Consider the following 72,089-nt stretch of genomic DNA (forward strand, 5'->3'; position numbering starts at 1 on the left):
TGGGGAAAATTCAGTCTTCAGAATATTTTTTTTGGAAAAAAAACCATACCCACTTCCATCTTAAAGTTAAATGGTCGATCCCTGACTGAACCATAGTGACCTTGAATGCATATGTTTATGGTACGTTCATTTATTGTTACCACTTGCACTCGACGACTTTTGAATTATCACGAATATACAAGGAGTCGAAATACCTCGTGTTTTTTTTTAGGTTAAGATTATGAGTAATAGAAAACCAGAGAGTTAATCAGTAGACTGTAAAATTGAGAATGGAAATTGCATCCATAAAGTTCAATATCAAAACAAACAAAGAAAAGGAATAAAACCACAATAGTCTCCAAATTATATTGATCAATAAATAATGCCTAAAATACATTAACAAGGAGGGAAATCAGTAAAAAGAGTCGCAATTATCGACAAAGGCTCACAAACCAATTCAGCAATGTAGATATAGTTATTTCCTCTAAGCAATCATGCGCAATTTTCCGATTTGATTTTATCACCAGAAACATCAATAACCGTAAAATTCATCATTTTCTTTGTGCAAATTTTGATATAAAAATATCAAACCACAAATCATGAAAATGTATAATCCCCCCTTAAAAAAAAACCACAAAATAGAAAATTGTTTCTGTAAGTAAATACTTTTTCCATCGATCGTCATTTTCGGATAGTATTTTTTCTCTTATTTTCTCAATTTATGTAACTTGCAACAAATTACCTTGTATTTCTAAATCTTCATATAGCACCTCGGTGATAGTGTAATTCTTATGATAAAAAATAAAAGACCAGCCACAGTGACATGATGATATGATGAACTTCAATAGATACATCTTCCGAAAAGAAAACCACACGCATTTAATACATCGTTATTATAATATGCTAGTATGTAAAGGAACATGTTATTACAATTTTTGGTTGTGGGCAATTATTGCAATAGTCATTTTATTCCTGCTTTTTTAATTGGTTGGAGGGAATGTAAGATATTAGAAAATTATCAAATATGATCGTCTAGAAAATTCATATACTGTACCGAGTTTTATCTTTACCATTTTGATAATGGCCAAAGTCAGGTAGACGGATGAGTAGACATATCTAACCCAGTCAAATACGTTATGTATTTGTCCCGAGCCTGGAGCCTTTACATTTTCTACGATCTTGTATCCTAATTGTTTTTGTTACAATCTTTCACAACTTGAATTCCCTTCTATGAAGTTGTATACTTGGTTTACAGGTTTTATAGCATGCATATATCTTTTTCACTGTTGAAAGGTACGGGATATATGGTGGGGTATAAATGTGTTGATATTCCCTTTAAAGTCCTCTGTATTTCGGTTTAGAAATATGGTATATTTTTAATCACAACAAAATTATCTTATTCCTAATTCCTGTGACAGTGTACACTATGCGTAAGAGATCAGCAAAGTTATAGTAAATGAAATAAACAATTTCCCACTTTATAATCGCGTGATCAGAAATAAAATGAAATATTGCATTTTATTATCAAAGTTCCAAGGCTAAGTCATTAATTACGTCCTTTACACGCATTAGCTTCCACTTTACTCATTGATTATTGACGGCTATTTGAGAGAATTTGTCATTCAGGATTCTATCTATTTCCTGCCGTCTTCTGCGGTTTCTTAGAAGCTGGAAATAATGCAAATATAGGATTAAAATATTCATAATCAATGTTTAAAGTGTGGTACCTTTATCAGTTAAGTAGTATCATTATTTTTTCTTTGACTCCCCCACAAGAACATTACATATATCAATATTGTTTTAATATCCAATCAGCGATCTTGTTTACTTTCAGTTTCACAGCTAACATCTATAAAACTGAATAGTATTGAAATACAACTAATGACATGAATATGAAGCAAAGACTACTAAATACAATTATAATGCGTTACAGCAGAAAAAATCGTTATCAATCGCATAGTTCTGTTTGATTAAATAAAAAAACAATCGCTATATACAAGACAAAAGTGAAATACATAGAGAACTACAGCTGCATTTAAAATGAAACCCTTTGACTTATCTCTTATCTTATTTTTTGTGGAATGTTGTTGCTGCATAGTGCCTTTCAATCTGACATATTTATCAAGGACATGCTCGAACAATTGGAATACCTCTGGACTTTTCAGTTTCTGCTTTGACATCTTTAACAAGGATTTTCCAAAAGGATATTTATTAGGAGATTTAAAAATGAACATTGAAAAAATCATAGAGAATCCAAAACGTTTGAGAGTAAAGACTTCCGAAGGTAAATCAGTGGAATCATATAGTGTTAATCAGTTGGTAGAAATTAACTTTGTTACTCGGAATGGCAACATAACCACAACACGTGCTTTTCAAAATTCGTGTTTTCTTCAAGAAAACTGTACAATTGAAGTATCGTTTCGTACATCAAATTATTCAGAGAATCAAACTTCCCATGGCACGTTTACAATACAGTTTCTAGGTATGTATCTTAATATAAATTATTATTATGTACATGTTAAAGTTATAAGCTTGTAGTTTATGGTTGTGGTTTACTTAGTTCATGTCTGTCATATTTGTTTTTCTTTAAAAAACTAAATGATTTATAATATAAGCGACAGTTTTAAGCGAAGACGTTAGTTTTCTTTTTTAATTGTAACACTTTCTTTTTTGTAGGGTCCTTTTATAGCCGACTATAGAGTATACGTTTTTTCTCATTGTTGAAGACTGTACTGTTGCCTTTAAATGCATTCTTCCACATTTTAACCCTTATAGATAGTTGTCGTATTGTCAGTACGTCATACAGCATTTCTTTATTTATATATATGAAATACCTTGAGTAAAAGTAATTTATACCAAAAGCTCTTCAACTTTGTACTTTATTTGGCATTTTTTACTTTTTTGGATTCGAGCGTCACTGATGAGTCTTTTTTTTAGACGAAACACTTGTATGGCGTATTTACAAAATTTAGGCCTGGGATTTATGATGAGTTTATTTATAACTTATGCAATGAAAATATGTTTAAAACAATATTTCTATTTTTACTACGTAAGATAAGTATATAAAGCTGATATCTGTCATAGATATTAATTATCAGAACATACACCATTAATAAATTTAAGCATCCCTCTTGAATGTTGTTTTGCCAAGTAACGATGAAATAGATAAAAATCACACATTTAATTTAAAATTATGAATTATTACTTTTATAAGACAAGATTCTTTTCTGTATTATCTTGTTACACTGTAGCCCTTCTCACGAATCAAGTGTCAAACCTTTTTAATTGCCTGTTTTAACGTAGTTATATTCAGATTCATAATTGATAATCTTAAGCAGCTTGTCATATTACCCGATAAAACTTCCGATTTAACAAAATGCTAAATACGAAAAATAAGAAAACAAGTACTATCTTTTAAAAGATAATCGACGCATTAAGATGGGAGAAAATTTTGTTATGTATTTTTAATCATACATAAAATGTGCTTAAAATTTAACGTCAAAAGTCTGACAATTCTGAAATATGTCTGTAATGAATGTATAGACCTGTTATAGTAAGATCATCTTATTTGGTATTAGATGCAATGTTCCGGTTTTCATGTGTAATTGTTTTACCACAAATGGTTTGATAAGCCAAAATTAAAAATAAGAGAAAAAAAGGGGGAGATTTGGCGGTCATTTGTATTGTTCTCAATTTCTGACGTTTCCTTATAACCTTTGTATCTATTGGGTGTTTGGTGTTTTTATATGTTATAAATGTACTGTGTTGGTTGGAGAGGGCTTATATTTGCCTCGCCTGTTTATTATGGTTCAATAACATTTTGTTTAAATTATCAACAAATAATACGTTTACACTTTTATCTTATGATAGTAAACACAGTTATTTTATTTTATGTTTATAAATGGGAACACAAAATCTATTTACATATCATGATATATAATTACATTTTAGTGACATTTTTGTTACAGCCGATCGATTGAGTGTGTAGTTAAAGGTAGTATCTTTGGTGAAGTCATTATAAGGTTAGGTAAACTACCAGAATAGACAATAATATATCTCTCAGTAGGACTAGGCGAAAAGAGGGTAGTACACCTAACCTAATTATGATTCCACGGTTCAGCTAACAAGCAAGTTAGCCAAATATATACCGTTTACCTACACACTCAATGCAATTGGTTGTAAATGGTCAATAGATCATCCACTTACTTTGCTTCCACTGAATTTGTGTGTAAAGTATGATGGGGAAAAAGGAGTACGAATTTCATATGAACACTTTCGATTATATTACTTCCAGTTCGCAATTTAAAATCTGCTTCTTATAAAAGAGTAAAAATAAACTGCAGATAAATTAAGATAACAATTCAACAGAGAGTAAGTCAGTCAAATTTTGATAATAAGATAGTTTAAGAAAAGTTAGCTTATCAATTTCCTAACGGATTGATATCTGATTAGATTTAAATGATCTATATAAATAAATGTGCATTTCAAATATGACATACGTATAGTTTGACTGACTGCCTTATTACTTTATGAATATTTCAATATAGGAGTGTCATTTGGGTTTTGCTTCCCTAGTTGTTTTTGGATACCTTATCGATCGTGACACCCTACACATGTCTATGTATATCTTTTTTCATTCTGGCTTTCTATTTCTAAAGTTCATTTTAACATCTGTTTTGGTAGTCGAACGACTTATGTTTGATATATTGCTTTGATTGTTTAACTATTTCATCGAAAAATTAAGTAGAATTTTTTTTTTTAGCATACTGGTTTGTCGAGATGATGAACAGCAATAACATATCTGTTTTGTGTATATCTTTATTTTCATGTATATTTTGAGTTATATTATTTGTATGTATAAAAATTAAAATCACAAAAATACTGAACTCCGATGAAAACTCAAAATGGAAAGTCCCTAATCAAATGGCAAAAACAAAAAATCAAGCACATTAAACAAATGAATAACAAATCATTTATTTATTTATTAACACGACGGGTGCCACGTGAGGAGCAGGATCTGCTTACCCTTCCGGAGCACCTGAGATCACCCCTAGTTTTTGGTGGGGTTCGTGTTGTTTATTCTTAAGTTTTCTATGTTGTGTCATGTGTACTATTGTTTTTCTGTTTGTCTTTTTCATATTTAGCCATGGCGTTGTCAGTTTGTTTTAGATTTATGAGTTTGTCTGTCCCTTTGGTATTTTCGTCCCCCTTTTAGCCCAACCCCATTGCTGAGCAACCAATAATACATGTATTTGCAATGAGTAATGCTTTTAACATTATATTAGAGTCAAATAAGTACATTTTACAGGAACTGAGGGACTTTTTAAGGCAATGTGAGAGTGTCGTTAATTGCATTTTTGAACTGTCGCATACCTCAATATCATATTGTTCCATCATAGTCAGCATTAAGATAACAATGATTCTATAGGTTCGTAATTAATGAAATGGTATTGTTACATGTAGGATATACTGTTTCAATGTCAAATAAAAATTGTATTGACTTTATCATACAGTATTTATCTTTGATATATGAATTGCATACGTTTGAAGAACACATGTTCGTGAATAATAGATGAAATAATCACTGATAAACTATCTGTATAAGTGATTGAGTGGTAAGATAAAATACAATTAAGACAAAATTGTGATTTATTTCTCCGATATTTAGTTATTGTTTTTGTCTTCATTTTCAAAGAACATGTAAACGTAAAATGTAAATTTGAGAGTTAAAATTTCTAAATACATAACAATCACATGTTGTATTGGTGCAAAAAGGAAGATGTGGTTTAAGTTCAACCGTGATCAAATTACAAGATCTGTCGATATTACAAATACACTTCTAAAGATCAAAATAGACACAATCATGTTTACCATGTTTACATTCAAATTGTTTTCATGGTGTTTTTCATATTTTTTTTATGGTGTTTTTCAAATTGTTTTCATGGTGTTTTTCAAATTGTTTTCATGGTGTTTTTCATATTGTTTTCATGGTGTTTTTCAAATTGTTTTCATGGTGTTTTTCAAATTGTTTTCATGGTGTTTTTCATATTGTTTTCATGGTGTTTTTCATATTGTTTTCATGATGTTTTTCATATTGTGACAGGTTTTGTAGCTTTCGAAAGTTAACAATGTTTAAATTGAAATATGAAAGAAATATTGTACTCAAATCTCCCTCAAAGCAAACCAGAAGATTTTTTTGTTTACAAATCATGTCATTGGTTTCTTCGTTCAAATTGGTTTTTAATTGCCAATCATACTACATCGTCTAATTCTTTTTAGTAAAGAGTCATTAAAAGCATAGCCAGATTACTTGATAAGTAATTCTATACAAAAGTGTAGCCACAAAATATATAAACGACTCTTCTAATATTGAAATGCAGACTTGCAGTGTTCTATTTGATCGGAACATGCTGTATTGTATCACAGCGACTTATACCATGCGTAATTAACTGTGAACCATTCTAGTATTCTACATGTTCTATGCTTGATTTGCTATACCTTGATACTTTAATAGTAAACAATGTTATTGTGCGTGTCTTTATTGATTTGTTGATTCTGAACATCTTCAGCTTTATCAAGACTTTCTATACAATATACATTTTTTGATTGAGTTAAGTCTTCCAATTGATATTTTATCGTGTGTTTTTCTATGTTGTGATGTTATGCTATTGTTTTAGAAAAAGGGAGAAGGTTTGGATCCATTAAAACGTTTAATCCCTGTTTGCACCTGTCCTAAGTCAGGAATCTGATGTACATTAGTTGTCGTTTGTTTATGTAATATATACGTGTTTCTCGTTTCTCGTTTTATTTTATATAGATTAGACCGTTGGTTTTCCCGTTTAAATGGTTTTACACTATTAATTTTGGGGCCCTTTATAGCTTGTTGTTCGGTGTGAGCCAATGCTCCGTGTTGAAGGCCGTACATTGACCTATAATGGTTTACTTTTTTAAAATTGTTATTTAGATGGAGAGTTGTCTCATTGGCACTCACACCACATCTTCCTATATCTATAATAAGTTTTTTTCTTTCAAGTCACACAATATTCACCAGCCGAACAACTCATTCCATTCATTATTCTACTTCCAAGAATTTCAGACTGTTGAGTTCTATACTCCGTGTCACATTCCTGTTAAGAATATGAACTAATATATCAATCATTTTTGAATAGATCATTATTTATTTTTTCTATGTAAATGTCCTTTAGCAATATTTTAGTAATAGACAGTCTATCAGTATTTGTAGAATTGATCAATTGCGTACGAAAAATTAGCATTGATAAAAAGCACACAATTAATATCCGGATTAATGACTATTGTAATTGTTTTATGCTAGGACGACGGTGTATATGATTGCTTCGAGTCATTTCCTATACCGGAAATGTTTTAAAAATGAAAGTGCGTTTGTGACGTCATTTGTCAGTCAACCAGTGTAGTTTAGAATTTCAGATTTTGACAAGAAATGCCATTCCATTGTCAACAAACATCAATAACCATAAGTTGGATACGCATACAAAGCTGATTACGGTATATTCCAATAAAACATCAACAAGGGCACAAAAATAAAAATAAAAAACTCATCTGATTATCAACAATAGTTTTTTTATGTCATCCAAATTGAATCTTGAATTTTAATGCAATTCGTTGAGATAGATATTTGTCATTGAGAGTTAAACAAAGTATATAACTAACGAGAACCACTATTTGGAATCCCGATTTATTTTTTGCATGAAATATCTCGAACATTAACAAAAATACCCAATTTGTGTATTTTTGTATTTCCATTTTGTCAAAATCCACACTCGTACGAATAGTTATCAAAAGTACCAGGATTATAATTTTATACGTTTTTATACTTGTACTGATTATGTTTGACATGGGGAGTAAAGCTATTTCGTGAAGTTAATTAGAGGCCTTTACAATCATCTATTAACTCTGATTTGCATAAAAACCACTTAAGATAATGTATCACATTTTAATTGATTTATCGTAAGACATATAGAAAAATAATTTCGTTTGAAAAAACTCTATTTTGAGTAGCATCTATTCCTTTTTAGCCATGGCGATGTCAGTTTATTTTCGATCTATCAGTTTGACTGTTCTCCTGGTATCGTTTGTCCCTCTTTTGTATACGGGTACCGTCCAGATGCACAGATATAGGTTAACAATGATAAATCATTCCGTATCAATTAAATAAAGGCAACAGTAGTATACCGCTCTTCAAAACTCATAAATCCATGGACAAAAAACAAAATCGGGGTAACAAACTAAAACCGAGGGAAACGCATTAAATATATGAGGGGAACAACGACACAACACCGAAACGCAACACACACAGAAACAGACCAAGCATCAGACAAAATAACACGAGAATAACAAATATAACATTAATTATAATTAAACTTTTGCAACATCAGTACTTTTGTTTAGTATCATTTTCTAAAATCAAAGCTTTTGTAATCGGTCGATGAAATAGAGATGCCAAATTATATTCTGTTGTTCAGTTTGTTCGCTTAATTTCATCCAGTTTCAATTGAACTTTTATGATGTTTGCTCACAAAAAGATTTGGTTAAACAATTCCATTCGTTTGATGTGTTTGAGCTTTTGATTTAGCTATTTGATCAGAAATTTTCCGTTTTTTTTTAAATTTTCCTTGGCTTTCAGTATTTTGTTATTGGTTTTTCTTATCAAGCACATCGTCGGCAATAAATTTTTTTAGATGCATCAATTTGATCATTTTGCGCCTTCAAAGACGCCATTTTATGCCCTTAATTGATAGGATCTGACATATTGTGATTAAATATGTTTGAATTCCTTTTGTCCACTTTTGATCTTATAATTTTTATTTTCTTTTTTCTTACTATGTATTATTATTGGTACTTTTACAATCTTAACAGTTTTGTATCTTCCTTTTATTTTACGTTTTTCAAGACAAAGCATTTTTCATGAATCTGTTTTTATTGATTCAATATAATTGTAATCATCTGTTCTTTATAAATAGATGAACATTCGTATATTCGAAGAGTGTAAATAGAAATGTAATTATAATTGTATTTTCCTGTTAGAAATTCAGTAACAGACACGACTTTTTAATAATACTTAAAATTAGTTGAAAATATGCCATGTTTTGTAAAGTACAAATGATATTCAGTACAATATTAGTGTGCCCCTGTTTATAGGCTCATTCAAATTCTTTTTTAAAATACCGAACACCAAGCACATGATGTGCCTACTATTGAATAGTGCTTTCTCTGTCAATAAAATGGAATTTGATGCAACTGTCTTACAAGTGAGAGGTTTTGCTAGCTATACAATCAGAAACATGCTTTTACCAAGTCAGGAATATGGCAGTTTTATCCTTCGTTTGATGTGTTTTCCATTTTGCCATTTGATGAGGGATTTTAATTTGTGAATTTTCCTCGGAGTAATTTTCTAATTTTTCTTTCTACTATAGTCATGTTAACAATGATTATTCGTATTGCAAGAATGAACGTAAATGTGTTGTGTTGATGGAAAATTGTTCAATTAAACGAGTTGGAACACAAAAGGGGAAGATTGGAAGCCAAGTTGTCCCATAGAAGCAATAGTAGTTCAAAGATGTTCAGATATCACATATATAATACTCAGATACAAATCAGGGTAAAAATAATAGTAACAAAACACAAGAATGAAAAAATAGCATGCGGAAGGATGTTTGATGGAAAAAAGTACCGAGACCAAATGCGTCCACAGAGTAAGAATCTTTTACGTATACATTACTCACCCTGTTAATTGGCACTCAACCAAATTGTAACGGTCATAGTTAGAACATAATAGGTAAAAGAGTGGCGAAAGATACTAGAGAGACAGTCACACTCATAGATACACTGACAACGCCGCTGCTAACCAAAAAAAAAGACAAACAGACAAATTATAGTACACAAGACACATCATAGAAAACCAAAGATTAATCAATACGAACCCACCTAAAATTAGGTGTGATCTCAGGTGCTCCGGATTGGTAAACAGATTATGATAAACATATAGCACCCGTCGTGATGCTCATTTGATTACAAACCCGGTTCATGGGATTGTTCAGATTAGACGACTTCTCTGTTTTGAAAAGCATGCAAAACATGTTATCGTTGTCTTGTTCAACTGCAACGTGACAGTTCGACAAAACAAGTACAAGGTTGACCTTAACCTTCTTCTGATTTTCATTTATAAACATGAAAGTGTCAGAAGATAAAACTAAAAAACAGCAGAGGCAAAGTATATGACACTGCCTTGCACATTTTCTTATGTTTGCACATTTCCTGAATTGACAGATCAATTATTTACCCTCGTACTTTATCTGAAATATCAATTTCAGCATCATCCTCATTTAGTTTGATTGCATCCGTTTCGCCGCATTCACTTCCGTTATAATTAATTTCAATTAATGTTGTTTTTTTGTTATTTATTACTTTTCTACTAAAATATAAAATTATCTTTGACATTATCATGAAAAATCATAACAGGAAATAAAAAACGAGAAATAAACAATGTAACAACTATCCGCTTATTCGAAGCACCAAATTTTTGTTGGTTTCATTTTCCAGCCTTTGGTCGACATTGCTGCTAGTTGACTGCTAGTCTTCGATGAGTCATCAGCTCAGCAGTCAAGTTTTTTTTAACCGACACGATAAATACCATATTGTTTTGGAGTTAATACAATTGTTGGTTGTTCTGTTATTTAAGGTGCTCTCCCAAGTTATTACATTTTGGCTTTAAAATTTTTGATATGGGTGCAAGTGTCATTGGTTGGTCCGAAAATAACGGAATAATATCAAAATCTTGATATTTGACCCGATCTACAATACGACTTATGACGAATACAAAAAGAGAAGATGAATACGAATTCCTTGCTTAGTAATTAAATGCTTACTGACGATGCGATTTCGTCTATATAATGGATTTTCAAATCATACATAAATACATTTAAGCCTTATTCATACCTTATTTTACATCTTCAAGTAGACAATGAACATAGGTTGAGAACTAGGCTTTATGAAATTTTTTTGAGAATATTCGAATTTTCTGATTGTATACTTTCCACATCCATATGTTTATATCTAGCTGATATGATATTCCAGAGGTCTCATCGTCAATATTTCGTTGAAATGTTGTTTACTTCTAAATTATTAAATACGTTTGTTTATGCATTGAGTTATGTATTTTCTGAAAATGCAACTTTATTGATAATTTGCGATGAAATTTTTTGTATTGAGGAAGAAGTTCTTCTTCATGCTTTTAATTTGAAAATTGATTATTTTCTTATTCGTTCATAATGAAATTATTCAATTTTAAAATCATTCAATGGATGTTTTTTTTTCTCTTACACGAAAGAACCACAGCTAATTAGAACATTTCTACGAAAAACAACCACTTTATAATCATGATATGATTTTAAACATTCCCCAACATTATCGAAATTTGTTTAAATATCGAAATAATTGTAATGATTATCAGTAATGTAAAATATTTTCTGTTTCCTTTTTTCAATTTAAATTATAACTTGTACATTATCATGTTTACAATTCGATCATTTTGTTGATATAGTAGAGCACTTGGTTATGTCATTTTATATTGGGTTCCACTTTTTAGTATTTATTTTGTAATTCGATATTTTTGTTAATATTTTTATTTACTCTTATAGAATAAGAAAGAAAACAAGTATCATTGCTAGGGTAAAGTACTGAAAATCTCAAACACATCAGGCTCTGAAAAACGTGTAGTCAGAGATTTGAATAAATTTTCCCCTAATCATTTTGCTTTTATTAACGTACGTAACGGTTAGTTTTATTAACATGTCCAGCGCGTACATTGTACCAGTCCTAACTGGTCTAATTTTGTAATAAGATATCAGTAACTCGATTAGGTGTTGATAAGTTTTCCGACTGATTGCATTGTAATCCTAATTCAACAAAACGTTTCTATTACAGAGCCAATATGTGATTTTGACGAAGAATGCAATATGTTTAAAGATGAGTCAAAAATCAAGATAAACTACAATGATACTGAATGTAAAGGAAACTGTAAACCACTCCCAAATATTAAACAGGACCAAACAACAGGTAATTAATAATTTGCAGGGCTTTTTATGTTAATATCGAAGATATATTTATATAAGGGATTTCAACTCGATGAATATTTACTAATCGAGTACTCGTTAGATTTAAACCATACCGTTTTTTTACGTTTGAAAAACATGTTAGATTTAAACATCTACTCAATTTAAACACAAAATTATATCAATTTTACTCATTGCATTGTCTTATAAGCGCAAAACCCTCAACATTACTACAACAAAAAGACTGAATCATATGACATTGATTACGGGTATGTTAAAAAGGTGGACAGGGGGGGGGGCGTGTAAACATGTATGCATCAATAGTCAGCTCGTCTTATGTCATCTGTGAATGATACAATGTATTGCTATATTTGTTAAGGCATTGAAAAGTCTGAAACATCAATTTTTTACGCTATACAATAATTAACTGGAAAAATATAATCCTAATTTTTTTATGTTTGAGTTTGTTTTTTATTCGATATTTTGAACGTTTATTTACTAGTTATCTTATGTGTTTATGTTGAAGTAACATTAAAGGCAAATACGAAATGCTTGTATCCAAAACATGTTCTTTCAGCTTCTGTACTTCAAGACTATACGCACATGACCGTATTCTTAAAAACACAACGCAGACCACACGTTTGAACATGTTTCAGACAAATATATCTTTCTCTTTTTTGTTGTTGTTGCAGGCATGTACGGATATTTATCTCTATCATCATGGAGTCATCCAGCTATTTTACAAACAAAAATGATTTTTGGTAGTGGTTACGGATGCCAATTTCAGTACTCAATTTGGGTTTGGCCGGAAGTTACGGTCAGGATTTTTGTTAATACTCCTACGAAACGGAAAGAATTGGATGAAAGAATATTTACATATTTTGTAAAGTAAGTAGATCGTCATACTTTCTCGTTATACTTTTCAGTATGTTTTGTTAGCAGGACAGGTCTTAAACGGTAAATCTTCAATTATACAGTAAGGAAAAAGTTATTCATAGATGAAACTATATCTTTCATCTATAATAGACAAAAAAAATACAAGCACACTTATATCAGTGCGTAACAAAGGGTTAACTTAAAGTTCTCTGGGATCAGGCTTCATGCTATAATAACGTACGCTCAACTTCAAAGAGGATTGCACACATCATCGTGCCTACCTTATGATATTGGGTAATACCAAAATTGAAATAGTGTATGATTTCAATACAGAAAACAAATTAATGAAATTAGTTCTAATTACTCCACCATGCTAGCAGATATAGTGGTGTAATCATAAGATATATGTATAGCCCTATGTGCATTCTGTTTAAAGCTCCAACTTAGTTACACAGATTAATACACCGAACAATTTAAATCATGATGGAGTACCTTCTACAATCATTGTAAGATGTATATACGATTTCTACAACCTTATCCCCAGAACAATAAAACATTCGCCCTCGTTTTTCTATTTGAGGCTCAAAAGATAGCAAATACTATGAATTATAAATTAGATCACTATTTTTGCAGAAAAAGTAATAATACTTTAATAAGTTATAGCAAATAAATGTCACCTACTATTCCCACGAGGAACATAAACTTCAAACAATATAGTATGATCATTAGATGAAAATTTACAGTGACAAATTATCATTTTGAAGTAAAGGAGCATTAAACAACGAATCTCCGGTTCTGGTTAACAAGTCAAACAAGAGAATATGCTTATAGAGAAGTAATGTGTTATATTTCCTTGTCATCTTATACGTTGTTATTTAAATAAAATCACAGACTCTTAATATGCAGCTATATTTATTTTCCTGAATAACAAATACGTATTTATCTTAGGTTTCACATTTAAATTGGATAAATCGCTGCAATTATAGGATAAATCTTTTGGTCCACGTTAATCATTAAACCCAGTAATAAAAGCAATCTCTAGATAAATATTAATGAATACGTATTGTATCAATGAAACAGTATCATTCTAATTATACCATGAGAACTGTTTTTATTGCATTAGTTGTTTACAATTAAAAGACAGAATAGGCATAAAAGAAAACTTTAGTACCCGAAAGCAACAATTAATTTAGGATCGATTTATGCCATTGATGTTTTTTTCTTTCTAAAAGTACTGAAATATAACTTAAAGATAAAAAAAATTGTTTTGCGTCATTGTATGAAGTGATACTTTAAAGAGATTCTAAATTCTACACATTCTAATAAGATAATTGTTAAGTTTTAATTTGTTTGTTTTTTCTGTGGGCAATGTTTACTTTTGATGCACTGGATAAAACATAACACAAAAAAAGTCTGTGAAAACACGAACCCTAACAAACACGGAAAGATGGTATCAGGTCTTGAAAATAATGATGATTTGCATGTTACACCCGTAAAGTGCAATCAACGATGAAAACAACCGAGTGTACCACAGATATGTGTTGAAGCGCATGTACGATATTGAATGCATTTATTGTTAATAACTACTGTATTTCCTGTACCTTATAATAAAGACATCAGGATATTTAAATCAATATTGATGGTTTTGACGTTAATGTCTTTCTTTAAAAAAAATAATAACCAGAAGCCGTAAAAGATCTATAGACCTTAAATTAGTGTAAATTATTATCTAATTGTTTTTCCAATGTCAACACTTTACAAAGTTATCCCGCAGTGAATAGATTTAAGAGCAAATAGACGAAATTACTTGTCAACCAAAAATGAAAACCATAAGAACGAAAATAATGCTAAAATAGTGATATATTCCTAATATGTTATATCGTGTCATGTTTAAAAAAGTGAGATTTTATTTAATGGCGTCTTGTAGTTACCTCGGGGTTCTAGCAAGTTTAAACTGAAATTTCGTATTTTAAAGATACTAATTGTTTTATTTAAAAAACAAATTACATATTATTAGAATAGCATATTTCATTTTGCGTGCAAATGATACCATGTTTGTGTTAAAAAGTGGCGTGAACGTAGCATTGATGCAAATGAGACATTGTGCAAAAAGATACATTTTTATCGTAAACCTTTCCTACTAGAATTATTTATTAATTCAGGAATGACTGTAATATCTTTTCTGTCTATGAAGAAATAACATAACAAATTTGGTGCACACTGAATAACGCGCATAGCGGGTTAATTAACAGTGTGCACCCCATTTTTTATGTTATTTCGATTAGACAGAAAAAAATATTACAGTCATTTCTTATAATTTAATTCAATTCCATTATAAGCCGTAGAAAACCATGAAAAAACGTTGATGCCGTCACGGTCACATGACTAAATTATGTATATGGGCTCAAAACAAAATAACGTTAGCCAATCAGAAGACGCGTTACATCCAAAATTAAATAATATAAAATCATTTTTCTGTCAAACTTTGAGGTTTCTATATATTTACGTTTTGGACAACTGATTATGATGTACAGACTTCACGTTTGCCTATAGTTATTGTTTTGTTCACAAATCGTAGTCAATACAATGGAATTTGATGTGACTGTCATACAAGTGAGAGGTTTAGCTAGCTTTACACTCATGTTTAATCCACCATTTTCCCCATTAGAAAATTCCTGTACCAAGTCAGGGATATAACATTTGTTATCCATTTGTTTTCTGTGTTTGAGCTTTTGAATTGGCCATTTAATAAGGGAAATTTCTTTTGGAATTTTCCTCGATGAGCATTAACAAAATATATTCCGCTTTTTATAAAGACTGCTTAAGACTCTGAATTGTATTCTAAAAGTTTAGTAACGAATGCACCTTATGACGGTTTTGCTCTATAACCATGTTGCTCGTCACCTGAAATCGCTTTCATATGTTTTAATACCAGTGCAAAAAAGTTTAGAAAAATCAACTGATGTTAAATCTTTTACTCAAAGTTAAATGATCATGTATTACGTTTTAATCATAACAGATTGAACATATGCTACCTGTGATGTAAAAACTTTTAAACAAGTGAAATATTTGTACAAAACCATCATTTAAACCAATATCTGAAGTTGGTCTTAGCTAACAATTTCAGACTTTTTGAAACATATTGTTTTTGAAAGAAATATGGGTTTGCTTTTTTATTATATGTTTGCTTATTCTATTAACTGAATAAGAAAATAAATCAAAATCAAACTGGTGATATCTATCAAAAATATATTTAACAATTTATAAATTTATGGGTCCCAAGCTTTTTTCTGGATTTTTTATCAGTAGGGAAGCTTAAACCATACAATATAACAGCCAAGAATATATAGATATTAGTAAAAGTAAGATTCAATATGATCATACAATAATTGTTTCGGATATAGTTATTATACCATCGTGACTCATATCATTGGGCACGTAATAGTATTCTCACTTGGACAACAACATAACTGTATCTATATGGCCATTACTATTTAAGCATAACAAACAAATCATGACGATTTCATTGATATATCAATTACCAATTTGAATATCTGCTTGTCCCATTCTGACGTCTAAGACTTCTAAACAATAAAAGCAACTGCTCAGAATCTATCATTACACACATGTCTGATTTAGTAGTCAGAACTTCAGTACTGAAATGATTTATAACAAACCTTTCTTATTACCTTTTTACAGATTAAGAAACAATGAAGAAACTAATTTACAATTTTGCTACTATTTTAAGGTTCCTATGGTCATTGAGCAGTGAAACTGTTTCGGTTCGAATAAATCCTGTGCTTTCACGTGTTTTTGGTTTTGAACGTTTCTGATGAAGGTAAATCCAGAAAGCGTGACACATACAATTGATGAATAGTTTATTGTTTTATTCTTAACAGAGAGGTAATATTTTGTATAACTTGAATCATTTCCGGAATAATATCTAAAGTGAAGAACTTTTATGGACTTTGGATTTGTAAAGACATTGAATTATCATTATTATCTTTAAACAACAAAAATTAAAAATTAAAAATACAAAACAACTAAGATATTGAATAAAGGAAAATGGAACAAATTCAATAAGATATAGAATACTGATTAATTTCATATTCAAAGGAACGTTGCTCTAGCTGCCAGTACATAACTATGCATGGCAAACTGAATAATTAATGCTTTCAAATGCAATCCTTTATGCAATCAATTAAAACATTTTGTGTTGTCACCTAATTGATTTAGCGCAATGCAATTTACAAAACAGGGATCGTAACAACATAGTATAGATAGTTGAGTCCTTGGAATCATATCATGTTGCCTTTTTTATATACATAACATAATCTAATTGATAGCCTATTTTATTCAGGATCAATTATCGCAATAAGATAATTGTTATGTGGGCATGCAAATTCTGCAAATTCATTCCTGCAAGCTACATATTTGTAGCAATGTAAGAAAACAAACATAGACGTTATTGAGGGGCAAATGTTACAGCTTTGCAACAAATAATTATAAGATATTGTTAAAGTTTTGTATAAAACATCTCTTAAGGATATAACATTTTTTTCAACGTTCTATCGTGCTTAATGGTAGGCAATGATTTACAATAATCAATCACTTGCATAGAATATCACTCAACCATCTCAATAAGATACTATTACATTTTATCTCCACATTAAACGTACAGGGAAGAAGTGATCTTGTAAGATAATTAGACTTTTCATACGTCTGGACAAATAAATTCACAGTCTACTGCAATAACAATAGGAAGGAAAAAAGGGGTAAATTGATTAATAAAACATCAAAAAAGAAAAAAAGTTGGTTCGAATGTAATTGATTCCATTTAAAACTCACCATTCGACTGAAAACTAAAAATGTAAATACCTAAATTTAAGGGGTCTTGTGACGCATGAATACGTAACTTGACCTAAACAAAATAAGAAATATTGAAATCACAAACGATGTCGAAGTACAGAATAAATTGCAAACGTGTTATCTTAGCTTAGAATGTATTTGAAATAAAATCTACAGATATAAACCAGATTTTTTCAATGAGAAAACACCTACTTATATTAAGGTGGTACCTAACACTACAGGGAAATAACTCTGTAAAATCAGCTAAACGTTTTAATTACGTTGTGTTGTTAAGAGAATATTAAAGCTTCTCAATGATCAAAATATATGTTTGTCAAACTGCTATATAAATAGTGTTTTTTTCTAATAAAACGGTTGGTTCAAATTATTTGATTTTTTTATATTTTTTTCAAAGGTTTAAAGTAGATACTTTGTCCAATGTTTATGAAAATTAAACGAGCCAAATTAATTTTAGTGAAAGTGTTGGGTACCACCTTAACATAGTGTTGACAAGAAGGATACAAAACTTGAAAATGTCTTTCATATCCCTAATAAGAAGCCAATAAACTGCTATAAGATAAATTTAATGTCTTATAAAAATTGGAACAAAGTTTTTATTCTGACAATCCCAATGTTTCCAAACATTTGAAACAGCTGCTAATGATCAGATTCATTCTTTTGAATACATAATGATGCGTTGCAGTTTTATTGGAATGTATCGAATGATAAGTGATAAAAACAGCAACAACATCAAAAAAGAGAAATTCTAAATTTGAATCTTATTCAAAATACTTAAAAAACCTAATAACAAAGTTGAAACAAATAAGTTATATATTACAATGTAAGTATGTAACCGTTCAGATAAATGTAAAAAGAAAAATGAAGAGTCTCTGTGAATGGGAATATAGATCGTGGGATGGAATACTATGAAATAGCCGATGTATGTATGAAGAATGCTTTTGATTTGCCTCCGTCGTGCTTTATTTACATTATTAATTGGCATATGGCGTTAACCTGTCGCTTCTATGTATGTATATTGAGCTCAGTTAAATTAACTTTACTTTGGAAGGAACTTAACAACAACAAGTCCAAATGGTCACGTAGTATCCAAGGGTAATGGACATCATTTCCTAATGAGATAATTGATATAATGTCATTTCAACCCATTTCTTCTAAGGTATTTAATGACAACTGTGTTCTACAGTATATGGACGTCAACGGAAGTTTTAAAACTTTGTATCTGAGAATCTTTAGATTAGTTCAATTAACTGTAATATTCCTGGAACAATACAATAAGATATATAGAAAGAACGAAGTTTACCCGTACTATGGACATAATTTCTCAATTATGTAATGGCCATTGTTGAAAGCCATTCCATTCATTCACATCCAGTGTACTAGTATATTAATATAAAGATGTCAACAAGGGGGTACATTAAAGTTAAATAGTGCAGAACCTTGAAGTATATCGTTTCTTAAATAAGCCATTTTCGATAATTCTATGTAGCTTAATCGTTGATCGAGTTAAAAAATACTAGTAGTTAATAATAATCAAACAAAACAAAACTCGCATGTAAGTATAGAAATAAATCTGTAAGAACAAATCTTTACATAATAGCTCTGTATATATGATGTAATAAATGATGAAAAAAAAGTAAGTGCATACGTCTGATGATGATTATATTTGTATATTAAGAAGTACAACACAAAAACCTCAACAGGTGATTTTTAAGCGTTTTCATTAAAGTTATTAGCGCATAAACGAACTTAAGTTAAACCAAATAACGTATGAAATATTGAAAACAAGACAAATTTTCACATAGCACATTGAATCCCTTTAGTGATATGATTAATAATATTTCAAACAATAATCGAATGGTATTTGATCTTTGTTTTGGTTACTGTAAACACATACTACTATCACCATGTTAAGTCTGTTAATTGCAAAATTTAATGCATTTTGGCAGGAATCATAACAAAACTTTCATCTGTTTGTTTTAACCATTAATGGATAGCGAATACAGTGGTACTTTATGTCATGTACAGAATTCAATTCAAAAATTAAATGGAGTTGTTTTCATTTGGCTTCAAAGTTGATGGAAGCAGCTGTTTATCATCAGACTCTGTCGTTAAAATACATAAGTGTGCGTTGATTGGTCGTGAAAATTTGCTAAAAGTAAATATACTAAAACGAAAAAAAAACAAAAAAAAAAACTTATCCCAAAGCATTACAAATAAGTATGAAAAATATTGAAATAAATATAAAACAAAGTTTTTATCAAGATTAAAAGAAAAGAATGTCTAAGCATAAAATACTATACGAAATAGGTAAAATATAATCAATAAACTGCCTGAATTGTAAAAAAAAAGATATGTAGGATTTAACGAAAAGGCAGGAATGAATTGTTTCATATCGCTTAAGTCGTCGTCAACATGTATTGAAACATTTTATATAGTACGTTAATGTATCAGCAATCAAACAAGCGATCTAATAACTTCAGTGCATATCTTTTTTATTCTGCAATTTATATTATCAAGACACTCGTAAATATCAATTGCACAGTTCAATTAACTGCAATTTGATTCGAACAACACAATAATAATTCTTAATTGTGACGTAGTATTCTAGCACAATGGGCATAACTTCTGAATAAGACAATTCCAATTTCGGCGAGTCAATTCATTTCTACCAAGGCAACCTGTTGAACGTTCGTGCACACATAATGCCATATGCATATGAGTCAATTCATGGACGCTTATTAAGTATATCATTTTTACTCGTGGCAATATTATTGTGTACTCATTTATATCTTTTCATAATTGTAAAGTAAAAAAAAACAAATAATAAAAATATGTATTTGTTAGATTGTTGTTTAAAGGATTACTGCTAGAGAGGTCCAATAAGAGCCATAATCTAATCCTACTCTAATTTTCAATTTCAAAAACATGATTTTTTTGGCTTAAACCTTTTTTTTTCGAATTCAAGGGACCAGAAAAGTGGCATCATTGTATTTATAGTTTTTTTAATTGTATTTCAGGAAGTGGAAACACGTAAATGTTACGATCGGTAAAATAGATGAACCCTTTTTTATAAGCTTGGAGGTACAGTCTCGCTATTTCACTGCAATGGACAATTTGATGTTATACAATTGTGATAAAAGTAAGTGTGATGTGGATTTAAATTAATAAAAAAAAATATACCAGTATAGTTAATAACGATAAACGGAAAGGACCCACATGGTATGCCTTAGTTTTATGTTATGACCTGGCGTTTGCGTACTACAAGTACATTGAGTAAACGTGAGCCCGCTTATCAGACTAACACTAGGGCTGATTTCGATTTTTATTTTGCAATTTCAATTGGAGTGTCTCACGTATAAAATCCGTATCATTCCTCTTCAAGGTTATAGTTTTGTTCAATTTTCAAAACTTCCGTACGAAACTGTTTCTGTCGTTAACGATAGTGTATGAATACCTCAACCTTCAAATAAAGTCAGCTTATCTTAAAAAATGTATATGACGTCTGATACTTCTTTTTTAAAGATATTTATATTGATAATGTTTTTAATATAACTGTGATTTATGCCAAAAGCTATCGTGTCTGTTATCAATAACTTACTTTCAACATATTTTGAACCTTTTGTAGTAAGAAATCCCTACTTTATTTCGGATTTGCATTGGAGTTCTTAAGTGTATTCTTTTTTTATACAAAGATGATAAAAAACGATTAAAGTGAATATAATACACTCTCTAGGCATGCCTTTACACTTGTTAAGCAAAATTACATCTATTTTAGGATTAAAAAAAATTCCTGCAGACATGAAAATTCGTTTTTGAGATTAAGTACGAACAAGACTAATTGATTGTTATATGTATTCAGATTTGCTTCCTAGAAATTCAGTGTGGTAAAACCATCATATTCTCAAAACTAAGTAGTTTTCATATAAAACGAACTTTATTACTATCATATACTTATATTTTTGTGTCAAAATCAATTCTTTAGAAATAAATTCTTTGTTTAATAAATAAAGAAGAAGATTTGCAATACTAATGCATGTCAGTGATGAGAAACTGAGTAGCTATATATAAATAGGTTAGTTATTTTTCAAGGTAGCTTAATTAAAAAATATCAAAAACTTACTTTAAGTATAAGTTTTACATATAACACTCATTAATGTTTTCAGCTACGCATTGATCTGAAATGAAATTAAAATCATAATAACTTTTAATGTACTAGTAATGTTCAAAAACATAAACATATAATTTATTAAAAAACATACAATAACAAATATAACGTCTATAAGAAAACTTCCTTCATAAAATGGCAAATCATAAGCTCAAATGCATATACCGAATGGGGAAAACTGTCATATTCCTGACTGTGAACAGACGTTTCCTTATGTATAAAATGGTGAATTAAACTTGGTTTAATATACAGCTAAATCTCTGACTTGTAAGACAGCCGCATATTACAAGATGTGCTCATATTTCCTGTCCAAAACAAGGTTGAAACAATTTTAAATTCTAATGCTTCTAAGTACAATTGGACAATTTGAAGAGTCGAGGTAGGATATATATTTCCTTTTCAAAAGAGTTTAGATATTCTAAAGGAACAAAATCCTTTTGTCAATTCTGTTTGCACTCTACAAAATTTGCAAACGATTTTACTTCCGTATGCATTCGTGACATATACATGAATCTTAAAGATCATTTACCTGTTATAACTACATGGTTACTATTGTACCTCGAATTTATGAGGTGTATGAATCCCTGAACAAAAAGCCTTGATTCATTTATTTTCTTATGTATCAACTTTTATGGATTGAGAACACCTTTATATCTATGGCTTTTTGATTTCGTCGTTTTGTCAGAGACAAATACAAGCCTAAATAAAAGTTTACTAAGTTGAACTATAAAACTTGTTGTTTACTTTTTTATTAGTGAAATCCTCGAAAATTAATATCCCATGAATAATTATGAATCCACAGTATGCGTATTGATAGTTCACGAATAAGTTAGTCCTTTATACTATCTGTGTGAAAAACAAAGAAAACGTTACATTTTAATTATTCAACTAGTAATACATTTTGTTAATCATTTTACAGAAGATGAACTACAATCTTGTAATAGTCAACAGTGGACATGTTCGACTGGTAAATGCATAGACATACAGCAGAGGTGTGACCTTCACCAGGACTGTTTCTATGGAGACGATGAGGAATATTCCTTATGTGGTATGTACGCCTATTACTTTATGTCACGAGGGTGATAGTTAATTTATAATAGAATTAAAAAAATGTGTAAGTGAGTATATTAGACAATTCTCCATCTTAGTCACAATGTCTAAAAAGTCTAAATCATAGGTCAAAGTACAACCTTCAACATGGAGCATTGGAAAATTACTAGTGTAAAACAATTCAAATAGAAACACAAACGGTCTAAAAGCCTGCATAAAATGGCCTTATTCGTGATGATTTAAGTCTAACATATAGTGTGTCCATGAGAACATATATGCCAGTTTATCATGAAAGTTTTAATTTGAAGTATGTCAGATTTCTCCTACGTACCTTTGTAATACCATAAAGACCCGACGAATATTAGCAAAATGGTGACTATTTGAGGACACATTTAGTACGACTAAAATCCCTGTCGCCTAAACTTATCTTTGGTTTTCTGTTTTATTTCCTTTTGTAAAATTTTGTTTACGCCTTTTCATTAAGTATTCTAATCTAACTGTACAACTTTATCCCTAGATTTCCCTTCTCATGTTATACTAAAGTAATGTTTAGCACAAACCGACCAGTTTCATCTATAGCGAATTTGTACATGTCATTAAATACTAAGCTAGCGGATAGTTTAGACTTGATGAGAATATATATTTTTCTAATGATACATAATGAGAACCTGATCAGAAAGTTGGACCAAGGGACTGGAATCCAAATTCATATTGAATAGTTTATATCAAAATATAACTATTAGATGTATTTCAATTTGATGGTGGGGGATTGTATCCGTGTTGAATGAAGATAGAGGGGTTAGGTAGAATAATTTCATCAAATACTTGGAGAAAAATTTACATTTTGAAACTTTAAAATGAAAAACATTAAACATCATGACGCCTAAATAGAAGAACACTCGAGGATTTAGAGCGTACAAAAGTTATATCTCGACATTCTCATATTCGAACTCTCAGGTGTTGAAAATAAACTTTATTGATTTTTTGTCTCCTTCGGGTCAAGGTTCTTACTTGAATTGCTTTTTGATTAAAAACAATAATGATATCTGATAAGTACCAGACAGTGGTACTCTGCACTTGTAAATTTATCTGTTTGTAGTTTATTTGAAGTTGGTAATTATCGATAATAAATAAATGTGTGTTCAAGTCTGAAAAATGAAGTGTTACACACTGAGAGTTTTCTTTAAAGTAACGAATCAATTGAATATCAGAAGTTTTATTTACATTTAAATTATCTCTCCAACAGTCCTATCAATTTCAAGTGCATAGTGCATCGGGTTTGGCATAATTTTACTTCTTTTAAAATTTGAATTGTTAAATCAAAGTATCTTGTTTTGGCAAAAAATATGCAGTAAAGTGCACTCTTTTCGATGTCGTCCGGAATTTGGATTAAAACGTAGATGTATTGACGATCATTGTGTTTTTCAAGCGATGACGATACACTTGCCAGGGAACTTAATTAATTCGTAGTAATTAGTCTTTAAAAAGTGTAGCATATCACAATGAATTAACTTCTCTGTCCGTGTTGAGGACAAATGTTTACGGTCTGTCGCACAATTTGACAGGCGACCCGTTATGGCTAAGAAGCAGAGCCACAATCGTCGACATTCGATTGACTGTAACAACAAATAACATGTTTTTAAAACAAGGGACAAAAAATGGAGTATGCTTCCTTACTAGTCGAGTTGTCGTTGGTGAATTACATACTGTTTAATATTGGTAGTAATTAACAAGAAATTAAGGGTTTTAAAGTGTTTATCAATGCAGGACCCAAAAATGTTTTTGAAGGTTTTTAACATATAGTAGCAATGTGTGTGCCAAACGCGTCTACATAAGATTCAGCTGTGACGATCGGACCCATACAGTAGAAAATGCGACAAAAATCTTTAGTTTTTCGAAAAATTAACTATTTTAAAAAAAAAAGAAAGTGAACATATATTTTTCAAAACGTTTGTACATGAAACAAACAATTGCACTTATACTTCTACATTATCAGATAAAGTGAATGAAGAAATTATGATTTTCTCAAAGGACATCATGTCAAAAGTACATTTCATACGTATGTCAATCAAGATGATTGTCTATTTATACATCCCGAGGGACAATTATGGTCATAACGACCGTAGTCTTGAAGGTGGACAAGTTAACAATTGTTATGTCTAGATTTGTATTTGGAAATCTCTAATGGCTTTTGCAAGAATTTTGTTCTTATCAAAATAACTTCCATTGCCATTTCTAATCATTTTCGAATGATAAGATAAATCGCATGTAATGCTTTTTTTGGCATTAAAACTTTTTTAATCATAAAACCTTAGACATACGTGGACTATTTTGGTTTTATATATTTGTTTTAGGTGACAACACTGTTTTTAGTAGGTGTGATTTTAATCAAGGTGATTGTGGGTGGACAGTTTCTAATCCAGATGCAGAGTGCAGGTGGTCCTTAAAGAGTGTCAATCACACAAATGCCAGATTAGACCCTAACGGTAGGGTTTTAATGTGCCAAAAAGACATAAATACTATGTTTAAATGAATTTTTGTCAGGATTTGATCTTTATAACTTCATACTAAGCAAGAGTTTAATCATGTAATTGGGTGAATACAATTAGACAGATTGAAGGGGAAAAAGCCCCTTTCAGTTGCTTTAAGTCCAGTATCAAATATGTTATGCATACTAAGAAAAACAGAGGAATGTTTTAAAATATTTATGATAACCCTTTAAATATTTGGAGCAACTTCACTTAGAATTTTTTTTCATTGATATATGCGTTTGCTTTAAAAAAAAAAATGATGCATCATATTATAAAAAAAAAAGGAAGAATTAAGGACAAGTCATGTCTAAAATATGATGTAAATGATGGGCGTCAGTATGATCAGATTTCTGAACAATATAATGAGAACTAGAAATAATTGTTAATAATTTACCATAATCCGTTCATTTAACTGGTGACAGCAACTAAAATGATTTATTTTTAACAGTTAAAAAATCACTCACATAATTGTACTGTGGAATCAAAACTATTAAAACATATCTCAATCGTTTATTGATATCCAACCTTAAATACCAAAGTGCTAGTTAATCAACATTTATGTACTAATTAGTAAAATAAGATGTTGAGCAACATTTTCTTTTTTAGGCAATGTATGGCATTTGAATGAAAGTATCTGCATTGATGTCAGCTCTGCTGAGCTCAAATTGCCATTACGTAGTCGGGAAAATATATCGACAATATGCATGGTATGTGAATTGAATGTGAATTTGTATTGGTTTTGGCCTATCAAATAGTAAGAACGCCACTGATAAATCTTTTGTAACCGAAACTGACGCATTGTGTCATTAGTTTATTTTGCAAAAATGAATTCAACCAAAAAAAAATTATCAAAAAAACAGTGTTTTCAAAGTTTCCAAAAACACCAGAAAGTGTTGGTATTGTTATTCAAAAAGGGATCAAACGAAGGCTCAAAATATATGTTAAGTGTTGTTTTAAAATGAGCATAAAAACCTTTTTAGACAAGTCTCATTTCAAGCTGTGAATTTACATACTGTATACCATATTATGAAAAAACTAAAAGCGTGATATCTTATTGAAAACGTTAAAAGAAAGCTTTCTAAAAACAATTGATATTTTTGGACAGTTCCATTTCAAGTTTTCCGTTTGTTATTATAGTAGATGTTTTGATTTTGTTATGTATGTGGACTTCATCCAATTCAAAATTCACCGTAGAGTTTGGTTTGTTTGTTAACATTTTTCTAACAAGACAAATTTCAAAAAGCTTTTAGGTTGTGACTCTAGCAAACTTGATTTAGCCACTGTGATATTTATTTTTCTAATTATTTTCGTTATATCTCACCCGTATTTCCGATTAAGATCTCAATACTTTGATTTTTAGATGCGTCTATCGTATATTGTACAAGGGAAAGCTTCGATATTTATTGAACAGTGTATAGCAGACGACTGTATACAGTTAAAAGAAATTATTGGCAATTCGAAAGAAGTTGAATGGATGACTGCATCGATATCTGTACCTAGTGTTCAAGGACGGTAAGGTTACACAAGGTGTAAAAACGATTTTTTGCACCTGAGTTCCCAATTTGTTTTTTTCCAATCTGTACTAACTTATCGAATGAAAGCAAGGCAGATTAACAATTTGGTAATTTCAGTCATGCTTTTTTTTTTTTTTTTTTTCCTGGAAAATAAAAAAATTTCAGTCATGCTTAAGTAAACAAGTGCATTCCAAGTATTCAAATACCGCAACACATTTGATAAAACTGACTAAGAAATATGAGAAATACTTAATATATTGGCAACATTAGAGTTGAAACTACTGCGCAAAATATAACCGCAGATTGATATGTTTTATGTTCACGTTATTTATATCGATTATCATGTATAATTGGCTTTTCTAAATATTATTTTTAGATTTACTTTATTCATCTCCGGAATATTCAGTGACAGTTATGACAAGATGAAGAATGCTTTGACAGTGGATAACATATCTTTTAGTGGAGACTGCTTTGTTTATGGTATGTATTAATGAGCACACATTTTAAATTGATTCTTCATTGTTGTCATCTACTTCCGTCTGTTCAAAATGCAGAAGCCAATCTGTAAAATGTCACGTTTGATATGACCAATCTCTTATAGTTTTATGCAGACTGGTGTTTGTCTTTTTGTCCTTGCCTTTAATCTTTTGTCATGGCGTCTGTCTTTTGTCTTCTACTTCTGTCTGTTCAAAATGCAGACCGAATCTGTCAAATGTCACGTTAATGATTAACTTTCTAATAGTGTTCTTCAGACTGGTGTTCGTCTTTTTGTCTTTCTTTTTTTTTTGTCATGTCGTTTGTCATTCACATTATTCCGAATAGCACTTGCAGAGTGATTGGCAGACAGTTTGACAAAGTACATTCTTTTTTATACGAACAGGAAAAGTACTTTTGATAAACAAATTCAATGAAAAATAAATAAATGGCATGATGGATACAATTATTGATAATTTCAAATAATCAGTTTAAACGTTTGCAAAAGAGGCAAAAAGGATGAAACTCAAGTTAAAGATCCCATATGGTGTGTTGTCATGAATAATTTGGTATCTTAATACAAAAGTAAATGTTTCGTATCATTTTTACAAATCAATAAAAAAACTTAATTTTTATCGGTTCAACAACGTTGTATTACTAATTTGTACAAACTATGTAGTATAGCAAATTTACTGTGCTTTGACCTTAATTGGGACAGTACACCGAATAGAATATTGAAAAAATGATTTTCTTTAATATTTTTTTGTTCTAAAACAGTATTAAATGGAAATCCTTAAAATAAACTAACATGTGTATATAATGTACGTATAATATATCAAAAAACTGTGTCAAGTTATCTTTTAATACCTATTTTCTGCGCTCTGAACAGAACACGTTACCAGATAGACTTTCATCTTTCAAGTCATACAAAAATTTAGGGTCACCGTCTTTATTTTTTGTTATACCCCAATCAGAGCGGTGTTTGTCGTGAAAAATACATGAACAAGCCAAAATAATCGTGACGTGATTGTGTTGCAAAACCATTAACGTCGTTTTGTTTTACCGTTTTCCTACACACACGATAAGAGATCATTTTTTTTAAATACGTCAGATAAGACGTTAGTGACCTTATGATAATTTTGTTTCAAACAAGCAGAAATATATTTAGCAACAACATATCAGTGTTCCAAGAACCTGTGTTTGTTTTTTGGAAATTTTATAATTCTTAGACATTTTTTTACGATTTTACAATTTTTTTCAAAAGTCGTTCTTTGATATTACAGTAAAAATGCATTATTTATTCAATATTTATTATTGGTATTATATACCAGAGTTTATGAAAATTAAACAATCTGTTAGAATATCTATTGTCTGGTAGTTGACAGTTACAACTACTTGATCATCTTTAAAATAAGAGTTATAAATATTGTTCAGAAATCATACTATACGTACCAGTAGATTCCATCAACATGTTTATACTCAATTAAACAGAAATAAGAGAAACTACTCTTTTTTTTCTCTCCATTTTATCACTTTTTTCTAAATGTATTTAATTTGTTTTTCAGACAATTATACAAATAATGATTTCCATTCGGCTCTCCGTAGACAGGAAACAGAAAAGCTAACAAGAAAAGATATGATTCCATTAATTGTCAGCACTGTCTTAGGTTCAATGTCTGGTTGTCTTATTTTGCTTATAGCATTTACAGGTACATTATTTTTAATTAAGAAATCATTATTGGTTAAAATATTTCTGAAATTGTTTTGTTTTCATTCAATTTATAAAAATGTGGTCATCAATGAAAGATCTCTTCCTTTAATCTAAAATGAAATTACTTGTAATTGTCATTTTTTACTTTGTTTATTGTGTTTGTGTAAAGCTTTAAAAGGTTTTGAATTTATAGCGTCAGCTATACATTTGTTTAGTCTCAGAGCACTTTATTTGTTCCTTTTTTTAATCTTTGAACTTATGAATAAGGAAACTTCCAATGACTTTAATTTGCATAAAAAAACGTATAAATATAATAACCTTTTGCAAGTATCTTTAGTATGTTGAGATTTCAATAACAAAATTAAATTTTCTAGTGTGCAGACGAAAACGTGGAAAAGAAGATCATAAAAGCTACCGTAAAATATCAACAAACTCTACCTTGAGTAGCACATTATTTAGTGTAAGGAAAAACGATTGTACTGACACCTGTTACGACAACGATACAGTGACGCCATTTCTAAGCGGAAGTGGGGGAGTGTCTAGTATTTCACCACTCTATGACTGGTCGCAGATAAATGACATCATACATATCATTCCAAGAAACAAAATCACCGTTCGAAGGTAAAAATATTTATGAAGGTTTTTTTTCGCCAATCCAATTTGTATGTTGATAAAATATGTTATTTCGAATTTTGTTAAAACGGTTGACTATGTTGGATATATTTTCCATCTTGTATAAAAGCAAAAATACCGGTATGGGAGACTTTAAAATTTAATCAAAAAGTGAATTTTTATATGTACGCGCTGACAAGGATTCATTTTGGTAGTTAGAAAACTTTCATCTGTCAAGTTCAATTGTCAGTAGAACTCTATATACATGATATAATAATATCTATTTGTCCATTACAAATTGGTTTATTGGTCGAAATTATTAATTATCTCTGTTGATCTGAAAAATGAATAAAATGACCTAACTAACCTTCATAGTTTCCGGTATGCAAAAATAAAGTACAATTTTGTTTTCAAGATTGAACAACAAAAACAATTAGAGTATGAAACTTACAGTATCAAGAACAATCAGTTAGAACCATCATTCTGATATAATATCGAATTGCCATTGTTAAATTCCTGACATGGTAAATAGAACTTGTCAAGAGTACTAGTAAATGGCAAGTTAATCGATTTCATTCCACTCTTCAAAACTTGTATTTCAGAATGATTGGAAAGGGAGCTTTTGGTGAAGTTTACTATGGATTACTTGCAGATGTTGCCAGACAGCAGACACCACTTCCCGTCGCAATAAAAGTAACGCATACTTTTAACATCAATGTTAAGACAAGTATATCTAACATTTCAGTGAAACATATAACCAAGTGTTGATAATGGCATTTTAACTACAAGACTTATTAAAATTCTCTTTCTGCCTGGATTTACTTGTTGTTAATACCTTTGATATTACAATGTATATCAAGTGAGTTTTCTATTTTGTTGATCTCGTAGTTAATATATATAGATGCGAAAAGTTTTGTTTTAGTGAGCAAAATTGTGTGAAATGATCTTGAATTGTGACCGATAATAAAAGTATGTGTTATAACACAAAGCAACCTCTTAGACACACAAAATATTTCGTGTCAGTTAGCACTGACAATGTCGTACTACGAATTCACACGAGTGATAGAGTTATACACAATGTAACGAAGTGTTCGTGTAAGTTCTAAAAGCTTTCGGTCAAAATTAGTTAAAATTAGACTCAAAAGACATTTAGGTAAAACCTATGAGAATTCTTACTTATATAATTATATCAGATAAAATAAGATTAAAAAGAAACTGGAGATCAGAATAAGACGAAGACATACTAACAACACTATGCAAAAAAAATTAAATTACAAAAAACAGTAAACAGTAAAAACACCAACATAACCTATCTTTTTCATACTCTTTCTACAGATGCTACCATCACTTTGTTCAGAGCAATCAAAATCTGAGTTCTTTGTGGAGGCTGTCTTGTTGAGGTTTGTATTTTTTCATAGAAATGCAGTATTGAAACGATTAACATAGCATCGATCAAAATAACGGTAACAGTAATCTAATAGAAGAGCTTGGTGAATGTTTTAGTCCTTTTGTTCGTAATTGTTTACGTGTTTGAGTTGTTATATATCATTGGTGTTCCTCTTTTAGTGGTTGAGTGTTTCTGATGAGGTTATATAAAACAAATTCTCCGGACGACTCATAAATACATTATGTTGTTTTCATTGACTGAATTTAAGCGTTATAAGAAAAAGAAAAGCTTATACCTAGAAGAGGTCATAAAATATGTCCTTCAAGGTCGAAATCATCGATGTCCATATATTGTTGTTTACTGATCAGTTGTTGTATTAAATATATCCTAAGGAAACAGTACTTATTGGTAATTGATTTTCATAGTGCTGACTTCGCACAGACTCATTTAATTATGGCAATAGGCTGAATCGTATAAACTACTGATTAAGTCGGCGACTATCAAACTCTGCTATATTTATTAAACATGCCGTGATAACTTTACTTTGTATGAGTATACAAAAATAACTGTAACTTGAAAGTGTTATTCAATTTCGTGTTTTAAATATCAGAATGTCTGCATCATGACGTGATTGAGGAAGGACAAACAGTCCAAACGTCTACAATAAAACCCCGAATTATTTGTCTATCATATTACTATGTTATTATATTAGAATAAACTGACAATGTCAGTATAGTGATTCTTCAATGCAAATAAAGAACAAAACGGTGTTTGTTTATGGTTTCTGAAATATATCAATTATAGATTGTACTGATAAAATCATCGACCTACAGGGTTATGCATCCTTCAAAGCATAATTTTTCATTCGATAAGTATAAAAAAATATTGTGAATGTACTCAAACGAACAACCAATCTCCAAAAGGGAAAACTAGTTTTGCTACTGTATTATAAGAGTACAACTATTTGATTGAAAATGACATTTTATATTTACATTAATCTTTTTTTTCAGTAAACTGCGTCATCCAAACATAGTAAAATTTCTAGGTATTTCTGTTGATGAAAATTCACTATATTTGCTGCTGGAATTAATGGAAGGGGGCGATTTAAAAAGTTTTGTACGTGAATGTCGACTAAATGTGAGTAGGAATATTAGTTTTATAAAATGTAAATACATGCATTACTGTACAAGTATGTGATGATACTTGCTTCTAGTCAACTTTGATTTCGTGACATTGTTTTCCACTGTGCAATAAATTGAAACTCTTGTGTTACTGTGAACCTTGATAAAACATGCTTATTTGATAATTTCGAATCTGATGATATCTAGAGATTAAAAAAAACACGTAGCTTTCGAACATAATTTTTCGAATAAAACAGTTTGCATCTTGAAAAATTAACAATAGACTCTTGCTATTTAAAGCTCTCTATATATTTGTAAACTGTTTATTTTTACAGGGCGATGTTCCATCCAAGGTTTCAATTTATGACCTTCTGAATCTTTGCATAGATGTTGCAAAAGGCTGTGAATATTTAGAGCAAAACAGATTTATTCATAGGTAATTCTAACAATGCAGAACAAGTTTTGTAATACCTGATACTACATTAAAATAGATACGTATGTGAATAGTGTACAAAAACTCGGAATGAACTTTGATGCGACTGTCATACAAGTGAGAAATTTAGCTAGCTTTAAAACCAGGTTTAAACCACTTTTTTTTACAAAAGAAAATGTCTTTACTAAGTCAGGAATATGACACGTGTAACAAATCGTTTGATAGGTTTAAGGCTTTGGATTTTTTACATTTGATAAGGAACTTTCCTTGAATTTTCCTCGAAGCTCAGTATTTTTTTTCAATTTTACATTTTTTGTAAAGAAACTCAGTAACTTTGTACAAGTTGATAAGATTTTATGTATTCTATAAGGTAAAGAATAAGTTTTCATCTGAAATATTTATAATTCCAAACATTTCCTCGTTTATTACTATCTTCGAATGCAACACATTACCAGATATTACATGTGATACATGAAAGTGACATTACGTTAAGCACAGAAAGTGCGTACCTTTTTGGAATACCGGAGTTCATCCTCGGCTCCTGCTAGGTTAATATTGCGCAAGCAATCTATACTTTCCATGTAGCGTTTTGTTGCCTGTCTTTTTTTTATTTGGCCTTCGGGCAGCCTTTGTGATTTCACTAGTGCGGAAGGATGTTGGTATTATCAGCGGAATGATTTTATTTCATTACTTATAAATGGCGTATGCTTCTTATTTTTTCTTTAAAATGTACACGAGAGGTATAAAAGATGTTACTTTCAAGGATGAACGACGTTACGTTGGAATATTATGCCCGATTAGGATGAATAGTTAACTTATCGAAGTCTTCCTTGTTATCTAGCACAATATCATCTGCCAATAAACCAATCATTGGTAATGTCTGTCTTTCTGTGATATTTTGGTATCTCATTGCTATTTGTGCCGATCAACTAATAAAATAGGAATATGGTAATTAATAGACTACATCGGTGTCTATGTCAAGTTGCTTTCTTTATTAACTCTTTTATTGCCAGTTTACTCATATAACAATATATATTATAGAAAATACAAATCTTACATGAAGACATATTAAGTCAATGTTGGTTTCAGAACAAGTCCAGACTATACTTTTATATTGAACTGTATCATTGATTAAATGTCTTAACTTTGACATTTGAAAGTGTATGTTAACAGAACTTGCTAACAAAAAATTGTAAAATTGATTGAAACAAATCTCGTGAACTCACTCCAATATTGTTTTTATGAGATAATACATAGTGACATAATATTTATTTACAGAGATATCGCCGCTAGAAATTGCCTCTTAAGTGAAAAGGGATCAAATAGAGTTGCTAAAATTGCTGATTTTGGAATGACAAAGAATGTGTTCAGGTATATATGATGTAATTTAAATTGATTTAATTGCCACGTATAATCACAAAAATTATTAAAAAAAAAAGCGATTAAAAAATAGATATAATATAACTATTAATATTTAATGCAAACATTTCAAATTAAACCATGATAATGTAAGTAAACTGTTGTAGAAACATCCATCCTAATGTAATGTTGAATAAAAGGTAAATTTAACTCACGCACATGCATTTTGATAAACTTGCAGCTAAAGATAAATTTATATATAATATATAAGTCATAAATCTTTTTAAATAACTAACATTGTAACAACTGTTTAAGTGTCTACCAAATTACAATTTGGATATCGGTGAGCTGTTTGGGATTTATTCAATAACTACTCGTTTTGGAATGACATTGTTTTTCTAACCACTTACTCTGTGTGGAAAAAAAGCAAATGTTTCTCTTGCCATAACAAAATTCGAATTTCAAAGTAAGTTGATATATAAAAATATGCATCAACTGTATACTGATTAACATATTTTTAGGACAAATTATTATCGTAAAAATGGTAAAGCAATGGTTCCTGTTAAATGGATGCCACCGGAAGCTTTCCACGATGGTGTATTTACAACAAAAACAGACGTATGGTATGTTTTTTTTAATAAGCAAATTAATATCGTAATTAACACTTTCATGTTACAACAATGTGGGTACTTTACAAGCAACTTTATTTTGTTAAATTTTTTTCAAGAAAATCAAATTTCGAATTCAAAGCACAATTGTGGCATTTTGTTGCAGTATATTTTGGCAATATTAATAAGTAGAAGTTTGCTATCAAACTATTCGTTCTCCTGAATTAGATATAAGATAACTACAACATTGCAAGCACAAATGGTCAGGTCAAATTTATTCAACAACATTATTTGATTAAAACAAGAGATATCTTTATAAGCACAATGGCAGCAAATAATCGACACAAAAGTTCAAAACAACACGTTATTTTAATACTTTGAGTAGTATTTGAAATAGTCTTATGTAATTTTGTATGTATGACAAGTCTTATATAATTTTGTATATATGGCAAGTCTTATATAATTTTGTATGTATGGCAACGTAAACAAAATGTATTCTTATAATTATTGATAAAACATGTTTGGTATGAGTCAATCAGACAACAAACCACCATTTAAAATAAAAGACATGAATAAGTCAGCATATCCAGTTCAAATAAATGGGCACATATATAGCTTTAAATTGTCTTCAGTAAATAAAAGAATATGTCTGTCCAATTATAGGGGATTCGGGATTGTTCTTTGGGAAGTCTTTACATTGGGCAGAATTCCATATCCTGGAAAGTCAAATAATGAAGTGATGACATTTGTGGCTAAAGGAGGACGATTGGATAAACCTGATCAGTGTTCTCAAGAAACGTAAGTTTTATTGGTAAATTGTATGAAATATTTCAAAAAGCCTATTATGTCATCAAAATCGCCAGACATACAGTAGTACTTTGATAAGTTTGCTGCTTTGGTGAATGCGACACATTGCTGACTTAAAATATATAAGAAGAAGTTATATGAGTGCCAATTAGACATTTCTCTAATCCAAGTCACCGTGACAATTTATAAACTATTGACAGTTCTTGGTCAAAATACGGTTTTCAACACCGAGCAACAAGATCAAAGGGGCCCCAAAATGACATGTGTAAAACTATTTAAACAGGAAACCCAACGATTTAATCTGTATTACAAACGACAAATCAACTAAATAAAATATACTAGCAGTCGAATGAATGAAACAAGAGAGATGCAGGAATTAATGATATCGACATCGTAAACAAATACAATAAAATCTATACAACACTTGATATACACTTGCTATCCATTCGTTCGATGTGTTTGAGCTTTTGATATGTCCAGAGATTAGAGATGTCCATTTTTCAACTATTTTTGCGATCGGACTTCCGTTTTTTTGTGATTTTACTTTTTGATTTGCTAAATAAAACCGTATCAAAGAAAGCTCACTATTTGAAAAAAACAAGCTCAGTGTATTAAATCTGCTTATAAAAAACTATAGCGTTCTATATCTTGAATCAAAGAAGTAATCACAAGATTGCCAGTAATGATGTTTTGAGTACGAATCAGGCTTCATTAAGAAACACTCAACTGCGATTCGTTTTGAGAAGGGTTGACAGTTTTCTAGACGGTTTTGGATTATTCTATACTGATGTGACAAATCCAAAAAGAAAAACAAACAATAAATAGCCATAGCAAATATAAGTTGGCGATGAACACATCTAGTCAATTAAAAAAATGTGCGTAAAATTTCAGGTATTCTTTAATGTGTAAATGCTGGATGGACAAACCTGAAGACAGACCAAACTTCAGAAACATTACAGAAGAACTTATTCAAATACAAAAGGTAAATTATGGATAAGTTGTGTAAGTTGTTATCAAAGATACTAGGATTATAATTTAGTACGCCAGACGCGCGTTTCGTCTACATAAGACTCATTAGTGATGCTCATATCAAAATGTTTATAAAGCCAAACAAGTACAAAGTTGAAGACAATAGATAAGAATGATTACATCACATTTTCAACAGAATATGTAAAAGTAATGATATAAAGTGAAGGTGCATTTATGTGTAGGCCGAATTTAAGATGCTTTGCATGTAAATTTTGTAAACATATAAAACTTATTTTATTATTAATTAGATGTAAATATTTTAGGTTTAATGTGTTTATCAATAAAATTGAAAATATAAAAGGGGAATATGTAAATAAACAACAATCCGACTAAATAGCAGAAAACAGTAGAATGCCACCAATTGGTCTCCCACAAAGCGACAAAATTTTGCACCAGACGGCAGCTTTAGCTGGCCCCTTAACAAAAATGTGTACCAATTCAGTGAAAAATAGACGTCATACTTAACTTTACAACAAATAAATTAACTTATATAAAATCAATCATTCAGAACTAACAATGACCAGAGGCTCCTGACTTCAAACATGCTAAAAGTGCAGCGGAGTTACACTTGTTTGGTGAAACATCTACCCCTCTTTATCCATCTGTCCAATATGGAAAAAACAAACACACATCAACAATGCTAGATATGAAAAACTCAAACTTTAAAAGCGGTTAGAAATCGTACGACGAAATGAATGGCTTTGTTTGGTTGTGTCTGTTACTGGCAATATATAATAAAAATAATCTGCAGAATAAAAAAAAAACAGCAGCAGGCGAAGTCTACTGACAATAACTTAAGGTTTAATAAATAACTATTATATATTTCAAACTTTGAATATATATTTTTTTTACAGAATTCAGATCTTTCACAGGAAACAATAATAAATGAAAAAGTCAGCAGTGATTATAATGTCACTGAAATAGTACACGAATCTACAGAAAAAATAAACTATTCAAGTGATTTGAATGAAGTACAGCAAGTTACAGCGAATACAAAAAACAATGAACACGATGACTCTGAGAAAAAACAGCAAGCAGAAACGTCTTCAAGTAATGATGATAAACTACAATACACTCCCAATAACTCATTAGAGCTCAAACAATTAAATGAAGACAAAAATGACTATAGGACTAGAACACATTATTCTTCAAGTGTGAATGACGATAGGACTAGAGCACATTCTTCATCGAACGTAAATGACAGAATGACAAGACCACATTCTACTTCGAACGTTATTGACGGAATGACAGTAACAGATTGTTCATCAAACTTGAATGACGTAATGCATATAACACATTCTTCTTCAAGCGGGAATGATGAAATGACAATAACAGATTGTTCATCCAGCAAACATGACGAAAGGACAAGAACACATTCTTTATCAAGCGAGAATGGATGATACAAATACGTTAAAATTAACGTTGTTATGTTATTTTATTGTGATATTATTACTTTTTGTTATAATAAATAATAAACCTATTTAAAAAAAAATGTATTTGGAATTTGATGTGCTATATATTTTTAATCACTACAGACTGGCCCGATTATACTTAATAAAGACTTGAATGGAAGTGGAAGAACTTTGTTTCCGAAAAATCAAATTTTAAAATACATCCTTAAGGAGACAAACCTAGACCTACAAAACAAGTTATCAATACACATAATGTATGTTAACGAAATTTTGCATCAGAAAATCTTATATATAAAAATTGTTGAAAGAGTTCAAAGCTCTTTACTTCTTTTTGTTAATTAACATCTCTTCTAGACTGTTTTAAATACAATGTTGTTTTTTTTAAATCCAAATAAACTTTGTAAGTAATATTGCCACTTTTCGAATTTCAAGGAATATGTATTAAAGTTATGGTGCCATTTGACTAAAAGAAACCAACAAACAAGAGAACAGACGACGACAAAGCTATGGCAAAAATAATCAAACAATAATGAAGATTCTTCGGGAACTAATATTACTTGACACGTTCCATTAGTGTGATGCCATTAGGTGACAATTCACAATCTAAAACAAAATTCATTCGATGTACATGTTTTATTGTTGCTTCAAATACTGGGGTGACTCTGTACTATCAACGATTCACTCTATAATAAATTGATTTCCATGGTATTAATGCCTATGAAACAACTCTCCACAAAAGACGAAATCAAACAGAAATGAACAACTGAAGGACAACTTTAGGCCTTCAACGCTGAGCAAAGCCAAAAAGTCAGTTATAAAAGACAGAATTTGCACAATTGTTGAATACTTCTAATGAGAAAACTAACTATCTTATTCATAAACAAAATAATAAGAAAAACAAATTTGTAACACAGCATCAAACGACAACCACTGAGGTAAAGGCATAATAATTCAGACAGGCATATATGTGCCGGTGGTTAAACTCATTTGAAGTCGCCAATCCTCCAATAATTGGAGACAGAAGTATACAACATATGAACAAAATATAAATATCAGTTTAAAGACTTAACGCAACAGATGGATAAAAAAAGAAATGCATATAACGAAAACACGGAGTATGCGTTGACTGGTACTTGTACATCCCCACAACAAAAAGACACTATGTACAGATCAGAGAATACAAGTAGTTACCCACAGCTAATACAAAGCCAATAACAACTAACAAAAACAATAATGCATCTAAGACGAAAAGATTATATGTATACGCTTAAGACATACTTATAAAACGATTAATGCCATGGTAAAAAAAGCGTTATTTGAAGTCAACTTGTATCCTTTAGTCTTCAGAATGGCTATCAGTGATTCTGTTTGATATATAGGAAGAAAAGGCATATGTTTTATCTGATTCAAGAAACGTAATTTATAATGAATCTAAGAAAATGTCAAGGAGAAAAGTTAATAAGATTGAACAAAAGTATAATAACTGCGTGACCGTTGACAATAAAAATAATGATTTACGATTTAGAAATTAGCTTTGCATGTCAACCTACACTTTTTACGCAATAAACATGATCTTTAGTACATGCATACTGTACATAATATGATTATAACCAGATTACAAAAACCATCATATAACTAAGATAACATTGCATCATGCATAAACACATACTTCAAAATAATATATATTGTGGTAGTACGAGTTAGTTTTTAGTTTATTGGACAACATATATCATTATTATAACTGTTATTCATATATATTCAAAAATTAACATTCAAATTCTAGTTTTCAACAATTTGAAATATTATTTTTTGACAAAAGAAAAAGGGAACAGATAAAAAGCCAAACAAACGTTAGATTGCGTGTACACGATAGTCCCTGAAAGATTGACATTCTTATGGCCCAATCAAATAGTTGATGCAATAGTTCTTAACATGGAGAGATTGTGGTTCTCTCTGTATACATGAAGCTTATGTATTTTACGTCCCAATTCTGACCAGGCGTGGCTACGTATTAATTCATCCCGCACTTGCATACGGGCGAACTACTTTTGCAAAGATAGTAGACCATCATTTACAAATTTTTTAACTTTTCAAGGCTAACTTCAACAACAACAATTGGGCACGTAAAAATTTAAATTACTTTAAAAAGCTATTATCATTGTAATTATTATTGTCTTTTATTTGCCGCAGAATAACATAAAACATTCTATAATCATCTTTTGCAATTAACGTTTCAATAGGGATTTCAAAGATCATCAGCATAGCTTCTTCGTGTGTTATCATAGACTTATCGGTAAAATCTGTCCAAGATTGTTCATTGAAGCTTTGGTAATTTTTCGATGTCCTTCAAGATATGATAATCCAATCAGACAGTCCTAAACAGAAATAAACATATTATATATACAGATTATATATAACTTGGTAATCACCATAACACGAAAAACGACTTATGATTGTGATTTAATATGAGGCAGGCATTACCTGTAAATGGGGACGAAGTCTGTATGAATTATGTTTTTGTAACGCAAGTTAAATATTTGTTAAAAAAAGAAACGGAAATATACCGTAACGTTTCCGATTTTGGTTCTGTTGTTAGGGAGTTTAGTTGTGACGTTATTTAAGTTATGACGTCATATGCATTGTAAACAAAGAAACGCTATCATCAGGTAAGGTTTTTTCATATAAAAATTCCTTCTTATTTATAATAGACTGTTAAATATATATTTTACTTAAAGATTCATACAAACAAAACCGGAAAAGGAAGTACATTGTAGATTTCTGCGCAGGTCCGGGATTTCAAAACATGACATATAAAAAAATTGAATGATTTTGAGTTCATTAGTACAATGAAAAATTCGGGAAATTTTCCCGATTTTTTTTTTTTTATTGAATTTTCTACTGTTATTGGGGACTTCGTCCCCATATTATCTTCGTAAAAAGTGTAGAATTCAAGTCATAATAATATTTTATATATTTTTGCCATCGATGGTAATGCTTCTGTTATAACAAAAAGGTTTTAAATAGTGAATATTAATTGAAATATCAAAGTTTTTAGACTTTATTATTTCTGCGCTCTTTTAACATACCCAACTGACAATCATAGATCGTGTCAGAGAGAAATGACAAACCTACGACAAAAAAACCCAAAGGAAGACGAAAACACATGTCCAAAAAACACATAAAATATACATGGACTAAACATCATCAACCACATTAAATCCATATACTCAAAGGAAGTACTGTTTCACATGTTCTGCTCGTCCCACTCACCCTTGCACTATCTGTCAGATAAGCCGGAAGTGATTATACTGTTGCATTATTATTCTTCCTAAAACAGCAATGCATTGTTTATCTCACACAAGTGTAACACATCAGTTAAATTAAAAATTGTGCTATTTTTTTTTATAGCGCTCCCTATTTGATTAAAACGTAATATCCTTTCAATACAGGATGTGAATATTAAAAGAAACAATATCTCTTTTTTTTTAAATCACAAAATTTAAAACTTTTCAAGGCTAACTTTAACAAAAGCAATCTCGCACGTAAAATTACAGTAACAAGCTATTATCATTGTAATTATTATTACCTTTTATTTGGCGCAGAATAACCTTTACTCATCTTTTACAATTAACCTTCAAAAAGGGATTTCTAATTACATAAGCATAGTTTCTTCGTGTCTTTTTATAGACTCATCGGTTAAATCTGTCTAAGATGTTCATTGAAGCTTTGGTAACTTTTCGATAGCCTTCCAGATATGATAATTCAATCAGACAGTCTTAAAAAGAAGTAAACATATTATATATACAGAATATATATATAAGTTTAGACACAAATTGCAAAACACAATAAAACGAAAAACGACTTATAATCGTGATTTATCATCTTTGTAAAAAGTGAAGAATTCATGATATTGAAATGTCTAATTTTCACTTCGATGGCAATGCGAAATATCTTAACAGAAGAATGTTCAAAATAGTACTTATTAATAGTCCACTATAAAAATGATTGACCGTATTATAAAACTTTGAATTTTACGAAAAACTAAGGATTTTCTTACCCCAGGAGTAGATAACCTTAGCCGTATTTGGCACAACTTTTTGGAATTTTTGGTCCTCAATGCTCTTCAACTTTGTATTTGTTTGGCTTTCAAACAATTTTGATCTGAGCGTCACTGATGAGTCTTATGTAGACGAAACGCGCGTCGTCTGGCGTATAAAATTATAATCCTGGTACTTTTGATAACTAATTATAAATGCACTCTTTTGAAAAAGATACAAAAGAAGTTTTCATAACTCATGCCAAAGAGAAACAGACAACACCCTGTCCAATTTCAAAATAAAAAAAAAGACGAAACTACATAAGTCCATAAAGCAATGCATAGAAAACTACAGTTCGAGTAACATGAACCTCACCGAAAACAGAGAATGATCCCAGATCGCCCGGAAAGAGAGAAGAAATACTGTTTAACATTTGCTGCTACTCATGTTTTGTTTCCTCTTTTTTATTTATGTTTTTTTGTCCATTGAAAAAAATTATTATGCAGTGTTTTTTTCAATAAATTGATTATTCTTATTTGTATGTGCCACGCATATTCTTTTGAAATTTTAAGTCATCAATGCTCTACCTTGTTCGGCCTTTTTATTGGGTTTTTTTCAACGTAACTGGCTGACATTCACAATGTTAATGCGGGTATCTGTGATGAGTATATTCAAGACCATTACACACATTATCTTCTGTAAATATTATAAAATATGAAAAATTAACATTACACTTTGCTATTTTAGACCAAATTGCGATTGAATAATGCAAAGCAATTTTAAAATTTAGAGTCCTACTAATCGCATTATACTAGAAATACTGCTTAAACACTTAAATTAATTAATTCCAATCCACATTCATTCAGAGATTGAAATAAAAATATGTGGAATCATTTCTTGATGATATATAAAGCTTTACAAATAATTATTTTTGGTAGGTTAAAGTCCTAATTGTAGGTTCTCTATATACAATACCCCGAGCGTGTCATTGAGTATGAAGATTCAACTTAAAACCACATTAAACGTCTATAAAAGATAAAAGGATGTGGTTTGATTACCGACAACTCTCCACAAGAGACCCAATGACGTAAAAGACAATGCTGTAGATATGTGTGTATCAAGTACCTTGTAGGGCAGTCATGAACCTGATATTTCACAGAAACGTGATGATATACAACTGTTTTGCCACTTAGACGACGACGTAATTAAAAGCGATTGACCGAATATTGATAATTATTAATGTACTTTACCAAATAAGTCGTTTAATCAGTTGTTGGTCTAGTTAAAGAAGAAGAATATTGATTTTTTTTAACCTAAGTTCTAGTAACAAAATTATTTATACGGGAAACCAGGTAAACAAAGAGAGAAATAAGTTAAAACGTTTAAACCTTTTCCAAAAAGGTACGAAGCCTTCGCAGCACTGTAAACATTAGTTAACCTGTGATTTTTAGAAGAAGAAAAAAAGACAGTTAAAAGGGGCATTAACTACAAGATAAATAGAAATCTATAGTATGAATAGTTTTATTCAATGAAAGTGAAATATAGGAATAATAATTCTCTTTTAGCAGCCAATATTATTCAATTTGTCAAATTAAGCTAAGAAACAATGATGATAAATAATTCACTAACAAGTGAATAATTTGACCTAGTTGAAACCATTTTCATGTGAACTCGAATTTAAGCCCTGAGCCAGTAATAGATAACGCATGATTAGTGCGTGTTCGGTTATTCAACGGAAGAGAATGTCATCATTGAAATTAAACAAAAGGTAAATCATTTGATTGACTGCTTCGATCATCAAAATATCGTTCTAATACAGGTAAAACATTAATTAACATATATTTTTAATCTGTAATATGAAATTGCACAAACCTAGAAAAATCTAATTGCACGAGTTTACTGTCTATCTATATCAATATTTATATTTAAAGTGGTTTTATAACAATTGGAGGTCTTCGTAGGTCAAGTCAAAGTTGAATAAGACTAAAATACACACAAAATAAAGCTGCATGCTATAGCCCTTTCCTGCAAATTGTTTATTTTAGACTTTTTATAATTTGGATAAACGTTTTGCATGGTTAAAAATCAAAATCGAGAATGTAAGTCAAATCGGTGAACATTATTTTGCCAGCTAATGCCCCTTTAAATGTTTTTAAGAAGTCTTTTAATTTATACTTTTTTTCTAATTTTTGTAGACTTTTGTTTGTTTTTCAGTCTTAATAAAAACAAAATGGGAACTTAAAGGGGAAGGGGACTGTAAAACAACTTAAATAGTTCAAATATTATATCATTCATTAGACAAATGAAGTCATTTTCGGATCCCTATGATAAGCCTGACAAACAAAACCGTTTATTCTGACTGCATATTTTTCCTCTCTCTAAATAAATTTGCCAATCTTCGTGTGTGCTTTTTAAACTGATATTTTTACTGGTTTGTATCCTTCTGATGAATTTTTCAACTTATTTTTATTGTTTGTTCTTATCTTGTTCTGTTATATCACTGTCCCGTGTGTAAGAGAAGAGTTGGTACCTTCAAATGTGTAAATCACTATATTGGTTATGTGCCTGCGTTGATTCTGGAGCATGTAGTTCATTGCTTGTCTTTGGTTCAGGTCTGTCAGACTTGTTTTTAGTCTATTGTTTTATTAAAGATAAGGCTGTTAGTTTTCCTAATTTTATTGTATTATATATTGTCATGTCAGGGCGTTTCGAAGTCGACTAAACGGAAAGGGTTTTTCACAGTATAACGGTTACATAAAGTTGCTGACATCCACTTCATTTGAACTTTAGTGGATATTTGTCTCACTGGCAATACATCTACTTCTCATTTTCATATCAATTGAATTAATTCTGTCATTTACAAGTGAATTAGTACAAATAACCTCATCATAGGAAAAAAAATATGTTCTTTATATTTACCATGTTTCAGGGGGTACATCTACAATGTTTACTGTTGGTAGTTTTGTTTTCCTGTGTTTCGAAAATCTTTATAGACCCGTACTTTCTCAATTGTTGAACTTGATACCTAAGTTTACTTTTTACACATACATTTCTAAGAATTCCATATGGGTCAGCATCAATGTATAATAGATCTATAGTATGTAATAACTTTGGAAATGAGCGATATATTTATCGATCGGACCCAAATAAAAAATACTATCAGACCATATATATATTATTTCTTCTCTTCCCATAACTTATTTCAGCAAACACCAAAATAAAGCTTTCATTACTACCTGTGGTTAAGTAGTCATTTTATGATTGCATGTGTACTAATATCTACACACCGTGTTGCCAAGCAATCTCTCATACTAATGTACTGTTGAGCAAAAATTAGAAAATAATCTTGTTTATGAATTGGGCAAAGGTTCATGGAGGCATTTATAAACAACACATCATATCTTGTTTACTCATTATTATCGATACATTTTATACTTGTGAGTTATACATCTATTTTCAACTGCTGAAATGATTTCGTGTATAAAATACAACTTGTGTCACATGAGCAAGCAAATAAACCAAGGTTGATGTTCATTTTTAAATGAATCCATTATTCAAGGTAAAATAGCAAACTTTTTCGCCGTAAGGATAAGGGCTACGATTATTTTTCAGGTTAGGAATAAGGCAGTTGTTTTCATCCGTTTGAAGAATTTGAGCTTTTGATTTCGACATTAACAAAACCAAATATGTGAAAAACCAATTTAAGAAATAAAAAAAAATGATTAGAAGTGGCAATTGACAGAAGCCGAGATCGATATACAACCGAAACAGATAAATAGCTATATGAAAACAATGGACATTAAAAGATAATAATATTCATCCAAGGTTAACTTTGTATGACAGAGAAGTTGATTTGTGACATATATGCAATGCAATTTCTTTATGATCGTTTCCCTTTGCTATTAACTGTCACGTACTTAATAATATTGTATTTTCACATTGGAATTTATTTTTATAAAACGTTGTGTTCATAATTTGTTTGATTTAATCATTAGAATGTCAAATAAATTATCAAACTCGCTAAACTCAGAAAGGATTTTAATGTTTTATAATGATGAACTAACCAACCTTTGTACAATCTGGTTTGCAATCTAGTAAATGTTATCAATTTCTGATGGTGGAAAAAACAAATGTGAAAAAAAAGACTCTGAATGAACCACCTGGCCAGGAAACTGTCAATCCCTGTCAATCAGGAGCAATGTCGAACAACCTGACAAATACGAATTAAACTCACATCTTCAATGTTCATAGGTCATTGATATTGTAGATGAACAACGTAGACCACGTGAATTACGAGGACTCTCATGGTGTTCAGAACATAATATTATTGATGTTGCTGTTTACTTAATGTCTGATGTTAAATATTTCATACATATCAATTTTTCATTAATAGTGCCAGTCTCTCTACAGAGTGACTTTGATTGAATGTACTCTAACAAATATTTGGTTAACAAACGATATTTCAGTCACATGACATCACCCTTACAAGTATATAGTTTAACAGTTACTCTTACGACCGGTTAACAATTACAGTTACTTATGAGAAAAGACCATTTGTATAGCATTGCACAGACACTTCACAATATAATGGTGTCTTCCAAGATGCTAGTTTTCTGCTCTTTGGTCGGGTTGTTATCTTTTGACGCTTTCATCATGTCTATTTTCAATTTTATCATGTAATTTGGATATCCAGTACAGTGAGGGAAGATCCGGTTCTTCCTTTCCAGTAGTAAATAATCATAATACAAAGACAGGGTTGCTCAGGAGTCCTTTATAATAAGGGTCATTGAAATATGTATTGGGTTTCTAATTGCATTGCCAGTATCTAACTCTTAAACTGAAACAGTATTGTTTGGGTCATTTTCTCTTGGGTACTAAACAATATTACGCATTTTAAGGAACAATTAGATGCAGTCCTTGTGTTCCTAGACATATTCAATATTTTCATTTTGAAAATCATAAACAATGATATACCATTAACGCATCCGAAAAAAAATCCTACGTTGCCCATTGTATAAAACCATAATTTTTTTAATTTGTGTTATAATCCTGGTACTTTTGATAACTATTTCCAGTTCATCGATTTTGGCTCACGTAATTTCGATCTTTGGGTAAACTTATTCGTAGCTTAAGTTTTGTTTTTTTAAATGTTTAGTTCACCTATCGTCACTTTTAAGATACTGCAATACGTTTGTGTTGAAGGAAGTTTAACATTAAGGTTATGATTGTTTTTCAGATAAATATTTTCCAGTTCTGATTTGTCTGAAAAACCTTTCGTGAGATTTATCTGGGATGATAGTGGTATGTTTGTTTTGATCACGTGGGATTTATCTGGGATGATAGTGGTATGTTTGTTTTGATCACGTGGGATTTTCCAACCATACTATGTACAAAAAATAAAGATTATGGTTTAAAACTAGTTCATGCAGAGATGATGGACACTCAACGTAGAAATGCATTTAAGAACTATATATAATTATAGAGTAGCAGATGCTAATATCGACGACCATATCTGGATCGTAGTAGAGAATCGTATGTTCAACTCTTCTTTATATTCAATGGGCATAGGAGAAACGAAACCATCAAAGTAGTCAAAAGCATGTTCATGCAGCTTAGTTTTTTTCAGGCGTATTTAACTTTTCGGATATGTGTTGCAGGGTATGGAAAGTAATTGCAGCATACTTATACGTTGAGATAAGTTAAAGCTATTCCTGCAAAAGAATTTTAAAATCAATTTGTAAATCAACATCAAACTTAATTTTCAAGAACAACGTCTCCTTTACCGGAATATTCGTTGACTGTTTAAAAAGTATCTTTAAATCTTTTAATTATCTTACAAAGCTAATCAAAACCTGCTGATCCTTAAAAATACTGCTTGACTAGAAAAATATGTTATCAAGAAAACAAACTTATTATCTACTGAAAATGTTCAATACATGTGTTTGATGTTAAAGTTATTACAACAATCGGATCTTGATGACAGAAATGTCAGTATTTTTCTTGATGAATCATCAAAAAAATAAAAGAAGCTGATTTTAACCATTCTAGGGAAAAATACTGTTAGATTTGAAATAATTAAAATATAATAAATTGTTTTTGCGCTGCATTTTTGATGTTTTAAATTACGTAATGAATAAAGAATTGAGTAGCATTAATACAATAGCTTCCCACTTCTATTGAAAATTAATATAACAATTCCGCAATAAACAACATTGTTCCACTTAAATTAAAAATATAATTGATTTTGGCTAGTAAATCTTAACATTTTACTTGAATTGGTTAATGTTTTAAAGGAATCGAAAAATTACATTTCCGAATTGTTTATTATTTCATATTTATGTTGTATCATTTTTTGATTTAATGGAATGTAGTCAAACGTACATCAATGATTGAATTATTGGTTAATTTTATGATATATTCATTGATGAAATGTTGCCTTGCGTGTCCTATTAACGTAACTCATATCGCCTTTAATTTAATGGCGATAAATGGCGGGATCCTGATATTGACTAGTTTGACTTTGTTTTACATTTAACACACGGATGTGTTCAATTAAGGAATAACAGTACTGTAGTTGAAGAGTTGCCACCGTCAATTGTAGATTTGACGGTCGCAAATGCAGTTTTACTGGCGACACGTAGCAGAGACAGTAAAACGGAGATTTGCGACCGTCAAATAAAAATTGACGGTGGCAACTCTTCAACTACAGTATTGTTATTCCGATTCTAATGCATTACAAAAAGAAAAAATACGTTAAAACTTGAAAAAATGTCTAAATATGTCAAATAAAGAAAATCCGCGAAGCTTCATGAATGCTTTTGGCACAAAGACGTCATGGCTAAACGTGACGTCATACAAATGAAAACTTCCAAACTGGACCATATTACGTTACCTCTACGCTTCAAATTCGGATAAAATTACATTAAAACGGCGAATTCGAGGTAGGTCTTGTTTTTTTTCTCGATTATATAGTAGTTATCGAACATTTGTTGATTCTTCAATTGAAAATGGCGGGTCCCTCCTTAGTAACGCCAGGTCAACTGTGGATTTGACGGCAACTTTTAGCCAATGGAAAAAATTGTTACATCCAAATTGCATTAGAATATAGTTTTCTATTTTTGGATTACATGAAAAGATGTGTTATGCTCTGCCTGAACTTCTACTTTTTGTACTGTTATAATGGAGGCAGATTGGCCTTTTGTAATTTTCGAATCAATTTTCTTATCTATTCAAATAAGGATTTTCTGTTTTAACATGTCTAAACCAAGTCCACGAATGAATTCGTCCTAGTCAGGCATACATTTTATGGCAGTTTTCATCAAATAGTCCGTGTCTATGTTTTTGCCGGATTGTTTGGGTTTTTGTTGTTGTTGATGCACTTCAATGTTTTAGTGGTTCCGTTGTTTTCCTCCTAAAGTTGATGTATTTTTCTCGGTTTTAGTTTGTAACCCGGATTTGTATTCTCTCAATCGATTTATGACTTTTGAACAACGTTATATATAACTGCTGCATTTATCTTTAATATGTATGATATAAGAAGCATGTGTCAAATTTGCATGATAAAATTACCTGCATTATATCAGCTCGAGATCAAATGAAAGCAAGTTTGAAAAAAAAACCATTTAAGAGGAAAAATCAAAAGGTCTGATATACTTAAGCTTGTTAAAGGAAATTAACAAGGATGCACCTTACTTGAGGGATTTTGACGTTAGCGTTTTTCAAGATGTATGATTGTTGTTCTCATACATGGCTTAATCCATGCAAACGATTTTACTGGATAAACAAATATCAGAGGTTTAACTTTAGTACGCTCCAAATTTTTCTGTAAAACTGACAAATGAAACATGTACAATTGTATTTTAAACTCAAGCTCTATTCAAACGAAATGATTTAAAACAGAAAATAATCTAGACCGAAGATGTGTAACGCTCGTGCCGTTATGTTGTGTCAATGTAATATTAGTGGTACCCTGGGTACTATCTTCATCCTCTTAATTTCATTTAATTAATGTTGAGGGTGGTACGGTTGTGTGTATCGGTTTACAGTCTTGTTTTTATCTTGTATTAAGTGATATTTTACACATTTTTCCAGATCTTCATATCTTATATAAGAATAATTAAAAGATTAAGAACTAGACTTAGTATGAATTCATTTTGTCCATAAGGAAAATATATCTAAGAGCGATTATTTGTTATATCCTATGTTTTGTTTTCATTTTTGGTCTCAAATATATTTTTACTAGATATTTGACACTTACGTAATAATTAGCTAAAAGAGAGCATAAACATATCAGCTGTTTCCTAGAAATGTCAGTTGAACAAAGGAGTTGAAAATTGAATACTAACTGCAGAATATAAATAAAGGAAGATGTAGGAACAATTTCTAGGAAAATGTCTCAGTCACAACAACGCACTACCAACATGACATGTGTACTGGTTTAATTAATCTGATTATTTTTGGCCGCAATGAAATTAGTTATTGATCGTTTCAATTCTTAAGGGATGATAAATAGATAAAATACATTTTTTTGCGCTTCTTATATCTAAACAATGGTTGAAATTCACATGCTCTTGTACCAAGTCAGGAATATGGCAGTTATTACCAAACAGTTCGTTTCTATGTATGCTGGCAGTTGTTTTTTGTGCACTTCAGTGTTCTTGTTGTTCCTATGTTTTACTCTTATAGTTGATGTGTTTCCCTCGGATTTAGTTTGTTACCCTCAATTGTTTTCTCTCAATCGATTGATGATTGTGAACACCGGTATTATACTATTGCCTTTGTTCAACCATGAGAATTAGGTCAGTACCGAATATGAAAAGCATTCTCGCGCAGTCTCACATAATGAAGCGACAAACACAAACGAGCAATGTGAGAATAATTGTTATACTTGATTGAGTTTAGATTTCGCTGGCTATGCATGCAAAGCAGGAGACTCTTTCTCGGTCCATTAGCGAGAGTTCAGGCGATTCCACCTGGATTCAATTGTTATCTTGAATATATCAATCCGTCTCATTCGATTTCTGAGGTTTGAACATTAATATACTCGGAAACATGTATTTATTACCCAGTCTACATGCTTGTTAGTGCATAATGAGAATGTATCTTACATGAAATAAAAGTTCATAAGTTAAGTGTTGCCGAAGCAATTTTTGGATTGATATTCAGCAAGAACGCCCAACACCAATCAAATTACACCAACCACACATAAAAGAAATAAGTACGGAAATCTTATTTCTATTAGCTGGAATCATACATAAGCATTAACAAAACAGTGTTTCGACAATAACTTTAATCGTGAGGAGCTATATGATTAAAAAGTTCCTAATCAGAATACCAAATTCATATATAAACTTTTCCTGATGGAGTTGGAACTTTTGGTTTTTAATAATTTCGATAATCGGGGAATTTTCAATAGGAATAAGCTATATGATATTTGTCAGAACTAAACAACTGACTTATAAGCTGCTGATAACCTTGGTTACAAATAGTCTATCAGTAGTGGTACCAATCACTTGCTTGCAAATGAATAAATAATTAATGAAATAGTTTAATTTAGTCTAACAAGTCCCCAGATTTAACTTTGCTTGAATATGAACAAATAAAATTTCATTTTTGTGTATGTATTTCTGAATTTCAAATATTCAAATCGACTGATGAAATAAATGTGAACTACGTACGTGTTAACTTAAGGAATCATCTATTTGTCGATATAAAAAAAAGTGTGCAATCCACTGAAAGAGAAAATTAAAATTAGTCTTTAATTGCATTTATATTCTTCATTTAGATTTGAATTAAGTCATGTTTTCAACACTACCCAATATTGAGCCAGCTTCCTAACAATACCACGGTCATGCCTTAAAGGAGGTTGTTATTATTTGTTGTTTGTTGTTTGTTTTGATTAAATAATATTCGTTTGTGATTTCCTTTGAATAACATTCTATTAATTTGTTTAGTTTTTTTTAAATTCAAGACATAATGTACTCTTAGGTTTATGACTTGTTTATAACAGTTTGCAGTTTCTAAGCTATGACTGATTACATTTTTTTCATTCAAAAATAGGCACTTTAATATTTAGCTAAGAGCGTTTCCTCAATTTTCTCGGTTGATTAAAAACATTATGTCATTCAATAGATTTTAGTCTTCCTAAGTCAGACTGATAATGACAAAAACATGCACAAACAGATAAATCATTACATGAACAATGTATTAAATTACAAATAATTAATTAATACTCTTCATTTAGAACGACGTTTTGTACTTTAAAACTATCGGGGACTGAAAAGTTTCAGCCAATAGTTGTTTCGAATAATCTTTTAAGCTTTTTAAGATACATGTACGTGTCTTCTTTTCCTGACTGTGTTTTTTTTTTATTGTTTTTCGACTGCTTATATTTAATTAGGTGATTCCTTAGGTTTTTTTTTTATCTGCAAGTGTTTCAAGTAAGAATATATATAAATGTTTCTATCAATCATTGTCACAATGATATTTTAAGGTAATACTTGATATCAGTTTTGTATCTACTGGTTCTATTGCAGATATCATAACTAGCTACATTCCTTAGGCTTTCCATTTTGTTCGGAAAACACGTACCAAGTCAGAATATGATAGCTGTATTCCATTCATTCGGATGTTCTATTCATTTGGATGGAAAATATAGTCGATTCTTCTGTTGTATCAGATTTTATTGATTTTTCACTTTTTGCATTTACCATGGAGTTCGATATGTTTGTTTATACATTTTTTAGCCAGTGTGTAGGCATTTAGCTCTTGTGATTAGACAGTTTTATTTTCCAAGTTTCAGACGACAATGATTGTATAGTTCAAACCAGAAGTGAGATTATAAAGCATGTTGAAAAAAAGAGAGACGAAAGATATCAGAGGGACAATCAAACTCATAACTCAAAAATAAACTGGCAATGCCATGGCTAAAAATAAAAAGACAAACAGACAAACAATAGTACACATGACACAGAATTTAAAAAAAAACAGATTTAATGGTTTTGTGTGTTAGTTTTAAAATATTTTTTTTGAATGCATATTCATGAATGACAAAAAATAAACGAGAAATAGATATATATCCGTCAATCTTATCATATTCGTGTTAAATTACTTGTATTAAGTTTATCAAAGATTTATCATGTCTACTTCATAGATATATTCAGTATCAAACCATTATGTAAGATAATTAACACTTTATCTAGTCTGACCGATCAGACATCCATACATCATTTATTACAGATCCCTTTAACTATATCGTCATTTCGATATTTAATATTATCTGTTTGTGTGATCGTTTCCATTACCTAGCATATAAATACCGTAATTATGTACTTAATACGGACATACAAATGAATCTGTTCGTATCTTGTATTTTTTATTTCCAGTAAAAAATAACTGGGCTACTAGGACTAAGCTATGAAATGACAATACATTTGAGATAACATTCTGACATTTACAAAATATGTCAAATAATACTGCTAATCTTACTGTAATTATTGTTCTAGATAATATGACTATATGTCTAGATTCAATGACAGCCACTAGGCTTATAAAAGTTTTACGTCCTCTACCATAATATTTTTTAAATAGAATTTTGATAAAACATTAACGGCAGATACCATTTTTCGTACCGTACGACGTGCATAAATGCAGCTTTATACACTAGCATTGTATCCCCTTCATGAAGAGTTTCGGATGCTCTTAAGTAATCAGATATTATTGTTACTGCGCAATTTATTCATATTTTATGTGCGTGACATAAATGATACAAAACGTGATAGATTTTTCGGTTGTGAAAATTGGTATCTTACCGAGGTAAATTGTCTACTTGCAAGGATTATTCATCAAATCACTCGATTCATGATTTTATCAAAATTTGTTATCTTAGTTTTAGGTGTTGTTTTTTGTTGTTTTCTTTATTTTTTATGTCATTTCTAAATTTGATATTGGCAATGGAATGACTGTTTTTATTGATTATTGATAACCCCTGTGGTAGAGTCTTTCTATTTTGTCTACCGGATGTGTAGATCCTATATAAGCCACAATTATTGTTTTAAAAGATAAATATCCATTGCATCGTTTGGTCAATTTCATAAATTTTCTGTTACTAAACTTTTCGATAGAGTAAGGATTTTCTTATCGCAGGATAGGATTACCTTAGCCGTATTTTACACACATTTTTTTGATTTTTAGGTTTTCAATGCTCTTTAACTTTGCTCTTGTTTGGCTTTTTGTTTGGCTTTATAAATATTTTGATATGAGCGTCACTGATGAGTCTTATGTAGACGAAACGCGCGTCTGGCGTACTTAATTATAATCCTGGTACCTTTGATAATTATTCACACCACTGGGTCGATGCCATTGCTGGTGGACGTTTCGTCCCCGAGGGTATCACCAGCCCAGTAGTCAACACTTCGGTGTTGACATAAATATCATTAATGTGGTCATTTTAATAAATTTCCTGTTACAAAAATTGAAATTTTTCGAAAAACTAAGGATTTTATTATCCCAGGCATAGATTACCTTAGCCGTATTTGGCACAACTTTTGGGATCTACAATGCTCTTCAACTTGTACTTGTGTGGCTTTATAAATATTTCGATATGAGCGTCACTGATGAGTCGTATGTATACGAAACCTGCAACTGGCGTACTGAATTATAATCCTGGTACCTTTGATAACTATCATTATAATCCTTGTTTTACCTATTCTACCTATATAACTTCAAGTAAAGAAACATTTTTTCAACTGTGATACTGTAATCCTGGTACCTTTGATAAATTTTACCTATTAACCTTCCAAGTGAGTTTATCTCATTTGAGTGAATATGAGATTGAGGATACCTTAGAAAAAAGAAGGTCTACTTCATATCTTAATTTTTTTCCCAACTGCGATCGGTTAGTTTCTGTTTGTAACATTTATTTGTTATCGATTTATAATATTTTGATTTTAGTAAACTACCTTTGCCTTAACCTACACAGAGCGACTCCTTCAAACAAGAATTAATGAAAAACCTGCTTATTTCAAGTTTCTTATTTCAAACTCATTTCTATAGGGTCATTTGGGAAACCTATTTTTGTGGATTTTGTGGACCCGGATTTAAATCTTCTACAAAATACACAATTTCTTTAAATAACTACATGCAAAACAAAGACATCTTTAATTGTGGCGTGCCTCTGATATATATACACACGGTTCCAACAGAGTTTAGAGGTAATAATTAAGAAAGAAATTGATAAAAAAAAACAACAAAAAAAATACATGTTACACAAGTTTTTTGTTCACTGTTGTAAATTGTTAGACCGATATGATGTGGTTTGGTAGCCCCTCCTTACCGTCATTTAATCGGGCCTAATATAACTATTTAACACAATAGGTAAGTGATCTGTAAATTTGGCAATTATGTTTCAGTCCCGATCATGTTATTAATCTGAGTGACGGTAGCAATATGGATATGCATGCAAGGTAGGAGACGCATTTGTATCGCTCATATTTATGGGATATGAACATTTATTAACTACTGAGTTCGTGTTGGTTATTCTTATGTTTTTTTATGTGGTGTCGTATGTACTATTGTTTATCTGTCCGTCTTTTTCATTTGTAGCCGAGGCGTTGTCAGTTTTTTTTTATTTATGAGTTTGACTGTCCTTCTGGTATCTTTCGTCCCTCTTTTGTAATCAGTAATAAAAACTACTTACAGAGGTCGAGTAATAAATTGTTACAAGAAACACAAATAAAGTAATAATAAAAAAACGGGTGGCTCATAAACAATATACACATTCGGAGCACATTAGATGAACCCCAGTTTTTTTTATAAATTTGTGTTGCTCAGTTGTTAGCTTTCTATGTCGTGTTTTATAAAGTGCTGTATCTTTGCTCCTTTTATGTCATAGGGATATTATTTGTTTTCGACTAATGACGTTGATTCTACCTTTTGTATCTTTACCCTCTCAATTAGATATAAAAATATCAGCAAATAACGGACAATTTTTTGCTGACTGCATGATTTAACGTCCTTCCTAGTAGATGATTTTTATTGATCAAGGAATATAATTTGATTTTACTTAACATCCTTTTTCTTTAGACTGCTGATCATTAAATCATGTGATTTTGAAAGACGTCACAGTAGCAAGTAATCATCTTCACAGCATTTATGAAAAAATTGGTAATAGCTATGATGTGATCCCGATGCAATGTCGTCTAAAAGCCAAATCAGTTAATATGTAGTAGGTTCTTTTGACAGCATATTCGTGTCGATATTCATTCTTAACTGCAGTACACTTGCACTATAAAACTTCACAATGTATGGTTCGGTTACGATCCGTATGTATTCAACAAGACTTACCGTTTCCTGCAGGAAAAATCTTATTTATACCATGTTGTTCACTGTTCTAGTATATGTAGGGATTTCATACGTTTCAATGAACATAATCTCACAAGTCACTTGTAAAGTCAGAGATTGTGTTTCCAAAAATACTTCAAACCTTTACTTTATTTCTTCATACTGTTTTTGTAACGGTCATACAAGTGCGAGGTTTAGCGCTATAAAACCAGATTCAATCCATATTTTTCAACCTTTAAAAATGCCTGTACCAAGTCAGGAGTATGACAGTTGTTGTCCATCCGTTTAATGAGTTTTATCCTTTAATTTTGCCATTTTATTAGTGACTTTTCGTTTTGAATTTTTTCTCGGGGTTCAGTATTTTTGTGATTTTACTTTATTTCTAATGAGCCCGTACATTTAAATAAAATTCTATTCTAGAATGTTATTAGTTTAATTCATTTTAATTTGCTAACGTGCTAATTGGTATTTTATCTTTGAAGAATAGCATTAAGAATGTAAACGGGGAATATCGCAAAGAAGACAGCAACTCGACAAAAGTGCAGAAAATAGTAATTAAAGGTACCAGGAATACAAATTTTGTACGCCAGACACCAGAAAACAGCCAAATGCAACCTTAATGTCTGCAACACAGCGAGAGAAAATCTAGCATCCTTTAAACAAAACTTTAACTGTCAAATAAGTCGTAAATATATAAGAATGAACGTCATACTAAACTCTGAAAAATATGAATGTACCAAAATTTATATAAAAAAAACCATACAAGACTCACAAACGCAAGATGTATTTTCTTTTAATTTGGTTAAGTATTTGATACTCATTCATTATCAAAGATTGAATAAAACACATTGTAACTAAATAACTAACATTTATAAGCAAAAGACATAATTCAACTTGCAATATCTCATATCATTTGTTGTATTTGAACTTTCCGTTCTCTAATCAGAAACTGATTTGAATAATTTGGTAGCATATGTATCTATATTTCTTTAGGGTTTTAGATTATCATTATCGTATTGTTTATAGTGGAAATTTATCAATCAATTATCTTCTCCAGTGATTGCTTAAAAGCAATGAAATACATAACAAGACTTGATGTCCTAGAACTCATAGAATTATTAGGTTCGCCCAGACTGAATTATTAATCTGTACTAAAGACTTTAGTGTGAAGATGTCATAAAAGGGTGTGTGTAACTTAACCCCTTTATATATTCTAAATTTTATAACGTTTAATTTTAGAAATGAATGTTAGTATCGCAGCTGTTGATAAGCTCATGGTCCATTTTGGTCATTTTTTTTTCAAGTATTCAAGGATTCATACATCCTTTACTGTCGTATTTTGGAATTTAAGCGCACTAATAAAGTGAAGTCCCGAATAGAGCTTTAAACACATCAAATTCTAAAATAATATTTTTGGTCTAAATGTTCCATATGATATGTATTTTCACACTGTTTTAGTTGAATGTTTAACATTTAGAGAAGGTCTTATAGTATTGAATATATCAGCTTTACTTTTTTTTAAATACAGGAATATGATTGGTTTAAGTTGTGGCAGCCCTGGGATTTTTGCAATTGCTACAATAAAGTACATACAAATTAAGGTTAAGCGTTATGGACCTAATTCAATTCTTCATTTTTATTGCATATAATTATCGGAATAATCTGTTGATTGCATAGAGTCAGATTAAATCAACTGCCATGGTTAAATTATATAATGCTGTAAAGACTCTAGTTATTTTGGGTGGCTCTCATAAAATCAATGACCTACGCTAATCATGTCAGTTTACAAATGCGTGTGATATTCTTCCGTGTTAAGCTGTTGATGTATTTGATGATAGGTCACATCCAGTGCTTTTTTTTTATCGAATAAGAAAACAGAAAAGATAGAATGAAATTTGATTGAAAAGTAATCTCATTTCTTTTATAGCATACGCAGGTAAAACTTACCGCAAGATTAGCAGCAAGTAAAATAAAATAAAAATACAGAACTCAATACCAAAAATTCTTATCAAATGACAAAATCAGAAGCTCAATCACAACAATGTGCCAATGATCCCGAGTGCAATATAACACCCCGTGAAAATATCAACGAAAATCTTTTAAACACCAAAAACACAAAAAATAAATTTGAAAAGTACAAAACAAATACATTTAATACAACGACAATTTATGAACGGATTTCTGTCTTTGAAGGTCATGATTTAATGCGACAAATGTAACCAGATTACGGACATTACGAGCTTATTCGAATATTAGTAACAAACAAAGAGGAAATATCAAAACGATAATAAGCCTTTACTTATCATCGAGACTTGTTTATGGTGAAAAAAGGACATTAGTAGGTAAAATGATTACACTTACTGACTTGAAAGCTATGAGATCCTTTATACAAGTAAAAAATAATTGAACCATTAATAGTGTTCTCAAAACACAGCCATATGTATATATTAATGTTGACATACTTCATGTATCGAAAAATAAATATGGGCATCAATATCATATGGTGTTGTCGGTAAATTATTAAGTGTGTTTGTTGCGGCATGAATTATAGGTCCCTATCATCCTGAATTAAAAATTAAAATCACAAAAAAGCTGAACTCAGAGGGAAATCTAATTGGAAAGTCCAAAATCACATTGCAAAATCAAATGACAAAATACATCAAAAACGAATGGACAATAAATGTAATATTCCTGACTTGGTACAGGCATTTTCAAATGTAGAAAATGGTTGATTAAACCTGGTGTTATAGCGATAAACCTCTCATTTTGATGACAGTCTCATTAAATTCCGTTATTTTTACAATGATGCTTAAACTAAACAGACATCATGAATAAAATAGTCAAAATATGGGTACAGCAGTCATCATTGTGTAACAATTTTAAAAGGAACAATTAAACAGAACACAAAAACATCTATCTACAAACACATTCATTGATTTGTGTGTCTGACGTCAGAAAATTTTATACTTCACATACATTTGTCGTTCAATAACTATATAAACAATTTGAAAATTTCAAATGGGCAATGTTAGCATACAGGGTTAAAAAAATTAAAAGTATGTAAGAACTAATTTTAGAAATAGACCGATATTTAAAATAGTTCAAAAGCTATATATAATTTATAAGGATCCACAAATAGTTCATTCCACTACGCGATTGAATAATTTTGACATTTGTGGTTCCACGTATTTTCTAATTCATAATAGAAATATATCATAATGAAATATAATTGAACAAATTCTATTTGACGGGATCTTTTAAAGTACAGAGTCATGTTATAAAAACCAAAGAAACACAAAAAGTCGCATATAAAAAAACACACCAGCAAAACATTAAAGATGATACAAACACATTGACGGGATGTTTAAGTACCGAGCCACGTCAAACGGATATCACATAAAACCATTCAACAGTAAAAGTAATATCAATAATAGAACAAAGACAAATGAAAGAACAATATTAGAATTTTTTTAAGATGATAAACAACATCAGTATGCAGAATCTATACATCAAGACCATCATGTATTATTTGTGAAGTTGATACGGAATATTTATCAACAAGGGCTTGATACCTTCCGATAAACATTTTAGAAAAAAGGACGATACGTTCTATTGCATATTGCATATTGCTTTTTGTTGAAGGCTGTACGGTGTCCTATAGTTGTTAACTTTTGTGTAATTTGGTGTCTGGTGGAAAGTCATATCATTGACAATCAAACAACGTTCTCTTACCTTTAGATTAAATATCAATATTTAAATCAAATTTCCATAAAATAATGTACAATAACAACTCAAACAAATGGTAAATAAAAACGAGTAAATGTGGTTTGATTGCCAATGAGACAACTCTCCATCTAAGCCTTACTTTGTTTAAGTAAACCATTATAGGTCGAAGTACGGTCTTCAACACAGAGCCTTTGCTCACACAAACATCAATATATAGTATCCAAAAATTGTTAGTGTAAAACCATTCAAACGAGAACCCAAAGGTATAATCTATATAAAAAAACAAGATACAAAAAACACTTATGAACAACATTAATAAACAAAAACTTATGAACATCGGATTCCTGACTAAGTACAGGTGAAAACAAATGCAGCGGCGGGTTTAACGTTTCAATAGACACCAACCTTCACCCTTATCTGAAACAATAGTGTAACATCACATATTAAACACAAAAAAAAGCGGATAGATGACAACAACTTAAAAAAATGTATACAAAATGTAAATCTCTTTAAGGTGGTATGGGTGTCTTTCGCCATCTTGGATTGTAAAAAACAGAGAATCTAAGGTCCATATTTTCTATCAAGTTAGCAAAATTTGAAGCAGGAATGCAGAATTTAATGTGAAGTTTCATTTAAAAGAACCAATTTATAAGAATATAACTTAGAAATATTAATATTTTTACAAGTGTAGATTAATTTTGGTTGTTTTTTAATATGTTAAGGGGAGGTAACTCTATAACAGTGCATTTTCTGAAGGACTCTACATGAAATTTTCCTATTTTGTCTTTAAGCCGGAAAAAACGTACGGTGACCCTATCTTTTCTTTTGATATTCTCAAAGCATTGTCTGAAAGCAATCTTTTCCTAATTTATTTTACAATTCTATCATTTTGTTTAGTTTTTATTTACAAAATGGTGTTTTTTCCTGTATAATCCATACAAAATTTGTCATTTTGTCACAACCTGTAGCTTGAGAAAATGCACGGTGACCTATCATTTTTATAATATTTTTGATCATGTATCAATAGATACTACATTTTGACAAAGTATGAACAAATTCTATCATTTTTATTTTAGACTCCCATACCAGACTATTCAGATAACTGAACGATCAAAAGGGCTTATGTGGTAAAAGATAGGCAGATCAATATTAATTTAACATGACTCTCAAGCTTAAATATTCAGTTTCTGCTAGGACGGAATAGAATCAGTAAAAACGAAATTAGATTGAAACACGTAATTTCAAATCGACAAAATATCAAATTTGACATACGTTAAATATAAGAGCAATATCGTATTTAGAACAATTAAAATGATTTCGATCAGAGTCCGTTTAAAGGTTGAAAACTTTTGAATACATCAGTATCTATGTATTAGTGATAATATCATGCAATAATTATTGTTTTTCTTCTGCGATTGTCATACGTTGTGTGTGCAGCTTTACGTGTCTGCGTTTGCGCATGTGTATGTGTCATGAACATGTTTAAATCAAAGCAGGGATAGAAATCATGAGGGGATAAGTCAGGTAACATTAGTGTTGTCCACAGTCGAAATCGTTGTATTAGGTGTATTTTCTTAGATTTTTAAATTTGAGGTGAACAATCTTCTTCATGATCCTGAAATAGGTCACATGAATAGATATGAAACACTCCAATTCACTAGCGCATGTTTGTTTAGTGTAAGACACAGATAAAATTTGTTTATAAATGTTTTGTTTTTTTAAGTTCTACCAGAAACGGACACTTTAATGATTTTCAATGTAAGCAAAAACTCAAAGGCGTTAATATTAAAGGTCTAATATTCTAGTGCAACTTACACAGGCAAAATTTCACGTGAGATTCACCTCAAACGAGCATATATATGAAACTCACGTGAAAGTTTTCATGTGTATTTCACTTTTGAACATAAAAGAAAATGGTATAAATAAATTCATGATTTTAATTGAATTTGTAAATTAAGATGTTATTTGAATTACTTTATTCAAAAATTCACATGAATTTAACGTGAAAAAAAATCATGTGATTTTCACGTGAAATTAACATAAGTTTGATATGAGATTCATTTGAAACTCACATAGGATGATTTCATGCGAGTTTCACGTATAAGCTCATTTGAGATGAAATTCACTTAAATTTCACGTGAGATTCACATTAATTGAAATTCACGTAAAATTGATGTGAGTGAAATTTGCCTGTGTATTCAAGTATTATTCTTAAACCGAAAACTTTAATTTGATTTGCATGCATTAGAAAACAAGTTCTTTAAATAAAGATATGTATTATGCTGTTTTAGAATGTTTTATTTATCTCCAAAGAATTAGGCTTACATCAAAATAAAAGCAGTCTACTTCATGCCTGGTATTACACCCAGCAATAGACATTTTGGGCAAATGTCATGAAATTGAGAATGAAAATGGGGAAGACGACATATAATTATACCTATTATTATACTGCAAAAGCATACAAGTGGTTATTTTCTTTTTCCAAAATAATGTATTTTAAAAGAAAAGAAAACATCTGTACTTAACTTGATTATATACCAAAGTTGATTCTATTCTTAAAAAGAATCATTTACACTGAAGTGACTTCCTTGAAAGAGAGGTGTAATGACCTCTTTAGTCTGATTACGTCACCATAAACGTTTAATAATGGCCGCTTTGACAAATCAATAAATTGAATCATTATCGCTTGAGTGGTTCACAAATTACCGTTAGTTCATTTCTTACAGTTCATAAAAATAACTTATTGGCTCTTTATCAGTTTAGACAAATTAGCCGTATAGTGAATAATGCATGCAAAGCAGAACGTATCAAAAAGAAGATGTGGTATAATTGCCAATGATACAACTCTCAACAAGAGTCCAAACGACACAGAAATTAACTACTATTGTAGAACATGCTTTCCTTAAATGTCATTCGGTATCTGGTTGAGAGATGTCTCATTGCAATCGTACCACTTCTTTTATCTTTTATTATTAGTTCATGAGAAGATCTCTGCCCCCGATTTTGTTTGTTGTTCCTATTGTTTGACGGTTTCTGTACTAGTTGTTTGCATACATGTTTTCATTCTTTCTTTACTCTTGCCCAGTAAGGCAGTTACGTCTTATGTGTTTTATCCGAGAAGGTCTTCTAGGTTTCCATCTATTTACCATTATCAAAGTAAGTGTCATGTCTTCTACCTGTCAATGATAACATGATAATTTTCTTTTTATTCTTTAATATCAGCATGATTTTATGATTAATCTATTTAAAAACATACAAGACATGATAAAATATATCCTCGACTTAAAAAAAAAGTTACGAAACGCTTGCGATCATAGTAAATTATTTCTTTAGTTATAGTCATAACATTTTGACAAACACTTTCTCTCTGCGATGTTCCAGGCCAAAATGTTTTAGAACCAAAATAATAAACCAAACATATAAAAGCTGTATAATTATAAAACGAACAACAGTTTTTGCACAAAAAAAAACGAAAACGGAATCAAAACTTTGCAAGAGGATGACAAATTCTAGAAGGTTTTTATTACGTATGCACTATAAATTTCTCGTTTAGTTTTCATAAGGGTAGACACATTTAATCTGTGAAATATTAAACATTTGGAGTCATGATTCTGTTTGTAACAGTTTAAAAGACATAACTTTAACTTTAACGGTGTGTAGTTATATCACAGTGCCTCTGTGTAAACCGAAACCTTATACCATTGGAACTTTTGTATAAACATGCTTTCTGGAAAGCAGAATGAAAAGGTATATATATTTACTTCCCAATAGTGCTGCAATTTTACAAAATGATGTATTATCATATAAACTAGTACAGCACCGACGTGACAATATGGTCCAAAAACCTTGATCGTATAATTTGCACTCAGTAATTGCTGTTTTGTTTATTTTATTTTTTTCAAGTTTGATAACATAAACATAGTTTTCAAGGTCATTCTATTTGAAATCAAAATGAGCATTATAATAATGTATTCAAATAAGTGAAAACAAGATTGATATTGTGCTTTGTTTGTTCTCTTTTATGATCATACCCTCAGGCAGTACAGTTCATTAATGGCAGATGAAAGAGAATTTCATTTGATCTTTCGGTGCGAGTTCTGCTTTCATTGAATGTTTATATATTAGATATACGGAATAACAAAGAATTTGCATATGAAAAATCTACGCGAACAATCAAAAAGAAAAAAAGAAAACAATTTTATTTGCGTCCATTTTTATTCAACGCCGAGAGGAAACAAACATTGATTTGAAAAATCGTCCACGTCAGAGCCCATAGCATGATATAGCCTGATTAACTTGTAATGTCCTTTTATAAGTAATGTATTGTTTGAAACTACAAAACAAAGCATTCCTTCTATAACTATAATTGAAACGCGCGTACAAAAGTGTCATAATGTTTATATAGTCTATATTTCGACAGAAACAATTCATGGTATTATGATACTCTGTTAAAATGTGACCATCATTAGTAGAGGGGCGAAAGATACCAGAGGGAAAGTCAAACTCATTGAAAATAAACTGACAACGACATCGTTAAAAAGTAAAATAGAAAACATGTTTAACCCCGCCACATAACTTATGTATGTGCCTGTCCCAAGTCAGGAGCCTGTAATTCAGTGGTTGTCGTTTGTTTATGTGTTACATATTTGTTTTTCGCTCATTTTTTTTTTAAAGATCAGGTCGTTAGTTTTCTCGTTTGAATTGTTTTACATTGTCTTATCGGGGCCTTTTATTGCTGACTATATGCGGTATGGGCTTTGCTCATTGTCGAAGGCCGTACGGTGACCTATAATTGTTAATGTTTGTGTCATTTTGGTCTTTTGTGGATAGTTGTCTCATTGGCAATCATACCACATCTTCTTTTTTATAAGTTATAGTACACAAGACACAACATAGAAAAACTAAAGACTTAGCAACACGAACACAACCATAAACTGGGGGTGATCTCATATGCTACGGAAGGACTTATGATCTTTTGATATAGAGTTTCCAAATAAAAGCGTTACAATCTCACAAAAAACGCACAATCCAAAATGTTTTCGAGACGGTACTCATAATGGTATGTCTGCATATACCAAACCTCTTGTGTCATCTGAAACAAACAAAACAGAATATACCGAACATTTGAATATACTGTAGAACTAATACCATGTCATTAAATTTCGAGATAAAGATCTACAACCATTATCTCCATTTTCTGAGAGAGAGAGAAAAACACTACAGTACTTTAATTCTAATAATTTAGTACATATGGCAATTCATTGTCATATTGCCTATTAAAATACTGTCTAAACATTTGTTCCTAGAAGATGTCTCGAGGGCATTTATAACATATTCTGTTTTAGAAAAAAAAAAAGTTGACCTAGAATTGGTCAAAACAGTTTCCGATTGAGCATTAATTATGACGGGTAATACGATTTCTATCATGATAAAGTCATTAAGGTTTAAGAAGTAGATTTGTTGAAACACTAGCCCAAAGGATAAGAAAAATAACTTGTTTAATTTTACTGCAAGGTATATCTCTGAATACATTTTTCTGTAAACTGAAAATGATCTGCGTCATTCAGATTATTTTATCGATCAAGATCAAGTGTGGTGATTTCGTGAATACTGCATTACGAAATTATACATTGCACTTTCCACATACCCCATACCCATGGCCAAATCTTATTATTACTGACAGTATAGGCTATGTAAAACATTATTATATTTACAGATATTTTGTAATCTCAGAATCTTATAAAAAAATAAAAGAAATAAGCGAGATTTGAATGCACACCAGAGATACCTCATCTGACTTTTATCACCTCCTAAGTTTGGTTATTATCAAGGGCTCCTAAAAGAAAAACGCATCAAAATGAAACTAAATAAGAAAATCTTGGAAAAGGATTCATTCGTTTGATTTTTTGTTTTTGTGTGTCAATGGTGTCAACTTTAATCAGTGAATTTGAAGAAAAACACCTATTTAAACTAGAGAAAAAATATAGTCAGTGTGATATCTGACAACAAAGATTAATTATGTTAAATTTTTTTTGTCTATGAAGAAATAATATAATAAATGAGGTGCAAACTGAAAAACCACGTAGCGTGTTATTTCAAAGTTTGCACCATTTTATTTTAATTTCATTTCGTATAGACAAAAAAAAATAGTACATCATTTCAAATAAATCATTTTTAAACTCCATTCTAAGCCGGTGTAAATCGTGAAAAAATGTTGATAGCGTCACGGTGACATGAACCAATTATGTCTATGACCTGATAAACAAAAGACTGTTAGCTAATCAGAAGACGCATTACATCCAAAATTTAATATTCCCTTATGTCACATTAACTGAATTGAACATTTAAAACTTGAGTCAACTAAATTAAAAAAAAAAGTTGACGTTTCTATCGACGTAATTTTGGTTTTGGTACTGATCTATATATTATTAATTAGGTCTCCATTTTTTTCTGATTCCCGTTCAAAACATATAATTGTGCTCAATTCAAAATATATGCTACAACCCTTATGCAAAGCTGACATTGGGCTGTTTTATTTATGACTATTTATTTAGAATCCCTAAAAATGGTTAGTAACTCTGCATTATAACATTGTTGGTTGAGATCATCTAAATACATATCTCTTAAAATCTTTTTTTTTTTTATCTTTTAACAATTTTCAATGAATACTGCATTGTTGGTCGTTTACACAATCCAATGCGGAAGAATAACTTAAACACATGTAAAAGTGAGGAGAACTAAAAATATCGTAATAATTGAACAGCATAAAATTATTATTTATTAATCTACAGAGGAATGCAGTTTGTTATAAAACAATGGGTATCTAATTTATCTAAAATTATTTTATATCAATGTATGTTAGTACGTATCATGTTTGCATCACACACAAACCAAGGAAATTTGATTCTGAGATAATTCAGACATATTCTTAATTTTATTTATAGAAAGTATGTCTACTACATGTTTAAATGATATTGATATTTTTTTTATATATAAAAAGCCGATAAAGATCATAAACCTATAAAGTTATAAAATACATTAACAGATCTGAATATAACGCGAAACACGAACTTATGAATTACAAGATAGGTTGTTATACAGTTACATATCATCTTTTAAAGAATTAAGTGTAGAAGTCAGATGTTTAAGTACCCGTTTTTGTTTAACAATTGAAGCAGGAGTTAGACGATGTTCAGTTTCACATATGATGTATACACTTTCTATTGTTACTTGGTGATGTAGACCGTATTTTGACATCTAGACGTATGAGTGGTTCTTGTTATTGTTCGATTGTTGTTTCATTGACGCCTTCCATACACATACTTTTTTTCTCATATGCCTATTGTTTTGTTTCGATTAATAATTCTATATCATACAACGCAAAGCAAGGCGTTATATTTCTCTACAAGTTGTCGTGTCTCAAAAGGAAAACCGTGTACGGTTAATCTAGCCTGCAACAGTTTTATTCAGTTCTAATATATGACAGTTCTTTGCGAGAGGTCAAACACAGACCAGAATCGGACAGTTTCATCGCATAAACAGTTTTAAACAGACCAATTGTTTTTAATGAATATATTTAATGAATGAATTTAATGGGTGGTCTAGCATATTTATTTGGTTAATATACATGTATATTGTTCATTAATTTTGATGTCATAGATTTTATACATTTTATTATCCAATCTTATATATTAAGTGCATTTGTTAAAAGATTTACGTAATGTGTAAAAGTTCATATCTGACTACCATAGCACCATTCCATACAAATATTAGAATTTTGTATTCAAAATTAAGTATAAAGAAGAAATCACAGAACTTAAATATTCATCAAAAACTAAAGTAAAATAGCTATTCAAGATCCTTTGTCTATAAAATAGGATTTACGTTGTTACAACAAAAAAGAAACTTACTTCGTTCTCTAGATTACGAAAAGAGATATGTCTTATTTTTGCAATTTAGAGCATGCTATCCTAGAACAAATTTTGACAGTTTTCATCTCAGAACTGATCCTATTAGTTTTACTCTCATACAGTGTTGTTTACCCTTAAACTGATTTTGGCATCATGGACTAATACCTTGCTTTAAGCAGCTTTTGGTCTATAGTCACTGATTTGAATCTCTCTCCACCTTGGTTTCGTTACTGTCTAATTTGAAATGGCAAAATCAACAATTTTAGTGATAATGATCTGTTACGGTAGTACATCTAACTCCAACTAATTCTTTTACAGCATATTTTTAACTACCCTATTACAAAAATCTGTCAATTTATGAATTAAACGCTGTGTTTTGGTAAATACGAAGGCAAGTGATCAGCACATCGTTGCATTATGCACAATGTGATATCCATTTGTATCCAATCCGTATGAATAAAAAATAAATAATTCCGAGAAAAAAAACGTATCAATAGCAGTTGGAAAAAATATAAAACCAGAAGATGTGTAAGTGTAAAATTTTGTATTTGATAATTATTTTGAATTATATCTAGGCAGATATCTTCTTTTGTTTATAAAAACACGATCAATTTGAAACAAGTTATGTTGTGATGTTTAGCCTGCCAATGATATTTTATCGTGTTTTTCCATGTTGTGATGTTATGCTATTATTTCAGAAAAGGGAGAAGGTTTGGACCCATTAAAACTTTTAATCCCGCTGCAAATGTTTGCACCTGTCCCAAGTCAGGAATATGATGTACAGTAGTTGTCGTTTGTTTATGTAATTTATACGTGTTTCTCGTTTCTCGTTTTTTTTTTTATTATAATAGACCGTTTTCCTGTTTTAATGGTTTTACATTAGTAATTTTGGGGTCCTTTATAGCTTGTAGTTCGATGTGAGTCAAGACTTGTTGAACGCCTTCCATTTACCTATAATGGTTAACTTTTTTTTAAATTATTATTTGGATGGAGAATTGTCTCATTGGCACTCACACCACATCTGCCTATAACTATTAATTTTCAAAACATCTAAAACACGACATACATGAACATTAAAATGGATTATACATGCTATTTGTTTTTAATCTTAATTACTTCAACAAGAGTACAAAGTATATTTCATATAAAGTAATACAATGACATATCACAACAACTGTGACATCGACTGAAAAATCCAGCACGACTACCAATCAAGCTAAATAAATACCATCCACTCCTTACATACTTTCAAACAGATTTAGTTTTCTTATATATTATTGACAGTTATTGTAAATCGTAAGTTATGGCTGACGATCAATTCCAAAAAATTAAAGTTGAGTGATATATAGGCATCTAAACTATATAATGAACATGAAATCCTCAATTTTTGTTTTTAAATAAACTGTTACTAGTTAAACTCTCAAATATATTTTCATGTTACATGGTTACTCTTCACTATTGTAGTTTTCACCTTGTATTTAAAGACTTTTTCGCGATCAACTTCAAACAAACACGAACTGTTGACTTTAATGGATAAACCCTTAGATCATGTAGAAGGAAACATTCTGTTATTTCCGATTGTAGCTTTTATAAGTGCATGGCTCAACATGGAAGAAAAACAATATTTTGTCTACTCGTTTGATTGAGTTTTTGATTTTGATTTTATGATTAGGAACTTTCCGTTTTGAATTTTCCTCCGATTTCAATATTTTCGTGATTTTGTTTTTTTATCCGTCGTCATAACATCTGTAAATACGTGACGTAGTCAAAGGTTACACTGAACACTACGGGAAAAAATGACGTGTATTCGTCAATAATACATGTTAAATACAAAATCAAGAAATTTCTGTTAAGCAGTGTGTAAAATTTTACTTACATTGACAACAAACTTAAGTTTAACATTTGAAATAATTAAAGAAGATTAAATATTAACACTCAAAGAAATGTTATTAGCTTTGTCTGTGTCTATAAGATTTCATCAAAACAGAAAATCTTTCCCAAAAGCATTAAAGCGTGATATTATTTATCAAACAAGTGAAAAAAAAATTCTGCTTGACATTATCAATGAAAATTAAAAAAAACAGGAAAATATGTTAAGAATCTTTAAAATAATCAAATTACTGTCATAAATAACAAAATCCAAAAAATGACGGCAAAACTTCCATAGTATTATTCAATCATCAAAATGTTATATGGACACGACATTTCATTATTTATTCTCATTCCAGTCATATGTGGATTGGGTGCTATTCTTACGTGCCCACCATCTTTCATATTATATTTCCATTTATTTCGGGGTAAATCTTAATATGTGCAATTTAAAATCGAAGATGAATGACGCATTCATAGCATTCAATACAATGTAGAGGTCGAATTCATATGTAGCTGTTTATGTCAGATAATAGGGCAGCACAATTTTCAAAGTCGGATGGCAAAATTCATACACTTAACATGTGTTTGTTATCCCCTTTGATAATCACCCAAAAGTGTGTAGTGTAACATTAACTTTATCATAAGTGTAATGGGCAGATATACTGACAAGAGGACGACTACATGTCATCTGAACAATACAAAACTGTGAGTCTTACTATGTTTTATTTGAAATGCCTCTTAATGTTAACACAACTATACCTTTTGCATTTGAGACTGCTATACAAGTGAATAATGAATTGTCAACATGCGTGTCTATTGAATTACACTTCCAAGTATTCAATTTGATCAATTGTAATTGCTTACTCTCTGAACAAGGTTTAAGAGAGGGTTTATCGTCTCACAAATTTGATATACAAGAGAGTACATTTAATGAAAAATAGTTCAATGGAATGTGAGATAAGTAATGAAAAACTGATAAACATAACTCAAATTATTTTGAGTATATAAACACGGGTTGACAGTCGGTTGTTCATCAATATAAATGTAAGAAGATGAAGTATGATTACCAATGATGCAACTCTGCTTTTATATATAAAAAAATGTTGTATAATTGCCAATAAGACAACTCTTCACAAGAGTAGACCTTTACCATTTTTGGGGTTTTTTTTGCAATTGTTTACATACAATGTGGTTGTTTGTTTTTAACGTTTCAGATTATAACACAAACTGGCCGCTGTAGCTTATATTTTGACATTTTTACATATAATGTCTGGTTTTTTTTTTTGCTCAAATATTGTTGATTTTAATGAAATTATATGCGACTGTGATACAAGTGATAGGTTTTGGGGAACATGAATAATTTGACACAAATTACTTCGCTTAATATCAACATGATGTACGTATTTGAATGTTTCCTTTCAGCGTAAGTTTAAATTCAATTACATAGACAACAACCTTAGAATAAGTTCAACATCTGAAATAATTGATTGGATTTATCATTTTGACTCAAACAACTGACATGGGTGGTTGCCTTTGTCTCCTTTTTTGTTTGTTAAAGAAAATACCCCTCAAGCGAAAGATTACTTCACAGACAAAGATAAAAACTGTCGCTTGATTTAATAAAATGAGGACTCAAATAGGAAATAATAGTTCGCAGTCCTTGAAATTGTCAATATTAATGACGTTTAAAAAAAAAGTTACAAATAAAGAAATAAAAAGTTTCTTGATATTATTTTAAAACTTGATTATATACATCATTTAGTTTCTCATTCTCATTTTATTTTGAAACCAAACTTCTCAATGTATATTTCTACCTAAACAGAAATAGATAAACTGCAGTGGACAATCATTAGGAACAGTTCAGACAAAAATGACCGTATCAGGCAAAATTTGATCTACTAGCTAGTGTGACGCTTCACTTTTGTTTTAAATTTTCCTCTAAGTTCTATATTTTAGTTTTCTTACCTTTATCATTTTCTGATACTAGCGCGCTATGTTCATATTTATTTTTGCAGAACATTTCTCCAGTCGATGTGTAAGCTGATAACATGACGTGTGCCACTAGTGGAATGTGCTTAACTTTTTAATTATCAGAGTTGACTACGTTTGTTTTATAATTTAAGACAATTCCAGTAGCCCAACCAGAACTTTTTATAAGGAAGGGTCGCGGACTGACCT

General features: G+C 30.4%; 1 protein-coding gene across 1 annotated transcript; it reads left to right on the top strand.

Annotated features, from left to right (window-relative positions):
• The first annotated feature begins 1,836 nt into the window (after window positions 1-1,836).
• LOC134686135 (ALK tyrosine kinase receptor-like) lies at window positions 1,837-38,029 on the top strand. The gene is made up of 20 exons (XM_063545808.1): window positions 1,837-2,461; window positions 11,941-12,072; window positions 12,761-12,956; window positions 20,831-20,952; window positions 22,898-23,026; window positions 25,383-25,514; window positions 26,166-26,266; window positions 26,920-27,071; window positions 27,450-27,553; window positions 29,113-29,256; window positions 29,633-29,879; window positions 30,473-30,563; window positions 31,206-31,270; window positions 32,268-32,394; window positions 32,714-32,814; window positions 34,090-34,182; window positions 34,692-34,793; window positions 35,442-35,576; window positions 36,477-36,567; window positions 37,469-38,029. The coding sequence occupies exons 1-20, from the start codon at window positions 2,020-2,022 to the stop codon at window positions 38,012-38,014; spliced, it is 3,252 nt and encodes a 1,083-aa protein (XP_063401878.1). The 5' UTR covers window positions 1,837-2,019; the 3' UTR covers window positions 38,015-38,029.
• The last annotated feature ends 34,060 nt before the right edge of the window (window positions 38,030-72,089 follow it).

The sequence above is a fragment of the Mytilus trossulus genome, chromosome 10 (assembly GCF_036588685.1).
Source record: "Mytilus trossulus isolate FHL-02 chromosome 10, PNRI_Mtr1.1.1.hap1, whole genome shotgun sequence".
Classification (NCBI taxonomy): Eukaryota; Metazoa; Mollusca; class Bivalvia; order Mytilida; family Mytilidae; genus Mytilus; species Mytilus trossulus.

Bases quoted from the DNA above. Each gene is read 5' to 3' on its own strand.
- LOC134686135 (XM_063545808.1), top strand. From the start codon at position 2,020: ATGAAACCCTTTGACTTATCTCTTATCTTATTTTTTGTGGAATGTTGT. The intron at 25,515-26,165 runs GTAGGGTTTTAA...TTTCTTTTTTAG, and splicing joins TGCCAGATTAGACCCTAACG to GCAATGTATGGCATTTGAAT. The intron at 32,395-32,713 runs GTGAGTAGGAAT...TTATTTTTACAG, and splicing joins TACGTGAATGTCGACTAAAT to GGCGATGTTCCATCCAAGGT.